Source organism: Papaver somniferum, unplaced genomic scaffold (assembly GCF_003573695.1).
Source record: "Papaver somniferum cultivar HN1 unplaced genomic scaffold, ASM357369v1 unplaced-scaffold_132, whole genome shotgun sequence".
Classification (NCBI taxonomy): domain Eukaryota; kingdom Viridiplantae; phylum Streptophyta; class Magnoliopsida; order Ranunculales; family Papaveraceae; genus Papaver; species Papaver somniferum.
Window position 1 is genome coordinate 13,719,614 of NW_020622381.1, and position 72,089 is coordinate 13,791,702.

General features: G+C 37.5%; 5 protein-coding genes across 5 annotated transcripts; 2 read left to right on the plus strand and 3 right to left on the minus strand.

Annotated features, from left to right (window-relative positions):
- Positions 1-7,646: 7,646 nt before the first annotated feature.
- On the minus strand, positions 7,647-13,853 carry LOC113332839 (pumilio homolog 1-like). Its single transcript, XM_026579340.1, has 7 exons — positions 13,782-13,853; positions 13,576-13,640; positions 12,165-12,815; positions 11,323-12,124; positions 10,102-10,183; positions 7,907-7,973; positions 7,647-7,767 (listed from the first exon to the last, which is right to left on the minus strand). The coding sequence occupies exons 1-7, from the start codon at positions 13,851-13,853 to the stop codon at positions 7,647-7,649; spliced, it is 1,860 nt and encodes a 619-aa protein (XP_026435125.1).
- A 10,501-nt stretch (positions 13,854-24,354) lies between these two features.
- On the plus strand, positions 24,355-26,504 carry LOC113332957. Its single transcript, XM_026579450.1, has 2 exons — positions 24,355-25,010; positions 25,441-26,504. Exons 1-2 carry the CDS (start codon positions 24,473-24,475, stop codon positions 25,998-26,000), a joined length of 1,098 nt encoding a protein of 365 aa, XP_026435235.1. The 5' UTR covers positions 24,355-24,472; the 3' UTR covers positions 26,001-26,504.
- A 3,531-nt stretch (positions 26,505-30,035) lies between these two features.
- On the minus strand, positions 30,036-35,521 carry LOC113333019 (histone-lysine N-methyltransferase EZA1-like). The gene is made up of 17 exons (XM_026579502.1): positions 35,430-35,521; positions 35,247-35,345; positions 34,903-35,159; positions 34,170-34,331; positions 33,934-34,018; positions 33,680-33,829; positions 33,535-33,582; positions 33,375-33,446; positions 32,515-33,212; positions 32,224-32,377; positions 31,775-31,986; positions 31,439-31,570; positions 31,094-31,184; positions 30,955-31,002; positions 30,746-30,874; positions 30,561-30,638; positions 30,036-30,481 (listed from the first exon to the last, which is right to left on the minus strand). The coding sequence occupies exons 1-17, from the start codon at positions 35,463-35,465 to the stop codon at positions 30,293-30,295; spliced, it is 2,640 nt and encodes an 879-aa protein (XP_026435287.1). The 5' UTR covers positions 35,466-35,521; the 3' UTR covers positions 30,036-30,292.
- A 260-nt stretch (positions 35,522-35,781) lies between these two features.
- On the plus strand, positions 35,782-38,000 carry LOC113333367 (ubiquitin-conjugating enzyme E2 32-like). The gene is made up of 5 exons (XM_026579877.1): positions 35,782-36,018; positions 36,177-36,308; positions 36,413-36,497; positions 37,175-37,338; positions 37,427-38,000. Exons 1-5 carry the CDS (start codon positions 35,908-35,910, stop codon positions 37,844-37,846), a joined length of 912 nt encoding a protein of 303 aa, XP_026435662.1. The 5' UTR covers positions 35,782-35,907; the 3' UTR covers positions 37,847-38,000.
- A 267-nt stretch (positions 38,001-38,267) lies between these two features.
- On the minus strand, positions 38,268-39,089 carry LOC113332840. Its single transcript, XM_026579342.1, has one exon. It carries the CDS (start codon positions 39,087-39,089, stop codon positions 38,268-38,270), a length of 822 nt encoding a protein of 273 aa, XP_026435127.1.
- Between the last annotated feature and the right edge of the window lie 33,000 nt (positions 39,090-72,089).

The window sequence follows — 72,089 nt, forward strand, 5'->3', positions numbered from 1 at the left end:
AACTTATCTTGTTACACACAAATGAAATGTACCCTCATTTAGGTTTATGTAACCGTACCTAAACATGTACACCATGTTGGTGCAATAATAGTTAACCGAGGTTAGCCATATGAATACTCTCATATCAACCTTATTCATCTTAACCATAACTAGTTCAAATGACTTAAATGAAACTAGTTAAAAAGTTGTTCAATTGCTATATTCTCATAGGATTATACAAGAACACAATTTAAGCAAAATCGGTTTGATTCACTCGAATCAATTCATGAACATTATAGCCACGGTTTGCAAAGATTGCATTCCTTATTTTATAAATGTTTAAGTTCATGAACATAACCGATTTTCGAACTTTAACCTTCAAGTACGCAAACGGGTACGCATACTTGAAATACCTGGACCAAAATTGGTTTTTGCCAGTACGCAAACGGGTACGCGAACTTCCAATTCCTGAAGAAATATTCGGACATGAACCTTCACTACACCATATTTTGCGTTTTGTAACCCACTATTTCAGTCACAAAATGGGGTTGTGACGCACAAAAACCGTTTCAAAAGAGGGTGTGACAAATATTTGTAACCTGCATGTTGCCATTACGAATTTGGGGTTGTGACTGATTTCGTAACCAACATGCGACCGTTACGAAATTAAAATTCGTAATCAACACAGGACCATTTCGAATTTTTTTCCGCGGTTACAAATAAATTGACTAAGTCTACGTTCACCGACTTCAATGTTCTGGTAAAATTTTAGTAACCAAGGATTTTCTGTTACTAAATTTTTACCAGGGTTACTAATTGTTTGAACAGGTCAACGTTGACTGACGCCTACTATCCTGGTAAAAATTCGTAACACTTTTTTGCCGTTACGGATCCTTTTGTAACAAAAAAAGAGTCGGTCTTTATTGACCTGGTCAATATTAATGTTCCATCCCTTTCATTTTACCCTGCAGGTACCCTATCCCCTGGAATTGTTACAACACAATCCAATTCAAACATTTCAACATTCAAAAGAAGTCATTTAATCCAATTTAACATTCCAACATTCAAACGAAGTCATTCAATCCAATTTCTGTTGTGTTCATGAGCCATAACTGCTAAGTATAGAAGTGCCATAACTGCTAAGTATAGGCATATGACTTATCATCCAAAAATCTAAGAGTTCCAGCATACCAATAAGTTTACCTGGATCCACTTGTTTCTTTATTCAATATCCGCTTGTCCTCGACATTCTTTATAACTGCTTCACCTGCAAACAAGAAAACAATGCTTTTAGAAATAGAGTTTCACAAACTCTCGCATACCATATCGACGCAAGATAAAACATACAAAGAATACTACTAAGAAATAAATCTCTCGGACTTGTAAGCAATCACACATTACAAAATTTTTCTAAGAAATGAATTAGTTCTAAGAAATGAAGTAGTTCAAATGTTGAACAGTGTCGAAGGATATCTTGAGATATGACTTTCGCATGTCAGATAAGTGGTTTTTCTGAGAAAACCAAACCTTGAAGTTACATCACACATTATGGAAAATACTAGCAGCACAACATCAGAAAATATCTATACCACACAGCAAAAGATGAACAACTAATTTCTATCTAGGGAAACTGAACTTACGGTAATCCAAAGTAAAATGATCATATCAAAATGAACCACATTATAAATCAATAAACAGATACGGAACATCAAATTCTGAAAACACTTCATTTCTTCACAAACTTCGTACTTACACCACAGAAAACACTTTCATCTTAGATACAAATGCAAGAGCTACACCTTCCAAAAGAAAACACCCACAAACAATTATTAACATGCATTGGCATTAAAGATTCAAACGAGATACAAAATCAAATTTTGTTCGCGTATGTCCAAGGGAGAATAGAACAACAATGGATTCAAGCTAGATCATGCAGTCATGAATTACCAGAATTACATTCTTGATGCAGGACATAGTCGCAAAAACAACATTACTTCAATCAATTAGCAAAAAGGAGCTTCCACAGAAACTATTTCCATCATAGATACAGATTATCACCCAAGGTCTAAATAACTCACACTTCTAAACTACTTCCATCATAAATTGCATATTGTTACCATCCAATCCTTGCTTCACTCATGATCCCATCCTTTTAATTGGCAGCATCATACAAACATGTATAAATAAGACTACGATCTAAGTTCATTTAAAGAGATCGACAATTATAGTGAACCCAATGAAAAACACAGTTAACATTTAGATTTGCAAAATATCTTTTTATCTCTCCATATGTAAATATGTATTGACACTGGAAATGTTATTTGTACGTGTTTTGCTAACAATACATAAAAGAGCCAAGATTGTACTCATAGAGTTCACCTTGCCTCACTAATCCACAAGCTTATTCACAAATAGATTACAAAAGAAATCGACAGCTTTTCTACTCTAGCAACCCTATTATAAACCAACCAAAACTAAGTTTCCTTATCTCTACTCAGTTTTTCACCACTCTAGATTCTATTGTTCAATAAACCTTGACTTTACTGATTGCACACACACATACAAAAGAAATGTCCTAGCAGTAAACACCAAACCCATGTTGTACTAATCCCTAATTTTGGATATAAATGAATGAAAAATTTGTAACAAGTACCTCACACTGGCGACATTTTCCTTTTTTTCGTCTTTGTTTAGCAGCAATAATACCAACAATACGTGTAGACAGAGTAGAAGGGTCAGCATTAAGTCGTTTTCTTAAGACTTTGTTCTTCTTCTTACGAACTGCATCGTCTCCTTTCGCCATTGCTGCCGCCGAAAAGTAAATACAAGAATTTCTTAGATCTCAGAAGCGTTGATAACATAAAAGAAGAAATACATGGTTGTGCATGATGTCAAGAAGATCACAAAATAGACTTACCAGAGATGAAGGTCACCAACAGCATAATGCAACAGCAGTTTGATCATTAAACATTATACCTCGCAAGAAAGTGTAAAACTGAAGGTTAAAACTATATCCATAAATTGCAACTTCAATGTACGAGCAGAAACAGGTCAAGTAATTACCAGGGATTGATATTCCCCAACTGGCTCCTATTGCTTCAGAAAACCTTAACTGCAGTCATCTGCACAACCAAAAACACATATATAGAAACAAAAACTACACTCACACACAAAGTAAAATTCACAAAAAAGATATATTAACATTCAAAGTCAGTTAAAATTAGTACTTTCTTATGCACATTTGCATAAGAATCTCCCTTAAGCACAACTGGATTAGAGTTTACTCAGAGTTTACCTATGAGAACATATAAGGTTGTTCATCTTACATATAAAAATGCGAATAATAACAAAAAAGATGGCTGAAAAAATAGCAAAAAAGCATAGGCTGTTGGCTGAGTTATCCACATCATTTCCAAAAACACAGATAGACCCTTCTATTCATATCGGATGTAGACTTTTGGATGAACCACATAGCCTCCAATTCCAACTTCTTGAAAGGTCCTCGCAAACTGGTTAACTTTTATGGTCGGTGCAGTTGGCATTAGTATGAGGTCCACCAACACTTTTGCATGATTTTCAGCTACAGGTAAGCCATGAGCCGTACGTCCAAATTCACCAGTACAAAGTCGACCAACAGCAACAGTATCTTCATCCATGTTCAACAATGAACATTTATCTCCATCAGGGGCACCTGCTGCTGATCGAGCTGGTGATGTCTCAGCTTCATGTGGAAGCGCCTGAGCAGGTGAACTATTCTGACCAGCTGAAGCAGTCTGAGTAGGTGAAAACGCAAAACCATGTGCATTATCAAAGTGGTTCGAGGAAATATATGATGCTTGTCCAGATTGGATGTCCTGCACAACGTTACATAAGGATGCAAAGCTGGTAAGCAGAACCTCCATCTTGCCATTTATCTCCTTCACCTCATGTTTGAGTTCTCCATCTTTGCACTTCAACAACTTTGGCACGCGCATGAGCAGAATAATCATATTGTGTACGAGAAATAGGACCGACAACACCAACTCGTCCCCTAGAATCCTTTCCAAATGCTTTAATCAATGCATCCATTTCATCTACCAGCACCAGAACCTAGTTTTTCATTGATCTCTTCTTGCGCCTTCTTAAGGATCAAATTGCCCTTCCGATGGCCGACCTTAGTTACATTTCTAGAAATGGGAAGTCCATTTTCATCTACCAGCACCACTTCTGCTGCCATAGTAACCTGTAAAGTAGCATTAAAAAAAAATCTATGTATAGAAGAAATGCAACTTACTAAGATAACACAAGTGATATGATAAAACATAGAATCAAACATGATAAAACAGAGAATCAAATATGATAAAACACAGAATCCATGTATAGAAGAAATGCAAAGGATCACAACCAGAAATGCAGCACACAACTTGCAACGATGACAGGCATGATTCTAAACTATATCAGCGACACATAACAGTTTCTCCAAGCTCTCATTGTCAGTAAGAGCTGACTGATAACTAGTAGGGATTTCTAGATGATCTACTGCGCATGTTAACCTTTGTTGTGAATGCAATACCAAAAACCATCCCACTTCATCAGGATCCTTTGAATAAAATACTTGAGTCGCTTCAGATGCACGAATAAACGGCTCATCCATCACTCTCTTAGTGCTTTGTAGCTTAGAAAAGTTGACATTTATTGAGTTTGAGATTGGATCAACTTTGCACCCGTTACTCTTATCTTCAACTCTGACCCAATCACAGTAAAAAACAACTTCCTCGAATTCCATATAGTTCAACTTTATAATCTGTTTAATGACACCATAATAAGTAATTTCAGCTTCCACCAAATTTCTGTCTGTGGACTTTGCTCTATGTCTTGTAATGGCTTTCATAGACACGCCACTGTTCTGTGTTACAAAACCCTCCTCGTAATCATGACAGCTAAAAGAAAAGTCATGGGTTGGTATTTGTTATACGATTGCGCCTTGAAGAGGGGTCCTTGCACTAGTCGCGAAAGTATTGATTTTGTCTCTTTGGCTTCTATCATCTGTAAGAGAACATGTGTGTCAGTTGGGCGACAAAAACCACAATATTTGCAGAGGAAATAAAGATGCAGTTTTAACTATAACCATGGACCATGTTCACAAAATCTAAATGTAGTTTTAACAAAAACCATGGACCACGAAACATGATAAGAGCGATCATCAAAATCTAAATGTAGTGTAATATTATCACAAAATCTACCACAATATGTATAGTAACTACAAGGGAAAGCGGAAATAAAGCAACTATGAATCTAACATATATATGGTACCTCATCGCGTAACCATAAGAGAAAGATTTTTGGCCCTTTCTTGGAAGAAAGATTTTCCTGACTATTAAAGTTGTCGTTGTTCACGTATAAATCATACTTCCTACAATGAAAGAACAGTTCAGCGGAAATTAGATTGACAATCCAATAATCAAAGAACATCTAACAACTATGAAGTTAAGAAGTTATACCTATGCCATTCATCTATTCCCACATACTTAGACAGAAGCCACCTACGAGCTTGCTGATATTGTACTTGAGTTAAAGTAATAGCTTTGGCAGAACTCAAAGGAATCTCATCGGAAAACTCATCATCATCATCTATAAAGGCCTGTCGAGTATGTTTATGAGTCCCACCACCATCATTTGATATGTCCTCCATACTGTACAAGATGGCTTCTCGCAACACATATCCTCTTGCAATGCAGCCATTGATGTACCTTTTATTGCGCACCAAACCTTTGTAACCTTTCATCAACCTACAAATATCGATCATAAAAGTTAATAGTTCAGTAATAATAATAAAACACTCAAGTTACACATTAACTAACAAGGTAAGTTCGGTAATTACCTCTCAAAGGGATACATCCATCTAAATCTGACAAGACCGCAAATCAAAGCTTCGTCAGCTAAATGCACCATCAAGTGGATACTTATAACAAAGAAGGAAGGAGAAAAGTATTTTTCCAATACACAGGTTGCTTCCACTAGAGTAGTTTTTGATTTTAAAAGTTGTTCTCTGTTGATTACCTTCGCCCACAAAATTTTGAAAAACAAACTTATCCGAAGAAGAGAAAGCCGCAAATCTTTAAGTAACGAAGGCGATGCATGAACTAGTAACGGAAACAAATGTTGCATAAGGACATGATAATCATGAGACTTTAAGTTCTTCAACTCAGGTGGATCAACACTGACGCAAGTGCGAAGATTGGAACAAAAACCAGATGGCACCTTTAATGATGCATGATCCTTCCAGTATAAAATACAATCATTGATGCATGCATCATAGGTTATGTAATCCATCCCCATTTCTTGTATCAACTTTTTTACATCATGGAACTTACACGACAGTGTATTTCCATCAGGAAGCAACTCCTTAAACAATTCTAAGAGTGCAGTGACACCATTGTCAGAAAACCCATTATTGGGTTTTTATGTTATTTAGTTTAATAACAGCATACAGTGGTGTCTTTCCCTTAGAACATGAGGGATATAAAGGTTCTATAGCACGCTCATAAAAATCTCTTTTTTTCTTGCTACTACTAGTATCCTCATGAACCCTACTGTGTACGCCAACATTCTCATCTACACTACAAGCGGGATTAACGTTCTCAGCAAAATCTTCTACATTGTTCTCAGCAAAAACTTCTACATTGTCAGCTGAATTTCCTAGATTGTCTCCAATTCCTACGTTGTCAACTGCAACTCCTACATTATCACTTATGGGTTTACCTTCATGTGACTTCTCCCCATAGAAACGCCACAATGTATAGGTCAACTGAATACCATTCTTGACCAAATGATAATCAATTTCACCTAGAGACAGAGGTCCTTTACCATTCTTACAACTGTTACAAGGACAGGAGAACTTCGTCCTGCCACCAGCATTTTCACGCACAAACTCTATAAATGATCTTACACCTTCTAAGTATTGAACAGAAGTACGCGCACATTTCATCCAGCCTTTATCAACCATTGATACCTAAATGATATCTATGTTAACATTCAGGCAAAGTAATAACTACAACTGTAATAACTAAATGATATCTATGCTCCCATGATCAAGACGTGGTTACGCAGGGGACTTGCACATATGTATTTGCAAGTTTCCCTTAGCATATGATTCAACAAAAATCTATATTCGAGTAAAAAATTGAAAATCCAAATCTTAGTTACAATCAACCAAATAAAATAACTTAGTCCTAGTGGTACAGGGTTGCCGAAGCCCTGCAAGTTAGCGTCAGAAACATCCCCTGAAAGAAGAGAGAATGAGCTACAAGTAGCTTTTGTAAATCACCACTAGGACTGTTATCATCATGCTCACAGAGTACATAAAACCAGACTTATTTATACACAACTTAACATACAGACTAATATAATCATGCTAATACCACCTTCTATTATAATCAACCAAATAAAATAACTTAGTCCTAGTGGTACAGGGTTGCCGAATCCCTGCAAGTTAGCGACAGAAACATCCCCTCAAAGAAGAGAGAATGAGCTACAAGTAGCTTTTGCGAATCACCACTAGGACTGTTATCATCATGCTCACAGAGTACATAAAACCAGACTTATTTATACACAACTTAACATACATACTAATATAATCATGCTAATACCAACTTCTATTATAATCAACCAAATAAAATAACTTAGTCCTAGTGGTACAGGGTTGCCGAAGCCCTGCAAGTTAGCGACAGAAACATCCCCTCAAAGAAGAGAGAATGAGCTACAAGTAGCTTTTGCGAATAACCACTAGGAATGTTATCACCATGCTCACTGAGAATCAGTCAATATCAAAACAAAACTTCCTAACTTTAGTTCATTTAAACTTAAAAAACTACCTTAACATGAAGTAAAAGTTCAAATCACGATGAGCATATTTATGGAACATACAAACTGGAATTTAGGTTACTACCTTAATAGATTCCGTAACCGCTGCTTCTTTTCTGTTTGGCTCTTGCCAAAAGGATCCTCTCCTGGCTCTGCAAATACCAAAGATACAGAACAACATTAGCCAAAATTTTAAAATGTATCGACTTTGAATCTCTTTTGAAGATATTGTACATGATTCAACATTGTGAAGTTATAATCACCCATTTATTCTGCAATGATAAACCCAAAGCATATGTCACAACAACACACACTAATGCGAAATCCAGTACTCATCATGGACAGCTGTTGTAACTAGCATTTTATCCCAACCAAGAAGCTCAAAAATCTCACACTTGAAGTTCATTATGACATTTATTGATTTTTTTTTCAGATAATAGTAAAACATAGCAACTTAACGAATATAATCAACACGTTTCCTAGCTGTCCCAACTCAACCAAAACTAGAATAAGTCATCTAAGCCCATACAAACTGGAATCTAGAGAGTGCTGGTGCACTCACTTTCATATGAGAGAATCAATTCCTTTCTTCTTAAGCAATTGACTTACTCAAATGAAAGAGAGTGCTCTAGCTCTCATCAAACATTCCGATAGGAACGACACGATTTAGTATGATAAAAACATCATTCCAAATCTTCAAACTTCAAGTCTTCAAAATTCTCCAAATCCCAGTTACAACCAACTGACCTAAAAATTAAACCCAATGGATAAAACAAAGGCATGAAAAGGGATAATACCTGGGTTATTTTTTCACAAACAACTGCAGTAAAATAATCCCAGATTAGTGCTTCTACCTGCAGTAAAATAAATGAGAATCATTAAAATCAAAACCTAATTATCAAAACCCTAAAAGAAAGATGACCTAATAATCTTGCAGAGGTATCAAAACCCAAAAAGAAAGATGACCTAATTGTCAATCGTGCAGAGATATCAAAACCTAATTAAAATCAAAACCTAATTATCAAAACCCTAACAAAAGATAACCTAATTATCAATCTTACCAAATAATTACTGGCGGATCTAGATCGATGGAGCTTAATTACGGCAAACAATGCACAGCAGAGAGTAGTTGAGATGGAGTTAAAAAGAGCTCAGTTAAGAAACTGACATGGAGACGGGAGAAGTAAATGGAGATGGAGTTTTTGGGAGAGAAGACTGAAGAGAGAAGAAGATAAAATTTCTGCGGTGTAGGTAAAGGGGGAAAAATGTACTCGATTCATTCACACGCTGCTCAGTAGGGTGTTACCGAGTGCTACTCTGCACACGGTTCTTTCACACGATTTTTTTCCAGCAGTTACTAATCGTAACCCGGGCTGGGCCGTCACTAAACTAGTAAAATTTCGTAACCAAACAGTTGTTGTTACTAAATTTTCGTAACTGAAATTTCCGGTTACGAATTCGTAACGACAACATGTTGGTTACGAATTTTAGCTACGAATCACAGAATATGGTGTAGTGCTTACGCCAGTACGCGAACGCTTGCGCATACTTAGGTTCCCCGATTTCTCAAGCCAACAGGTACGCGAATGGGTACGCATACTATGGTTCCCGGACATGGATTACATATGTGCAAGAGTACACAACATGACATATCCAATAATGGTTAAGTGGTCTAAACTCTTATTTCAATCATTGAAACTTTCTTAGAGGATGACAATAGTCGTTTTCACACACTATTAGCATCAAAGAAATTTTCAAGTTATTGAATAATCATAACGAAACATTCCAAGTTTACATCAAATGATTGTATCACACAAACCATGTAAGATGTTTCTCAGCAATTTTCACATGATCATCTTTTGACTTGCGATAAACTTGGTCGAAGCGAAGGCTTTCCAACACATATTCCGATAAATATGTAAGCGAGTTACACTCAGATCGAAATCTCAAATGTGTATAATAGAAACTATATCGTAACACGACTTATGTCTCAATATAGGAGATAGAGTAGAAATAGGCTTTCCAAGTGATAGATGAGTTTCAGTCTCTACATACCTTTTGTTGATGAAGTTCCACAAGCTCTCCTTAGTAGTTCTCCGTCTTCAAATGATGAACGCCGTGAAGTCTAAGGCTCAATTACACAACCTATGTCCTAATCCGAGACATCTATAAGTAGACTAGAAATCAAGACTTATAGTTTTGATCACTAACATTGACAAACATGCTTGAGATAGCAACGCATGCGAGTTTGACCGAGCAGTGCTCTCACACCATCCTTACCTTTACCACTAATATCAACTTCTTTATCACCTTCACCAACACTAACACCTTTATCATCGAAACCACCTCCTTCAGTAAAATCCTTGAAAAAAAAAGGATAACTAGTACACCACCAACTTTTTGTTTTGGAACCTATATGGACAATCTGATGCAGGGCGGAAGCGTTGAATAAAATTAAATCCAAAACAACATGTTTCCGAGATACCACTCTCAAGGAAAATACTAATTTTCAATTAATCAAAATCTTCTCCTCTAATATCAAAACATGGAGCTCTTTATATAGATAACTCCTTATCAATTAATAACCAAATATTTTATTTAATTATTAAAAATACTTACTACCTTATCTAATGGATATTTTCTAAACTAATAAAATACTAAAATAAATACTATTAGATACTTCTAAAAGTTACCTAAATAATAAAAGAGAAAATATCTTAATTAATTAAATATTATTTGCTAAATAATAATAATAAATCAAAGAAAAATAACAATAAACGAGTATATTCACTTTCCCTAAATACTCCACCATTCTCCTCTTCTCAAAAAAAATTCGCCCTCGAATTTTGCCAGTATTTGTTGTTGGGTAAATAATTCTTCGATGAAAATTCTTATAATCCTTCAACTTAAATAATATTGACATAATTACTATTGAACCGGAAAATACCTGCGCATCGAAATAGTGAAGTTGATGTTGTTGATCCACCTGATTACATACTGCTTCAAGAGAATATGGACCAACATAACAAGAATATAACATGATCTCATCATCAGGGTAATCATCATAGACCGGTGGTGAATTCCAATCCACGATAACTTCATATTCTTTAGTTCCAGAGAAAGAAAAAATATCATCAAACCTTTGGATTTCAAGCTTTAATCCGGACTCCAACGAATCTCGCGGATCATGTGCAACTCCTTGAAATCCTTTCTCCTTGTCGCCAAAGAGATTTTTGTTTTCATCACCGGTCACTTCCTCCACTCATTGTAGGCTAGGACCATGATGGGGCTCTTGGTGATGATGCATTTCAGCCAATAGGAGGGTGAGCGCCTTAACCTTCCGTTCTAGATCATCTACTACCACTTGCTCTTTCTCATCGCTGAGAGCGGCTCTTCGAACAACACCATAATTTCTTCCTCGAAACATGACGCAGGAGCGTTGCCTGTCTCTGAACCAACTGATGCAGGGCGGAAGCGTTGAATAAAATAAAAATCGAAAACCACATAATCAACAATTTCCGAGAGTTCAAAACTCCTGGCTTTGTTGGTTTTGAACTCTTCGAATAAGGATGATCCATAGCTTTCTTCTACTTTTTCACCATCACCAGAGAGCCAAGATCCTAGAGATCCTCCAGTTGTGCCCCTCAACATAGAAGGAAAACTAGAGATCCTCTGATTCTGTAACATGGGGCTTCCAGATACCACTGAAGGAATAGATCTGGCCATTAGGTTCCTAGAATGTTTCATGCCGTGACCAAATGCAGGACTCCTTAAGTATGGATGAGTCAAACTACTAGATTTATCCAAAAATGGCATGCCATAGGGATTCTGTTGGGCAATTAGTGCTTCAAGATAAGCCCTATGAAGCGCAATCATATCTACATGTGAATAATTCCTTCCTGAGAAAGGGTCTTGTGGGCTTGTTGCAGCCTGTGCTGTGTGATCAGAAGCTCTTTGCATACACTGTACATAAAGAGGGTCCACAATTGGGACCTGAGAGCCAGACCTCACTTGATTTCTGTTTCCATCTAGACTTCGTCCCATACTGATAGAAAAATTTGCACCTGTATCGAAATGATTAACTGAATCCTGTCCATCATTGATGGGATATGTCTCAGGCATATGGCCAGGGAAGCTCCTATCTGGCATATCTGTACTCTGATAGCGAACAGCTTGGTCAAAACTTGCAGACCCAGCATAAGGTCCTTTCTTGTACACATTAGCAGAAGCAGATGTTCCTTTTCTGAAGTTTGATTGCGCATTGCTATTCATCTCAGAAACACTTGTATCTGTGAGATTGTGGAGTATTTAGGGAAAGTGAATATACTCGTTTATTGTTATTTTTGTTTGCCAACTCCTTGTATATGGAAGGAATTGGCAGTGTTACGGCCTCAGTCTTCTTGACCAGATCATTCTGCAGGCTCTGACTATGATCATTTGGCATACCAATATGGAAACTAGGCTGGACATCAAATTCCCGTTTAAGCTGGGATAGGTCGTGACCAACTTCATCAACAAGTCTAGTTTTAGACAGGCTTAAACCAAACAAAGAAGCTGCAATGGAAGCACGATCCTCAGTTCTTGAAGGAAGACCATTGAAGGTGTTTGCGTCAAGAACATTGTTTTGGTCAACTAAACTACCTCTTCCTCCTACTGGAGGAAAACCAGGTCCAACAGCCCTGGCTGTCAGATGAGATTCAGGGGTAGTACTTCTTGGTATAGATGAACCCACAGCCGATGCAAATGTATGAGAAAGGGATGATCCAGAACCTTGAACCCTGACTAGCCCGGGGGTAGTAATCCTGGATTGTATGCCATCTATAGAGTTTAATCCACTGTGCAATTGTGTCACTTCAGAATCAGGAGTACCCATTGGATCAACATCGCTGAAAGCATTACGGCTAACTGGGCGTGAGAGATGACCTGATACCAGTGTAGGTTCACCAAGTTCTTCCTGGATCATATTGGCGAGACTCTTCCTCTTTTCCCCCAAACTGATGCAGGGCGGAAGCGTTGAATAAAATTAAATCCAAAACAACATGTTTCCGAGATACCACTCTCAAGGAAAATACTACTTTTCAATTAATCAAAATCTTCTCCTCTAATATCAAAACATGGAGCTCTTTATATAGATAACTCCTTATCAATTAATAACCAAATATTTTATTTAATTATTAAAAATACTTACTACTTTATCTAATGGATATTTTCTAAACTAATAAAATACTAAAATAAATACTATTAGATACTTCTAAAAGTTACCTAAATAATAAAAGAGAAAAAAATCTTAATTAATTAAATATTATTTGCTAAATAATAATAATAATAAATCAAAGAAAAATAACAATAAACGAGTATATTCACTTTCCCTAAATACTCCACCACAATCCTTGTAAAATCTATACGTTTGGTTAAGAGACTGTATTTAAGATTGTTTTATAACAAGGTAAACCTAATATACACCCGAACTTTTCACGTTACAAATTCCAATAAGAGCAAGTCTTGTAATCTATGTTCCAAGATACTAATTCAACAAGAACAAGTCGTGTAGGTTATTTACAGTTGAGCTAATACAACCTAGGTTTAAATACGTACAACCCGTGATAATTCAATTATAGATAAAAAATATAATGCGAAAAGAAATAACACAGACACCAGAGATTTTTTTTAACGAGAAAAACTACAATCTTGTAGAAAACCCTTGGATCTAGTCCAGATTGAAAACAAACTAATTTAAGTTGTTACACTAATTACCTACTACCAGATTTCAGACTAGATGTAATACCTGCTTCAGTTATATTCGTACACCTATAGAACTCCTAGCAGAACACCAATTCTCTTTAGGAATTGTTCTTGTGAATCTTCCAGCAGAACTCCAATTCGCTTTGGAAGATGCTCTTAAAATCTTCTAGCAGAATGTTAATTTTCGTCAAATATGCTCCTCAACAATTAGGGTTTACCGTTCCGTAGTGTAATTGATTCTTCCTCACAAGATCACCTAAAAATAATCTAGATATATCTTTATCTATCATATCTATGGTTTATGAAAAACACCTAGAAACAGGTCAAATAAGATAGCTTGCCTATGCTTTAAGATCCCCAAGTAAAGTCTTTTGAAATCTCACTCTTGTTCGTGAAGAACAAAGATATGGAAAATAACCTTATGCAACACAGACACAATTTTCCAAGGGAGAGTTTGTGTGGTTACATTAAACCTATATTTATAATGAATGATCAAGGCTAGGTTGCTTGGAAACAAAGCTACCTTGTTTAAGAAAGGAAACACCAAGTAACTTGATCAAAATAGGCCTTTAGTCACGTATTCATCGTGAACTGTTGCCAAAAGTTCGTGTACATTTCCTATTTACGAACTCAACTTTAGCCACACATATAATTGAGTTGTATGGAAAAGCTAACATAATGGGGCATTTTTCTAACCTTACCTCTGATTTTGGAGAATTTTTCTAAGTTTCCCCTTCTATAAATATATATACACTAAGTAACCATATACAAACTTATGCGAACAAATATTAACTTGTCAGAACAGTCTGTAATGAAAATGAATACCTTCACATGTACTACCTTACTCGGGATCAAAGTAATGTGTGACATGAACACTAGTTCACGAACTTACATAGGGATGTAAGTAATGTTTATTGAACATTAAGGAACCTAACCTAATTCATCATTATCATTATGAATAGAGGACTCTCTGCAACAAGGGTGAATAATCTATGCATGTTGTGCATCTTTGTTGTTACAAAGAGTCGTATTCCATAAACCTAGGTTTCTTTGTGAAACATAATTTGATCACGACTTAAAGACTTCACACACGATTCATAAAGCACCGGCAGACTATATTTTACCTGATAGATCTTTGAATATGGTATCTTATCTTGATCATCATAGTTATTATCTATTATAAGGTCATTCTCTTCTAATATAAATCCATTGAAGAATTACAAATTAAGAAATAAGATTTAAAGAAACTATAAGGATTTATTCGTCTTATACCTTGTAAATTCCACAAGATTACGATCTAAGCGTATACTTAGATGGATCTTGTGAGGTAAAATCAATTACATATCTCCATAAGTTTTGAAGAGTTTAAATATAATTGTGGAGGATTGCTTTGATATCTCCCTTTCCTTTTAATTCCATTCAATCAAATATTTTCATTACCTTGATTATAATATCTTAAGGAAATCAAATAAGTGACATGTTGGATGCAGGTAAACACTAGTGTTTATGAAGGATTGTGGAGAAACTACTAGACATATAAAGAACGTCAGCTAGGGAATCAAGTGCATAGGGTCTTGAGAGATCCATAATACGGTGGGGTCACAACTACAACTGAATAGCTCGGAAGGAATATTCAGTCCCAACTACATTCTGGTATGAAGTCTAATAATACTAATCTCTATAGTGGCTTAATACAATGTGCTTAAACTGGACGAGCTCCCGAGGTTTTCGGTTATATTGTAGTCTTCCTCGTTAACAAAGTTTCTGTTGTCTTGTGTATCACGAGAAGTACGTTATTCAACCTAAAAAATTTGTTCATGGTAAAGATCCTACAAAACCTATTCTTGTTGACAAGACTTTATCTTGCTGAATTGAGATCCTGAGTTTTGACCAAATCATTCCAGGTTGGCCTTTGTATCTTGACCAATTAGATCATCCAAAGGTACCTTTGTATTTACAATCGGTAATAAGGATCTTGTCAAGACTAGTTCTTGCAGTATTAAGATTTAAACATATTGATTGTACAAGGTTCGTCCATACAAGTTCACGAACAAAAAAGCTGGTGGTGTACTAGGTACCCTCTCATTTTCATAAGGCTAAACATTGATGGTACAACATATACAAAAATCAAAATCAAGTGATGCAATCATACAAGGGGTTTTGTGTATAGTTTCCTAGTTGCATCTTTGAAAATCATGAATCTAAATGACTCTATTATGACTGAAACTGAAAATGTGTTGATGGCGCTTACAATCACTAAAAGAATGCACTTCGATAAAATCATCGTTGAGGGAGATTGCTTGCAACTATCATTAATTTGAAGCATAAATCTTCTACTATTTTCTGGAGGTTTTGAAGATTACCTAAGGATATTGGTTACTTGTGCAACATTTTAAATCAGTAAACTAATCTTTTATAGAACGAGATGTTAGATCATTAGCACATGATCTCATCAACCACTCCATACGCCATAGAGGGGCAAAGAACGTCAAGATATGGACTTGTATAAATCTTTCGGAGCCGATGATGACTCCAATTTAATGTGGTGGTATTGTAATATACATACACCCCGATTTTGCAGGTAGGGTTCGCTAATTGGAATATAAGTAATGGTTTGTCCTTTCTTAACACTGAGATCTTTCAACAAAATTGTATCCAGAGTTGGCAACAACTCTGCAGTTAAGCGTGCTCGGGCGGGATAATTCAGGGATGGGTGGCTTTTTGCGAAGCTTCTCCTGGATGACCGCAGTAGTGCACGTTGAAAACCCCACACTTTTGGATAACCGCAGTGGCTAAGTGGAGACGATATCGGTAAAAGACGGAGTTATTACATAGTTGAATACTTGTTTGCTCTTGTTGTTTTTTCTTTCTACATTTTTGTTGCTCCTTGATATCATAAAAAAGAAGAAGATTATTTCAATGTTAATATCCATATATACCTTATCAGGTCTTAAAAGAATATGGGGATTATCACATATTTTTCACTACAGTTATTCCACATCAAAGATCAAGTTCCTATCTTGAGGGTGGATTCGGGAAGCCATTTTAAATTTCCTAGCCTTTGGGTTGACCGTGTGCGTATTTTAATCGCACGTAATTGGTCGATCACTATAAAAATATTATAATGCCCCGACTGAAAAATATGCAAGGATTTGGGTGCAAGCTCGGTTACTGTTTGACGTTACTCAAGTTTGAGTCCGTTTTTATGCATATTCTCTAATGAGTGTGTACATGTAATCCCACTATTTATTTAAGTTTTTAAGCATATAATGAGGGTTGATATTCCAAACACATATGGTAATAACACAATCTGTTAACTAATCAACTAATTAAATTATCATGTCAAATATATATTCTTTAGAAGAGTATGCACAAAAATGAACTTCTCAAGTTTTATACATCATTGTATATATTAAACTAACAAACCTAGTTTGTTGTTGTGTATTTGTTACGATGATTGAACGGGATTAAAACATATTATCTTCCTATTTCGCCAATATTCTGGTATTGTAATATTCCGAACCCCTCCCAACATCATGTTGAGACAAACTTATTGTTGGTATCCTTGTTCCTTTGGGGTCTTTAGACATTTATCGGTCTTTTTCTTGTTCTAGTTTGCAACTTGGATAATTTATAAATTTACCAATCTTTTCTTGAGAAGACCGGTTCGATCATGGAGGCCTCTTAGAAAAGTCAGAGATCATCTTAGGATTAACATGAATTCTCTGAAATTTGTTAATCTGCTTATCTTGATAGAATTATCTCATGGGATAACACATGTGGAGGTTATTGTTTCGATAGGTGTTGATATGAGTTATGTTGTTGCGATTCAGGGTGATAATCTTCATTATCTTCACTTTTATTACTACATATTCATTTGCTTTTAGTTATAATTCAAATCATTTACATTATCTTTTGTAATGTTGTGGAGCTTGTACCAATTCTTTTTGGGCCGGAATAATTAAGATAGTTGTCTAGCCGGAGAATTTGAAAGTTCTAGTTCTATTAAATAAATTTTGGAGCTTCCAAAAATGGCATTCTCCATTGTTAAACTCAGCCTTCTATTGGTGTCTATCCTTGGGATTGATTCATGGTAGAAGTGTACTATTCTGAACTTCTCCGCTGTCCAAGGACGGATGATTGATCCTTCCCCTTGGGGCCGGGATTTATTGGGCAGTAGACTTTACTTTAGTGTCATTGTTTTTATTTATTCACTTCTTTTTCTCACCATGTTCAAACAACCAAAAACACTATTTCTAAGATCTAAAATTTTTGAGTTTTACTGGAGGAATAAGGAGCTTAAGTTTCTTGAAAGGTTCAAGGGTACTTCAAATTGGGTTATTTTCTCTGAAGAGGCGGCTAAGTGGACATCTGATGCAGTTTTGGAGGCGGTAGGAGGATTTCCAAGTCATGGACAAAAATGGAGTAGAAGATTTAATCAAGCAGTGTTTTTGGTGGAAGTTCTTTCAAATAAGAATGGTATTTTCCTGAAGATTTCAAAAATAGAGCCAACACAGGATTTAAGGACACGGTGTGTTTGCATACCAGCCGGGGATGAAGGAAGCACATGGAGGAGATTCAGCCAGTTTTTAACACCATTGGCACAACAAGAGTCTCAGTTATGTTTTTCAGAAAGTGATTTCCCTGACTTAGATAAAGCTTCTCAAGGAATTGTAGAGGTTCCGGTATCGTTAGGGCTGTCTGTGGAGGTTATCAATTTTCACAATGGTTGACACTCTATCTCACAAGCTATACAGAGACACTTTCAGTGGACGGGTGATCTCAATTTGCGACCATTGAATGGGAAAAAGGCTTTCTTCGAATCTCCATCTGCTGAGATTCATAGTGTGCTTCAACAACCAATTATTCTACGGGTGGGTAAATCAAAAGTTTTGATTAAACAATGGAAGTTGTCAGATTTTTGTTTCGATCCATTGGGTGCTTCAAAACCTACTCACTGGATAGGAATCAGAGGTCTTCCATTTCATTTATGGGAAAAATTAAACTTTGCATGGATCTGCTCACCTTGGGGTGTATTGACTGATATCCATACGGATACTTCGAACCTTACAAAGCTTAACTGTTGCAAGGTTTAGGTTACTTGTGATATTAATCACATACCAGCAGTAGTAAAGTTTGCAAATCTTTTGCTGACTATTGAATGGATGTCGGAATTATCCCCAAACAGGAAGGTGCATTTTGACACACATCTTAGGGATGTGGCTTACCGTCAGAAATTAAATCAAAATGCCTTATCGGTGCATCACAATGATCATGATCCTGGACTTCATGATGATCATACCTGGGTCAAACCTAGACTCAGGTCAGCGGTGGTTATTCCACGAGAATATAACGCCGACGATATTGCACCTCCCTGCACCTCTAGGCTGAAGAATTCAATGATTTTGGAAAAATCTGTTGGCCATGCTAACCATGCTAACCATGCGAACAATAAGCAGTTTCAAATGCAACAGAATCTTGGGAATTCAAATGGGAATCGATATATTAGGGGCGTACACTCAGGTTGGGTGGAAAATCCACTTTATAACTGTGAGTCAGCTTTTAAATCGTCTGATTCTTCAGCTCAGCGGTTTAATTTGAACTCGGTTTTGGGTCAGCGGCCAGGAATACTTTCGGGTGCGGTTTTAGACCCGAATTTGGTTCCTCATGACTCAAGCCACTCAACTAATGAGGGTCGTTATATGGGCGAGATGGTGTTTGGAGGCCCAACGGTTTTAATCCCGTGTAAGCGAGCTCCAATCAGGCCTGCCCATGACTCGAATGAAGCTGGTACGTTGGATCAGCCATCGATTACAACAAATTCAGTGGGTTCTAAGATGGATACGGAGAAGGAAGGAAATTCAGGTAGGGAGTTAAACCGAAATATCCATGAGCCTATTATCTCTGTGTCATTGGATGCATCCTCGAGTTCAAAACAATCATCTATAAGATCTTCATCTCAGCCATTAATTTTGGGTGGATTAACTGATATTTCACCTAATACAGAAGCTCGAGTTTCAGCTGCTCAAACACAATCACAGCCTACTTCAAAATCTTAGGAAGAGGAAATCGATGAAAAAATCAATTTTCATATTGTTTTCAATAAGAGATTGGGTATTGATTGTGAAACACCAGTCTCAAGAGAAATTTGTAGAGACATGATTATCAGATTACACAAGTATGAGAAGCAGCAGCACGATGAACCTAATCAATTCGATGGACTGGAAATTTTTGATGAAGATTCAGATGTTGATAATTGGTCGGAAGAAGAAAAAAGAGGTACAATTAGCATTTCTAATGATATTTCCCCAAATTCTAAAAACAGTAGTGATTCAATTTTACCTGCAAGTGGTTCTAGGGTTCCTTGCGGTTAATGGATTATAAAATTCTCTCTTGGAATATTAGGGGATTAGGTGATGATTTAAAGATAACAACAATTCGTAATGCAATTCGTAGAAATCATGCCTCAATTGTAACAATTCAAGAAACTAAAAAGGAGCTGATAGATGATACTTTGGTTAGAAAACTTTGGGGAAATAATGGGTGTGACTATGTATACTTACCATCAGAAGGACGATCTGGAGGGATACTGGTTATGTGGAATAGAGCAATTTTGGCTATGGAGGATAATCTTATTGGAGCTTTTTCAGTTTCAATTAAATTTAGAAACTTCTCTGATAACTTTAATTGGATTTTTACGGCAGTTTATGGGGTAGCTGGTCCAGCAGATTATGCTCAGTTCTGGCAAGAGATTGATGATATTCGTTTGTTGTTAACAGATCCTTGGTTGATTGGTGGCGATTAGAATGCAATGTTGTATCAGACTGAAAGGAACAACTCTGGTGGATGTCTTAGGAGCAGAAGGTGTTTTAGAAAGTTTGTAAATAATCATAGGCTAATTGACATTCCTATGTCAGGTGGATGCTATACCTGGACAAACTCGGAAAGTCCTCCTATTCTGGTTCGGCTTGACAGATTTGTCTTCACTGCAGAATGGGAAGAAAGATGCATATCTTTAGTGCAGTACAGATTAAGAAGGCCAATATCTGACCACACACCTATTTTATTGGACTGTAATGCAGGTAGCATTTATAGGCCACCTTTCAGATTTGAGAATTACTACTTGAGTCATCCAGACTTTTTAGTGAACATGAGGGTGTGGTGGGATAATTTGACCTTCTTTGGCAGTCCAAGTTTTATACTAGCTAAGAAACTTCAGGCACTCAAGTTTTTCATTAAAAAGTGGGGGAGAAAAACATTTGGTTCTTTGCAGCTTGAAGTAGATAATTTGGAGAAGCTTATCGATGTTTATGATAGCTTAGAGGAGATAAATGCTTTGAATGAGGATGACTTTGTAGTAAGAGAGACTACAAAAGTTAAGCACAATCAAGCAACTTTGAATCTTGCAAGGAAGTGGCATGCAAGGTCAAAAGGACAGTGGCTTGCAAATGGAGAACGAAACTCTAAGTTTTTCCACAAAAATGCATCTTATAATCAAAAAGTGAACTCAATTAATTCTCTTATTGTCAATGGTGAAATCAGTCATGACAAAAAGATAATAAATGAGGAAGCAAGGAGATTTTATGAGAATGTATTTACTGAAAATGTTAGTTTGAGGCCTACATTTGATAATCCGGATCTTCCTTCAATTAGTATTCATCACAACATCATGTTGGAGAAACCGTTTGAAGAAAAGGAGATAAGGAAGGTGATTTGGGGTTTTGGGACTAATAAATCACCGGGTCTGGACGGCTACACTATGGAGTTTTTCAAAGCTGTATGGGGTGTAATCAAAGTGGATTTGATGGCTGTAATGAAGGAATTTGAAACTACCGGAAGATTATATTGGAGACTAAATTGCACAAACATTGTGCTGATTCCGAAATGTGATGGGGCTATAAGTATGCACAACTTCAGGCCCATAAGCCTTATTGGAGGCATATACAAAACCATTTCAAAAATTCTTACCTAAAGATTAAAGGTAGTGATGCCTTCAATAATATCAGAATTTCAAGGGGCTTTCGTGGACAACAGGCAGCTTACTGACGGCATCCTTATTGCTTCGGAATTGATTGGTGCTAGAGAGAAAACAAATATACCGGATCTGGTGGTGAAGGTGGATCTGGAGAAGGCGTTCGACAACATCAGCTGGTGTTGTTTGGATTATACTTTATCAAGGTGTGGTTTTGGTATGGTTTGGCGAAATTGGATTAAATGGTGTTTGTCTACTGCAAGGTTCTCTATGACTATAAATGGCACTTCCTCAGCAATGTTTAGAAGTGGTAAGGGCATAAAACAAGGTGACCCTATTTCACCCTTTCTTTTTATCATGATTGTTGAAGTGTTGTCTGTCATGATCAAGCTAGTTGCTGGTTTTAAACCTTCTGAAAATGCTTTTTCTATCACACATTTACAGTTTACGGATGATTTGATAGTGTTTCTAGATAATGATGTCGAGCAGATTCAAAATTTGAAGAACATCTTATTAGCTTTTGAACTAATTTCTGGATTGCGAGTCAATTTTAAGAAAAGTGTTGTTGTGGTAGTAGGGAATGCTTTGTACACTGCTGAGTGTGCATTGTTATTTGGGTGTCGAATGACTTCATTTCCTATGAAGTATCTAGGTATTCCACTTGGTAATAAGTCAAAAGCAGTTGGCGTTTGGGATATCATTCTGCAGAAGTTTCAAAAGAAGTTGAGCATTTGGCAACGAAGATACTTATCTAAAGGAGGCAGGTTAATGTTAATTAAGCATGTGTTGTCTAGCTTACATGTATATTATGTGTCATTGTTTCAGTTGCCTGCCTCAGTAGAAAAACAAATGGAAAGAATATGGAAAGAATTATGAGGCAATTCTTTTGGGGTTCTTCAAATAATAACGTAAAGAAGGGTTGGGTAGGATTCAAAAAGCTAGCTTTATCTAAAGAAAGAGGTGGAGTAGGATTTAAGAAGCTAAGATTAATGAACATGGCTTTACATGCGAAGTGGATATGGAGATATGGGAAGGAAGAGAAAGCTTTATGGCGGAAAGTAGTCAATCATAAATTTGACGGTAATCCGAAAGCGTTCTATCATCCTCAAACAACAAGCCAGTGGGAAAGAGTCTATGGGCAGGTATTCTAAAAAGTAATTCTACTGTGGTTCAGAATTCAACTCTTAAGGTTAATAATGGCGACATGGTTTTGTTTTGGAAAGACATTTGGTTAAATGGTCATGCTCCAATGATGTTGTTTCCGGCTTTATTCAATCTTAGTAGAAACAAGGATGTCACTATTCAAGAAATGTTAATGATGTCCAACAATGATACATGGAATTTTGCTTTCAGTAGACTACTTAACGATCAAGAGATTGAGGATGTAGCACATCATTTGAATTTAATTCCGGCTATTAACAGTGACAGTGGTGGTGATCAAAGAATCTGGCAGCCAGGTAATAACATTTTCTCGGTTGCTTCTTGTTATAAAACTTTGGAAGACGATGGATTACTGGTATTTCCTTATAAATGCATATGGAATCCAAGAATTCCACAACTCTTTGTCATGAGGCGGCTCCTACTTTGGATACATACAAGAACATAATTGTGGTAAATGGATGTTTGCTGTGCAAAAAGGATGCTGAATCTAATCAACACATTTTCCTACATTGCGAAACCACAAGGTTAGTTTGGAATTATTTTCTGAACTTCTATAATCTAAGTTGGGTTTTCCAAGCTTCAGTTAGGAACACAATCTGGGAATGGAGGAAAAAGAAGACAAACAATTCTCACCCAATACGTCAGCGAATTTGAGATATCTACCCTTTCGTAATTTGGTGGGCGATTTGGATCGAGAGGAATGCATGTTTGTTTAATGGGCAGTACAAACACCTTGATTCTATAATTGACAACGTAAAGGTGTTTGTGTATAACTGGTGTATGGGCACGAATATTTTTCAGGATTACTCTCTGGATTTAGTATTGCATAATTGGGATGCAGTCATGAGATAGATGTAACTTTTTTTGTTTCTTTTAAAAACTCTCGAATAATTGAGCTTTTCTTTTGCTTTATCTATCAATCTACCACTCTCTTGGTGGTGAATTGATTTTTCCTTTAATATATTGTCCTATTTGAGTAAAAAAAGAAAGTTCTATTAAATTTCTCAAAAAGGAGAAAACATTCTTTTTAACTGTGTATTTGTTGGCATCTGTGGCACGTCTTTGTCGATCATCCAAAAGCATCAACGCACATAAAGTAACCCATATTCAGGTCACATTCCTTTTGGCCGGCTAAAACGAAACATATGAACATTTTTATCAATTTTTTGTTACATTGTACGCATTGTCAATTTCTATTTATCACGCGTAATGGGTTATTTCGTTACTGAGGATAATTCGTCGTTACTGAGTAACCCATATCGAAATGAAGAAGCCGTTAACGCCAAACTAGACACATTCAATTTTCTCCGTCATTCATCTACTTTCTAATTCTACAGCGCATTTACTATACACAGCCATATATACAATCACAGTACCTCACGGTACTCGCCACAGAGGTGCACATGTCAATGTTTCAGACTTGAACTCTCCATTAATATATTCATAAAAACACAACGCTCAATTTTCAGTGGCCTAACTATTAGGAGCTCTTTTTCTCTGTCGAGCTTAAGCAATGTTTAATTCTTTGATTAAATCCTAATCCCAATTTAAAAATAGAAATTAAAGTCCTTTAATGACGTTGATTTGTTATCTACTCTTTTAAGGTTCTCCTTCACATACACTGCCATACGTTGATTTTTACAATCAACTTTTTCGTTGCGTCATCAGTAATCACCCATTTAATTCTTTTTCATCGTCTCATCATCGCCTAATCCCACACTCCACCTACATTTTGAAGATTCTCATCTCATCCGTTGACCATAATGGCTTACAACCATGTTCTACAGTATTAACCTACTGGTCATCCGATCCAAGTTCGCCATCACCTACAAAAGAAAAGCTAAACCCCCTCCTCTTTCACTCTCAAATCTCTTATTCTCTCTAATGGCGTTTCTGTGCTCAACGAGATGTCTACTACTTCTCTTTTTGATCTCAGCCGTTCCTTTAGGTTTCATCATATCACTAGAGAGATCAAAATCATCAACACACGTGTACGAATACAAATCTAATGGATGGTTACGAGAGTGTAGTAAATGGGATGATGTTAACCATAGATTTCTTGTATCATACATGGAAGGCGGTATAGGTGAAATCGTTGTATCAGACAATGATCATCAAACAGTGATTGCAGAAAGAACAGTAATCAAAGAATCTGAATTGTCAGGGAACGCATCTCTAGGAATCGTAATCGATCGGCCTAGAAATCGTCTTGTTGTTGCTAGTGCTGATGTTCTTGGGAATTTGTTCAGTGCTGTTGCTGCTTATGATTTGACTACATGGAACCGATTGTTTCTTACTCATCTCAGTGGATCAGGTAATCATTTTTTTATTTCTTTCTGATTTCTGATTTTTTTCCATTTATCAGAAGCAAACAGGTCTTGGTATTTAATTTGGTGGGTCCCAGTTATGCACAAAATTAGGAACGATTAAAGTATTTTCGGCCGTAGATGATTGGAGATCAGAGCTAATTTTCCGTGCCTGATCATTTATATACAGTTAGTTAAAAGGATGTTTGGTTGAACTACTTTTCGGAAACATATACTAAGTATATATTGGTAGTTAAAATTTCTGACTTCAAAAGCTGTCTGTAGAGTATATCTATTTTGGATCAATTGTGGAATTAAAAAAGCAATTGCCAGTTTGCCAACTGTGGAATTTTATTTTCTGTCCCCTAAAATGTGCACGTTTTCTTCTTCTAGTCATCTGTTGGTATGTGGTAATATTGTGCATTTGCATTGTTGCAGGGGATGGAAAAGCATTTGCAGATGATGTAGCAGTAGATGAAGAAGGCAATGCATATGTTACAGACGCCAAACAGAGTAAGATATGGAAGGTAGGAGTAAACGGGGAGCTTCTAAGCATCATCAAAACCCCGCTGTTCACATTTAAGGAGTGGTATGAAAACTTGATTGCGCTTAATGGAATTGTGTATCACCCTGATGGATTTTTGCTGGTGATTCACACTGTTAATGGTGCATTGTACAAGATTAATACGAAAACGGAAGAAGTTAAGCTAGTTAAGTTAGTTGGTGGAGGTTCATTGAGATTTGGTGATGGTTTAGAGCTTTTAGATTCAAGTAGGCTTATAGTTGCAGGAAATCCTTCTGCGAGGCTAGTTGAGAGTTTAGATGGATGGGAAACGGCTACAGTTGTAGGTAAATTTTTTGGACCTTTGCATCGGGTAGCAACTTCCGCCACTGTTAAAGATGGGAAGGTTTATCTAAATCATTTGGTTGGGTTCGGAATTCCAAATGGATGTAGAAAACATAACTTTGTTGAAGCTGTGTTCAAACCTGTTAAGTAAGTCTCTTCAAAATGGATGTTCATTACTTGTTATTGTGTATCAACATTATTACAGGGGGTAATTTGCGTTACCTCCCCTGACAAAGATCATAATTTGAGTTACCTCCCCTACAGAACAAATATTAGTAAAACCTCCTCTCGTCACTTTTTCCATCCAAACCCGGTTAGCTGAGTCAGCTGCTTCGTACAGCTGGACAATTTCTTACACTGGATTTTATACTTTCCCATAATACCCTCATGTATGATCAGAACACCTAGACACGTGTTATGGTCGGATTTTCTGAGATTCGACCGTTCAACGGTCGAATTTGTGCGGTCACCTTCAACAGTCACCTGCAACGGTCATCTTCACCATCCAGTTCTATATAAAGCAGATATGAAGAGAAAATATTTTGCACCTCTCCTTAAATCCATTACCACAGACCTGCTCTTTTCAAACAAAACCAATCTCACCATCTGAAGTGCAGCCAGAACTATGGGTGATTCATCTTCAAACTCCACCGATGTAAGTAAAACCACCATTAGAGGAGGTAACACTGATTTTTATATTTACAGTTAGGAGGTAAAACTAAAGAATTTTTCATGTTTTTGCAGTGTGTTGAACATCTGTGTAGGTGTCAAATTTGCAGGGGAACTACCTTCACCTTCAGCTTCCCATTCCTTCACCTTCATCTTTCTATCAAACATCAGACCCATCATTTTCAAATTAAACCCTTCAAGGATCCTGTGCAGAGGTTTGGATCTTACATCCAAACTCCAACTATTAAAACTTTCTGAAAAATTATTTGTCACATGCTCACATTTTGAAGTAGTATCAAAAGTAGATCTTGCCCACAAATGTGTTGGGATATCAACAAACCAATCCCTTGCCCTCTTATTATCTGTTTCCATGGTAGCCATATACTTATTGTGATCTGTGTTCCTGTAGGCCTTTGTTGCACCCCATGCTAATGTCTTCAAGTGAGTCCCCTTGTGGCCTTTGGTCTTAAAATTCTCAAATATGTGTCTAAAACAGAATCTATTCCTTTACTTGAATGAAACACTTCTTCAAGTGCTGGGACCAATCCCTTCTGCCTATCTGAGATGAATGTTAATGGAGCAGGATGTTCTAGCAATCTATCCTTGATTTGATTGAGGAAAATAATCCAATTTTCCTTGTTTTCACAATCACAAATAAACTTTTCCAGAGGATACATACCATTGTTTCCATCAAGTGACACTGCAGAAAGCAACACTCCACCATACTTTCCTTTGAGAAAACACCCATCTAGATCTATAAATGGCCTGCATCCATCCTTAAAACCAGTTAAAAAACATCAAATGCCAAGCAACAATAACTGAAGTCATGGTCAGTATCAATGGAAACAACACCTATACTCCTTGGATTCTTTTTCATTATCTGATCCATAACCTCAGGTGCTAACTTGTACCCATCTTCATAAGACCCAAACTTCTTTGTTAAAGCTTTACCTTTACCTTTCCAAGCAAGCCAGTAACTAAGTACAACACCATACCTTGTCTGCAGTCTACTTTTGATCTTTTTAGGTTGCAATGTGTAATCATCTTCATTAATATCTTGTTCAATGACACTAGCTACCCAACTTGAGTTTGCCATCCTATTGTAGCCAGTACCAGTTCTACTCACACAAATATGCTTAAGAATATACTTAGTGATCTTGATAGTATGCCCATCTGGTTGCTTGTTGTAAACAAAAAATCCCACAAAGTGTAAAGTTAGATATCATTAAGTTACAAACAAAAAAAGGCCCATACTTAAATATGGTATAACTAGGCTTGCCTGTTAGCATAGAGTCTGAATGGACACCTTTTGACTTTGCATCTGCACCTCAATCTGGTTGGATCATCCTTAAACTTCTCAACTTCAATACTGTTGGCAATGCAAAATTTAGTTACAAACAACTTATACTCTGCCATATTGGGCCACATCAACCCTTCCTCAACCTCTTCAGTATCACAAGTCCATTCAGTAACTTCCTCACTCTCAACATCAGCATACATATCATCATATTTCTGGTGATCACTTTTATATTCATTGTACCTTGCATGTTCTTCTTCTCCTGCTTCCTCATCCACATCAGTATCAGGTTCACCCTCATCATTAAATTCACCTTCAGAACTTGATGAATTGCCACTATGATAATCATCTTCTATTGGAAGTTCATGTATTGAAGGAGTCTTCATATTGGTGCACTCTGGTAGTACATCAAGCTCTTCTTCAGGCATATCTAACAACTCATCCACAATATCATGTTCTTCATCTAATGCAATAATTGATTCCTTCCTCTTGTTCTTCTTTGTTGCAGCTGACTTCTATGGAGTTTGAGGTTTGGATGCAAGCTTTTTCTTTGTTGCAGGTGACTTCTGTGGTGTTTGAGGTTTGGATGCAAGCTTCTTCTTTGTTGCAGGTGACTTCTGTGGAGTTTGAGGTTTGGATGCAAGCTTCTTCTTTGTTGCAGGTGACCTATGTGGAGTTGTAGTTTGGGTATGCTGAGCAGTCTGAGTTGTCTGCTCTGTTGTCACTGCAGTCTGACTTGGCTGCTGACTTGGATCATCTTCAGACACTTGTGTCATATGCTGACTTGGATTATCTTCAAACACTTGTGTCATATGCTGACTTGTTTCCTCATCTTCAATCAAACACCCAACAACATATGGCTCTGTCTGAGATTGTGTGACTGGCACAATATCTCCATCACCCACACCATAATTCACCTCAACTTCTTCATCCACACCATAATTCACCTCAACTTGTTCACCTGGTGGCACAACTTTTAGGGGTCCCTCATGAGTCATGAACAAATGAACTTCATTAGGAACATTTTGATCTGATTCATTCAAAAACTTCAGCAAACCTTTATCATCCACAACATCACAAAGAAAGCCACTCTCCAAATACTAAAAATCACAATGGTGGCCATCTATCCCATCAATATACTCATAAACATTGTGCAACAGATCCAACATGTTCAGAGTGTCTCCATCATACTTAGGCCAATACACCTCCTTTCCATTCATATAATCAAGGAAACTGAATCCACAAACAGGTTGTTGCCTAGGCCATTCTCCATCATAGTATAAATAGATATTTTTAGTATCATAAACAACACTTTCACTGCAACATAACCAAAAACCTAAATTAATCACCACAATCAACAACTTTGATAGACTGTACAATATACAAAAAACCCAAATCACATGAACAAAAAAAAACTAGAGCATCAAATACAGAAATTATAAAAAATGAAATTAGGGTTACTTTGAAAAATCCAATTCCTACACTATATCACATCAGAGACCATTTTCCCAACTATCACCAACTCACACACAAGTAATTTCTACAATCGATTAAGCATATAACATCCATCCTAAATCAGAGGATAATGATAAAGACCCAAGAACAGCATGGATAACATCAAACCCAGAATCACGTATCGAATCATTAAACGAAAACGGAATGGAAGAACATAAACCCTAGAAAAAAAAACTCACAATCTTCGTCTCCGGTTATGATTCATCACGATTAAACCCTAGAAAACATATGAAACAGAAAGAAATAGGAAGCAAGTTCTTCTCTTCGATCAATTTCTTCTTCTCTCTGCAACTGATAAACTTTTTTCTCTCTCTCTAATGTCTGTTTCTGCTCTATAGAGGGGTAGTTGTACAGACGAAGAGGTACGTGTTCAATTCTAATCGGCTACCCAAACGGTGCCAAATCGAAACCATCCATTATCTGACCTGATGCACAGCCGTTGGATGATAATACATGAAGGTATTATGGGAAAGTATAAAATCCACGTGTAAGAAATTGTCCAGCTGTACGAAGCAGCTGACTCAGCTAACCGGGTTTGGATGGAAAAAGTGACGAGAGGAGGTTTTACTAATATTTGTTCTGTAGGGGAGGTAACTCAAATTATGATCTTCTCCAGGGGAGGTAACGCAAACTACCCCTTATTACAGTGTTGTTTTCGTGCGAATTAGTAGTTCTTTCGTTGAATTGTAATAAAGATTGGAATACTTGACTTGACAAATCATATATGATTGAATTCCATTGCTGAAACATATTCTTAAAAACATCAAACCAAGTTGAGTAAACAAAACTTATTACATATCTTATTACTTCGATGCATATTACTTCGATGTAGTTTTACCTTATTTAGCTTTGAAAAGCTTCCATTTTAAATTCCACATTACCTATATACATCATGGTTTCAACTGTATCGAGTCACGGAGTTGTAGTGCAAATGACTCGTACGTTTGAACACTTTGTGTTTATCAATTAGATTGTTTCCGAGCACGAGCATGAGGAGCTGATGAATCATCTTTTTTGGAACACTCGGGTTTTCGAGCCCATGGTGGTGCTTGAGCAGGACCATAAAAGTAATCATAAAATAGCTCTTCACTAGCCTCAATGTGCTCTTTTGCAAAAATACCAACACGATGATCTCCAGCTACAAACATCACCTGTGCAGTAACAAAAATCTGAAGTTTTATCTTAATCAATAAAGGAATTAGTTTTGGGTTATAATTAAAAGCCACAAACCTTTGCATAACAATTGGGGTTTTTTGAATGGTTCGCGAATTTCAGCTTGTCTCCTTTACGATAAGCATCAAGAACATACTGTAACAGCAACACACATCATATATGTAGGGAGTCGGGGGGAAGGAGAGGCAGGGAGTAAACTTTGATGTTCCAACCAAAACAATATTATAAAACCTATCACTAACCTGATCATTCAAATCGAAAAGGAATGAAGAATCAACACGATCATAAATCTTTCCTCGCTTGTCTGCTTCTCTGTGGGATATTAGCTCACCAGTGTATTCTCCAAGGTAATCATTTTTGTTAACAGGGTTCTGGGATAGATTTTTACAGAGTTCTAGTGAGAATTCAAATCCAGGTAGCAACAAAAATGAAACAAAACATAACTTCTCACCTTTATGAACGCTCCCCATCCAGCAACATCAGACTTGGACAAAAGGATCTGCAAGAATTAAGTATGACGGACCGCTTGTTATTAACCTGGAAATCATTAATCGCAAATTAATCAATGAATTATTTTAAGCTTTTCTCACTTTCTGTCTCTGCTTTAGAAGGAGCTTCATATTGCCGCACTGATAACCATCTCCTCTTGCTGGTGGTTCGCCAAGTGAGCCATCTCCACAGCTGCTTGAAAAACAAAATTCTAAGTATCTCATCTACGAAGATAATAAACTTCAATTGAATAGACCCACAAAAGAGATCGTCAAAATTTTAGTTTAGTTACAGCTACTTAAAACCTAGTGGCTTTAGGTCATGAACAAAATTGCTCAATATCAACTACCATCAGTAGAGCATTATTGATGCAAGTTGTGATCAATGGATATCATCTGGATCAAATAGTAAATTAGAACAGTTACATATTAGGATGAAGTCATTACCTAATCCAGCAATTTCTACACACATCTGGATCACACTCACGCCTAGCAGCAAAACATGGACATTGACGACTTCTACACTGACTCTTGGCACAGTGGCATCCCCTAAATCGATTCTTGCAACTCTTGGAACACCTGAATTCAAAAGAAACAAATATCCAGACAGAGAAAATTGAAACTCTCAACTCAAAATACAAATGGAAACTAGGCATAACCGACTGTGCTTCGTCAAATTTTCATGAAGTCGAAATACCCCAATGCCCTAACATCAGATCCATGTATTTATTTTACCATGTTGTACCCCATTAAAGAAAGAGTGAAATACTATATTCAGCATACCCGCAGTACTTCTCGCAGCAAGTTCCATTACTATGACAGGAGCACTGCTTTCCACACATAGAATCACACTCACATGGTGTATATTGCTTAACTGTTTGGTCCTTCCCATCAGCTATTCTTTTGCGACTTGATGGATGACCAGCAGAATATTTTAGCTTGCGGTTTTTGCCCCTCCGACGGAATATTTTTGATCTAGTCGGCATATCTTGATCCTAATCCATACATAACACAAAGTAAGGAGCTACTTAATCATAAAACAAAAGGTCATAACCATAATAGTGGCTGTTTGATTCCAGACGCACTTCATGCTAGTACTTATAATCAAGCCAAACTTTATATAATGACCGTCACACCTAGAGATTCCAAAAATATTATTTCTAGTCTCACCAACTGAAAATAAATGTTGTCGTAATACTTAAAAGAGAAGAGATGAATCTATTAATGCGCACCGCACAATCAGTGTCAAGTTTTTCACTGTCATCAAAGCATGAATTTGGTGAAAGAGAAGATTTTTGCAGCATGGCATTCCCATTTCCAAGCATGTATGTAGATACCTCCTTGCAAGTCTTCAAACCAGGAAGTAAGTTCCTGGCTATTAGACAACTGTACAGTCATAATCGTTGCACAAATCAAACATGTTGACACTCACTTGTTAAAAGCCTCATAATAAATTATCAGGAATAATCAAGAAGGAAGAAATATGTAAGATGGTAGAGTCAGGTGATGCAACATTTATATACCTGTTTTTCCCAAATATCTCTACTCCTTTCAAGTACAGCTCCTTCTCAATAGGTTTCCACCCACAGCCACTTGAAGATCCTTCTGCTTTGCTTTCTAAGGAATTAGAAGACTGATTTAACAAATCTACATGCATGCTAATGCTTTCTAAACGTTCTCTAACATTGGCATCTTTCTCTCCACTGACAACAGTGCCAGACAGGACATGCTTAGTGGTAGAATATCCAGTAAGTTCACTTGGAAGTCTTGAAACATGATCACGTTTCTTCTTCTCATTCTCATCGAGTGATCCAGGATATGGACGCATGCTATCAGTGCTAGAAACACTACCCGAATTCCTTTGACCTTCAGTAGCCACATTTGTTACATCTGAAATTGATAATTTTTTTAGTTTCTTGCTAGCATGCTGAAGTCTATCGGAACACATTGTTGGACCACCTAATGTTATAGTCGCATCTTTTAAAATCTTGCGCTTGTTTAAATTATCATTGGATGGTATTCCTGAAAGAGATCCAACATTCATTGAAGCTCCAACAGCCGATTTGGAGATACTAGCAGCAGCTCTTTTTCCATCACTGATTCTTTCATCAGGTTTAGTTTCTGTGACAACATTACCAGGACAAGATCCTGATTTAGAGGAAAGTAAAATTTCATCTTTCTTGGCTGGTCCTTCAGGTAGCCCTTCAGCACCTTTACTTGCCTGAAAAACAGCTGAAGTGAAAGTTAGGTTTTAAACCAGAAGGAGATCAACTTTAGTATATTCACTTGTCGTCTTAGATATAGTGACCAGCTTAGAAGCTCACTACATCTAAGGGTTCATAAATTTGAAATGAAGAATGCATTAATGAAATGAGAACTTTACCTGAAGGAAACACTGTTCACCACAAGGTTTCTTATTCTCATCAGGCCCAGATGAATATAGCTGCTTCTCACCCTGTCAAAAAACTTTTCCTATTAAAACGAACCGTAAACTTGTACTCAATTGTGTGACTGAAAGTGAAGAACAAATCACTAGGGCTTACAGGGGCGATCAGATTTTGAGAACAGCCATGAAGACGGCAGTCAAATACCTGTCGCATAAACCAAGTCAACTCAATTTATCTTCAGAAAAAGAAAATGAAGAAAAAAATGATGCTTGGCAGAATTAGGTAGCAAAAGAAACACTACCAAACAACGGCGACAAAAAAGATTATCAAAGGAATCTAAAGCTGCATCGAGACTCTTGTCCAGAACTATTCCCGTTTTAGTTTTCCCGGAACTTTCAACCTCTTTAGGATGTTCTTCTTGATACTTCTCTAGCAAACTCGTGTACCTGTCCTGTAAAGCCCAGGTGCAGTAAAAAAGTTATGATGAAAACATACAATCCGTCATCATGAGAAGATCCATAGGAATATCATTCTTTCTTATGCTAACTCTCACACCTGAATTTCAGATGAAGTGGCCTTAATAATTTGGGTCAGAATATTCAACACTTCCTGAGTTGACCCATGCTGTTGAAAAGCCCTCCTGTCAAAGCCAGCAAAGCCACAAAAACTTTGATGCATATACTTCGTACACAAATGGCAGAAATGGGATGAACAAAATCAGTTGTTATACGCAGATCATATCTTGCAGTTGCGCTATCAGAGAGTATTGTAAGTCACTGAAATTTACATACCACAACATCTGATCTTCACCTTCCGAAAACTCATGCTTCTCCACCTCTGGTTCAGGAAGCTCTTCCTCACTGTCACTACAAATCACAGTTTCACCACCATGCTGATCATAGTATATCTGTCTCCTCCCAAACACTGATTGATCTTCAGCCATCCTCTGATTTCTGCGGGATGGGAAAATTTTGAGAAACTGATAGAAAATATAAAATCTCCACAATGACAAAAAGGGTCGGAAGCATCTGTATAAGTTATGAATGATATTTACAACACAACAATGAAGATCTCAACGCTGTCCTACACCCGCATAAACATGATTATTCCTCTCACAAATTTCTCCAATCTTATCACCCTCAAATCACTCAAAACATTGGTAACAAATATTTCAGCACACAACACAAAATATTCAGTTCAATACCATAATCCAGCCTACATCGATTTCTCTGCCGAACAGGTATACCCACGACTAAGAAAATAACTACCATGTCCAAATTCGAATAACTACCCACAACTCTCTAAAACAACTGCCAAGGAATTCTAACCTCAAACCCCATGGAAAACTAATAAAAATGTTCGGTAGACCTAGAAATGTAACCAGAAAATCATGTACGTATGACGCAACCCTTAATCGTTGCATATATCAACTACTAGTCTACCAATATGCCTTATTACTCTATAAATCATCTAATGCAGCAAGTACATATATTCAAATAGCTGGGAAAGGAAATAACATCTTACTTGTCCAAGAAAATCCATGTGGTATAAGGTGATATCTTCTCAACAAAAGGAAGCTTAGTAGTCGCTGAGCCATAAACATCCTGACAATTAACATAATCTTTTTCCCCTAACCCATGACCACCGCAACCACTTAGCTTACATAATGGCCTTTCGATTCTAGATGAAACCATATTTGTTGATCCATTTCTTGACGTTGCCAATTGAAGTAGCTGAGATGTATTCACTTTTAAACTCTTTTGATTTCGTTTAAGTTTTTCCTACATAACCAAACACTAAATGAATTAACGATCGTCTTAGGTAGAGCAAAATAATCATCGGTATTAGGGCATATCAAAGTTACTTACTTTAATCGAAGCTAATCTCGACGATTGAATCTGTTTTTTTATACGAAACAAATTTGATGATATATTCCCGTATGAATCACTTGTTTGTTCATCAAATTTCTGCAAGAAATAATTGGAAGAAAATTAAGAAATTGATTAGAAACATGATCTGAAATTAAATTTAAAAAACAAATTATAATTAACCTTAGGTTTAGCTCCAGATTCTGAAGCTCTAGACATGGTGGGAGTGAGAGTCACTCTGTATCCCCCAGAGACCAGTATAAAGAGGGAGAGATTTGTTATGAAGATCTAGGGGAACGAGGCGGGTTCAGGCGGGTCATAAAGTGTAGGGTCCACGTAAGGTTACACGTGTCAAGTTAATAGACCAGGTGAATCTCATGAGTCTTATGACTCCGTTTTATCGAAAAGAGGCAGATCGAGATTGGGGTATAACTTTCTACGGTCAAGATGATTTGTTTTGTTCACCTACGTTTTTAAGGGTGATTGGACGTTACGTTTTCTCTCTCATCTAGTTAGTATATTTCCAGTGACTTTCTTTTCTCGGGGCAGTCTTCTTTTTTTCTTTCTGTCAGAGTGATTTTGTTTTGTTTCATTTTTGGGTGAAGAACTGAATCGAAAACCCTAATTTTGTTTTCACCATTATCAACTTATCATCATCAGGATGGCTGAAGGGAAGTATAATATGAAGAATCCGGCTGTGAAGAGAATTCTTCAGGAAGTTAAAGAGATGCAGGCTAATCCATCTGATGATTTCATGAGTCTCCCTCTTGAGGTTAATTTTTCAAAAACCCCTAATTTATTTTATAAACCTTTTGATCCCTGAGTTAGTTTTGGGGATATGATTTGAGAATTTTGTAATTAGGAAATGTAATGACTTTTCTCGGTTAAAACCCCCAATTTGGGTACTGATATTGATTTGATTTTGTTTAGGAAAATATATTCGAATGGCAATTTGCAATAAAAGGTCCACGTGATACTGAATTTGAAGGAGGGATTTACCATGGGAGAATTCAATTGCCTGCTGATTATCCATTTCAGCCTCCTGCTTTCATGCTGTTATCTGTAATGACCTAACCCCCATTGTTATACTTACCTTAATGTCTACTACTTAGGTTGAATGTATATCATTTCATGCATGCTTATTAGCTTTGTTCTTTTTGTTTCAGCCAAATGGACGATTTGAAACACAAACGAAGATATGTTTAAGTATATCAAGTCATCATCCTGAACACTGGCAACCTTCATGGAGTGGTAAATTTTTTGACCTTGATTGATCAAAAAAGAATTGACCTTGATTGTGTTTTAGTTTGATATGTTTAACAGTAGTTAATAGTGTTAATCTGCTTCTGTTCATTACTTTTTTGTGTTTGACTTTGTAGCAAACAAACTAGACCCACAAACGGCTGGAATTAGTTTTTGGTTGAACACATATGCATCTAGGTAATTGCTTGTTAGAGAGGGTTTCACTCTTTAATCAGCGATCTAGACATTTGTTGTGCTGCAGTGTTTCACTCTTTAACCCGATCGAATCCAAAGAACTGATTCCTTGTGCTGCACTGTTGATTCATGATGTTTGTTATCACTGTTTGAAACTAGATTAGGAGTTAGGGTTACTACAGCTGGACTTAAACATGCCACTATATGGTTGCTGAGGTTTTCGTTTTGCTTGATAGCAATAAACTCTGATAGATTAAAGTGGAAATTCATAATTAGGCTTATAATCATTAATATTAATATATTCCCCTAAATTCGTAGGTACATGTCAAGCTTGAATTCGTTTACCTTTTATGTCATTATCTGGTCAGTGTTGTCTATATCATTGTCTGTTCAAATTTGTGGGCATGTTACTTATGAGTTTGAAACCCCATTGGGTATTTTCGTGTTTCAAAATTCTGCTAGTGACTCCTGCCTGATGTATGACCATGCAGTTAGAACTGCCCTAGTAGCATTAATAGCATTCATGCCAACAAACCCTGATGGAGCATTGGGTTCTCTGGACTATAAGAAAGAACAAAGGCGTGAACTAGCTATTAAATCACGAGAAGCAGCTCCCAAATATGGGACTCCTGAACGTCAAAAAATAATTGATGAGGTTTGTTTGCTCTCTGTGTTTATATTCTCTATTTGGGGAGCGTTTTGTACTTCCTCATTACCTTGACGTAAACCTTTCGATGATTCAGATCCATGAATATATGCTAAGCAAGGTGCTTCCAGCTCCTCCCCAACACAGCCCCCAGCAGCCAGCCTCTGAGGAGGACTTGAGCAACAAAGATGGTGAAGCCCAGTCCAGTCCCCAGAACGGTGATGTGATTCATGAGGATCATCCCATTCCTGAGGCAGATGACAGGATTGTGGAAGATGCAAGAGAAGTCCATGTTAATGCTAATGCTGGTCCCTTGAGAGTCAGCTTCAATGCAGGAGTGACGGTAACAAGACGTGTACCAGCCACAGACTCCAATACAGGAACTGCGGTTACAGTTGCAACCCCTGCTAGTGACCGCCTTTTCACGTTGGCTGCAATTGGTCTGGCAGTTGCTATTGCTTATCTTTTACTCAAGAAGTTCTTGAAATCAAGTGGTCATGATATTGGTTCCATGTAGAGATTTGAGGTGTAGTGATCAAGTCGATGTTTATTCCATTAGAATATATTACAGAGTATAAGCAAAACCTATTATACTTACTTTCCAGGAAGAACTCATGTAATGTAATCTATATTAACATATTATATACCATATAAAACACGCCTTTTGCACACTGTGTCTTGAGTTCAGGCCATTAATATGTTGTATATATGAATCTTAACTGCTCAAGTTAGATGTCAGCGGCAGAAAATTTGTTTAATCAGTGTTCGAGAAACTACAGATATCATTGTCTATTAAGAGTAGGCAGTTCCTTCATCATAATTTAATTGGAAATCACAGTTGTTGTGGATACAAGTTCTTGATCAAACTAAAGTATAGGAAAACTGAATTACAAAGGAAAAAAAAAGGTAAAGAAAAAGGAGGGCAACATGGGTTGATGTTAGACCTTACTGTCATCCTCATCACAAGGACAATTATTGCTCTGTTGTGGTCTTCTTCTGCAGAACAAACCTTCAGCAAACCAAATTAAACCCTTGACAACCCTCAACATGCCAATTGTAACAGTAAGATAATACAACCACCAACTAATAAAATCAGAAATACCCAAACCAATTAAGAGCTCTCTTTTAATTTCTACGACAAGAACTAACGTTTCAACCTCGTCTCTTAATCTCCACAACCACAACGCACCAAAGCCCGCGCTTATTGCCACCTTTTCAATCCATTTTTCGCCCCTTGCACCCCCGAAAATTGTATCATCCACAACAGGTCTCACGACAGTTTTCCCCCAATAAAGCATAGTTTCATGCAAACCAATGAAGAAAACAATCCTACTTATCAACAAACTCCTTCTGTCAGCACCATAGTCCTCAGGCCAAACACCGGAGACGACAATAGCTTCAATCCCCAAACCAACAGTTACTTGTAAAACACAAAGGAAAATCCACGCAATATGAAGACGAGGTTGAAGAGGTGATCCATACAAAAGTGTGAATTTGCCCGTTAAACCGTGAATAAGAGCTGTAACACTGAAGAATGATAGAAGAGCTTGTAGTAGAGCAGGATTGATATTGAGAAAGAGAGATAGAAGGAAAGACGAAGGTAGTGAAGGGTACTTTACATAAGACAATCTAGCTAGTAATAGAAATGAAAGAGGGAGAAGAAGACTCAAAAGGGTTAATGTGAATATATAAAATGGCACCCTTAGAATTGGATTCATAAAAAACTTCATCACTTTTTGTTCCCATTTCTCGGAACCCATTATGCAAACTTCTTCTAGTGTTCTTGAAACACAATAACAATTAACGAAAAACTAGAAGAACTCTCTTCTTCTTGGATAATTGACGATGCAAACTACAAAGGAAGAAAACAAGAACTTGATGAAAATGTACCCGTTTTTGTATGTTATAATGTCTTAATCATAAGCTGTCTTTTATATGCAAGAAACTGAGTGGTTGGCACGACCGTTTGTAGTTGTTGGCATTGTCTCATGTATTCGCTCATACATTTTGCAGATAATTTTTAATAAATTAGATCAACAACCATATTATTAATCGAAGATGATTAGTGTAGTATGGGTTTGTAATGTTCAAATTTAAAACGCTAGAGCTAATTTATCAATTTGATTAACTATACAATTATAATGGTGATTTAATTGAATAGTTAACAGATACGGGCTAGGCTGGGGTTTCTTAGACATATTGTAGATACCAAATATATCATAGACACGTGGCAGTAGATTAAAGTTTCATCAACTTACAACTCTACATCAACATACACTACAACTTTCTATGTTAGCTTAATTATTAAGTTAAGGGTAATATGGTAAATGTTTGTGTACCTCTCTCCTAATATAAAGGAAGAGATTAGGGTAGAAGAGGGGGATCGGCTCTTTTTCATCAGTTTTACCACTTTCACTTGCAGAACTCCTCTTTAATGGAGGCTCTTCTTACACACTTAATAAAATCACTAACCCGTGGACGTAGGCCTCAGTATGCCGAACCACGTTAAATCCGGTGTCAACATTTCAGTATCTCTCATCTCTTTCTTCTTACATTACATTTATCATTCCATTGATATCATTTTCACCATTAAATCAGATTTGCATGTGCTACTGGATTTTTAGTAGCCACAATTTAGCGCTAGAAACAGGGAGAGATGTTAAAGAATTTATTTCTCCTGTATTTTATTCAAATCAAGTCTATTCCAGTGAGGGATCTATTCTCTTTTCTTATGCTTCAGTTAAGAATTTACATCGATGAAAGTAGAAGTGTACGCAGTTGGAAACCGACGGAGAAGAGATCGGACACTCCAACCACGCAGCACCAGCAAAGCAGAGAAATTTGGACCTTGCAAGTCGCAGCCGAAGAAAATAAAGTTACATAAGCTGCGTTGTTAAACTTTAGCTAATCTTTTTGACATTTGTGAAAACGCAGGCACAGATACGCAGATGCAAGCTTCATTCCCGCAGCTAAATCTCTGAAGCCTCAAAATCCGCTGGTCAAGTCCCTCCCCGAAGCTTCAGTCCCGCTGCTCATTTTCCGATGCTCAACTCCTACTCCGAAGCTCAAAGCCCGATGATCAACTCCCGCTCCGAAGCTCAAAGTCCGATGATCGAATCCCGTTCCGCGGCTCAATTCAACTCCGAAGCTTCAGGCCCGCTGCCAAACTCCCACTCCGAAGCCTCAATCCGAAGACTCGATTCGGAAGCTTCAATCCGCAGACTCAATTCCGAAGCTCAATTCCGCAGATTCAATTCCGAAGCTCAACTCCGTGGTTAAATTCTGCAGCTCAGGTTAAACTCCCCAGATTCAATTCCGCAGCTCCAGCTCCGTAGGATATCACCCAGCGTAATCACAACCTCCTCGCAACAGATAAGTTTCATTTCCTTTTTCATTTCATTTGATATAATTTAACATGGTTTGTTCAATCCATGTCTCTACTCTGTATGGATTATCCGCTCATGTGTGAAATGATCCACTCTTCTTAAACATTTTCTTGCGTACCCAAAGGCTGCAGGTATGATTTTCCTTTTGTGTGGCCTAAATAACAAATTGGTTAGTCACACCTGAACTTGTATGCTTAACATGTTTGGTAAAATGCCTAGCCGGGCCACTAGTATGGTTTTAAGTTTCACGTCTTCTGCTTAGGTCTAATTCATGTTCAAATACCAACTAGGCTTCTGCACTTCAATTTCATTTAAGGTTAAGTTTGACTAACCATTTGGATCTTATTCTAGTTTAACGACTGAAATTTAGGTTCTTAAATCAACGGATAGTTGCTATTTGAATCTTATTTGGTGGGGCATTGAATTCAGTAAAGCCGCAAGAGAAGCTCCGCGTTGTCACTGCGGATACAAAAAAGAAGCTGAGTCACCTATGAGATAAGCAATAGTTGATTGTGGAAATATTAAGCTTTACCTAATTCTTTAAGTTTTAATTCTGGGTTCACTTATTAACATGCCTATTTTGGTTTTTAATCTTTTACCAAGGGGACTAACTATCCAACTCGTGTTCTAGTCGGATTATTGATTTGTAGGATCATCTCAGAATCAATGGATGATCACTACTCGTACAACGTTCTGGAAAGCAGAAGTCGAGAGTTTGCCAAATGACATTTCACACCACATATACAGATAAAGTCCTTGACTAACTCATTAATCTTTGATACATTCCATCGTTTTGTTTCATGAAAGTGCAGAGGCAGAAATGAGCTATTAACAAATTATTTCTTAACTAATGATTGTTCCTGCTTTATATATTTAACCATTTGCACTAACATTTATTGCAAAAGAATTCAGTAACACATGGTGGGAGAAAGCATTGGTTTGATTTCTGAGTGTGCAAGTTTCTTCATTCCTTGTCAATTCACTTTATACTGATATAAAAATTGTATTTTTGTAGCAGTGCTACCAACGAAATTAGGTGATACTTATGCAACACCAGTTTACAATAACAAGGGGCAGTGAGAATCAAGCTACAGGCGTACACAGACTCGCAAAAGTGCCAAAATTGGATGAGTTTTAATTTCCTTCTCTTTTTGATTTTCAGGATTATAAAAGACTTCACCCAAAAGTGACAGAGCATCATAACTAAGGAAGGAACAACAACATTTTTGGTGCGAACATGGATGAGAACAACCTGGCACACAATTGTCCCCTTACTACACTCTCATCATGGAGGACTTTGGCCTATACACTTACTGTATCACTAGCAGCGCCTATGATTGTTATTGTTATTTCTCTTACTATTATTATATCATTGCTTACCTCTTAAGTTGCTCCTTTCAGATCTTAATGCCACATGGTGTAGTCCTCAATGCCACAAAGAAAGCAGACCATAAAGAAAAAAGATAAGTGTTAGATTCTAGCGTTACTCTTTAATGGCATTTTCTGTTCTTCTTCTTCTTCTTCTTGACATCGCAGGGGGCAAGAAGTGAGCTTTAGGCAGGTTTCTTCTCAACTGAATTTTCTTACTGTTTCTTCTGCGAATCTTTAACACTTGATACCATTTACGTGTTTAACCCTCTCTTTAATCCGCAATGTTGCATCTTCCATGGGTTTTTTCTTGATACTGTTGTGTTCATCTTTCTTGTTAATCTAATATTTACTGTTACATCATACTGGTGAAAGCACTTTGCATGCAATCTCTCGGGACTCCCCTGTAAGTTTCTATGAGTGTATGACCGGGGGGAAGGATTCCAGAAGAAAGAGATACCCAACATGACATGCCTTTGGCAGCTCGGCGGAACGGGTGCTTGTTAGTATTGCATACACCACGTTACCGAGAGTTTCGAATCCCCACCGCTTGGTAATCTCCTAGTTGGGGTTTAGCCAGCGGGGTGACAGGTCCACACGTAACGCAAGGTAAAACTCCCTTGTGAATTTACGCGATCAAACACTCATCCCACACCTACAAAACATGAACTTCAGCACCAACCAATGGTTTGATCCACACTAGAGGAGACTTAAAGCTGCAATGCACTGGAAAAACTCACAACAAAGTTCTAGGAAGCACCCATCAATCAGAAAGGGTAAGATACATTTGACTTCTTTGTCTGCAGGAATGTCTCAGAACTTCGGTAAAGAACAGGGGCAAGTATTAATACTTCGGTGTAGCATATTCTTTACCCAAATTCTTCTACAAAGATCCCGAGCCTTTCAACAAGGGGCAATACTTCTTATTAATGGAGAAGAGTGGTATTTCTCATTGCTTCATACTTCTAATTAGACATATTTCATATATACTTCTGATTGGTCATATTTCATATATACTTCTAATTGGTCATGGTTATCCTTCGTACTTCTTATTGGGTATACTTCATACTTCTTATTAGGAATACTTCATGTTCATTATTGGTAATGTTTCATACTACTCCAAGGATTGATACTTCTTATTTTGGCACTTTATACTTCTTACGCGCAGTGTACTTCTTCAACAATTTATGCTTCTTACTTCTTATACTTCATGCTTCTTGTCGAAGAGTACTTACTGCGGAGTTTTTATTTTTATCATACTTCTATTCGTTAGTGACCATTGTTACTTCGTGTACTTCCACTCCACATACTTCTTATACGTTTCTCAACGATACTTATCTCAACGATACTTATCTCATTACCTCTAAACTCATAAAGTGCTATCAGTCGAATTTTTTTTATAGAATACATCCTTTATACAGAAATCATTGCTTATTATTATAAATTATTTCCATATGGACTAATTTGGCATACGCATGAACAACAAAAGATGCAGGCGCCATTGGCTCCATTCAGGACAAGGTGCTAGTACATACGAAGGAGAACTGAAATCATTCGGCTTGTACAACTGTAACAGAATGATGCAGGCAACTTAACCCAACTCACATGGGTATGCATCCTTCAAATGTTAACACATCAGTTTCAATGTTCTTTGGTTTTGCAGGTATGTAAGCCTAGAGTAGTACATCCAGTATACCCCAAATGGCCTTCGACAGGATACTCCGTACCACCATCACTACGTGCATGTGCTATGGACGATGCAACTACAAACCTTCGCAGATTCAATCCTTGAGTCGTACTAGTTTTTTGTACATTTAAATAACTTTTCATCTTAAATTTGCAGGCGCAAAAGGCGGCAGAGATCCATTCAATATGGCGAGTACACTTTTCTATGAAAATGTAATTTACATTTGAAACTATTTTGTTGCAGGACATTGATCAAGGATACCTCAGAATCTCGCAAAGAATGGGGGCAAGTATGTATACTCCAGCGTTAGCGTTACATTCTTCACTTCATTTCCTTCACCGTCAACAGTAGCAGAAGAACATAATGAAAGTCGTGTCTAATGCAGTCAAAGTGAAGAAGTGCAGCTAGAGCAGCAGAGCGTGAATCTTCCACAGGGGCAGAATCAACTCAAAACCGAAAGACAACTCCATCAATCAAAGAAAAAATCAAGCCACCTGCAGGTCAAGTTAAAACTAAGTTAATACATATTTGAGTCGCTGAGCAGTATCGTTTGGTTTTCTTGTTTCAGAAACATAACCAAGCCTCCAGTACAATACAATTCAACAAAGTCTACCACGCTTCTAGCAAAACAAGTAGCACCAATGGGCAGCCATCTCCATAAGAACTAGAGCAGCAGAGCGTGAATCTTCCACAGGGGCAGAATCAACTCAAAGCCGAAAGACAACTCCATCAATCAAAGAAAAAATCAAGCCACCTGCAGGTCAAGTTAAAACTAAGTTAATACATATTTGAGTCGCTGAGCAGTATCGTTTGGTTTTCTTGTTTCAGAAACATAACCAAGCCTCCAGTACAATACAACTCAACAAAGTCTACCACGCTCCTAGCAAGACAAGTAGCACCAATGGGCAGCCATCTCCATAAGAACTAGAGCAGTAGAGCGTGAATCTTCTACAGGGGCAGAATCAACTCAAAACCGAAAGACAACTCCATCAATCAAAGAAAAAATCAAGACACCTGCAGGTCAAGTTAAAACTAAGTTAATACATATTTGAGTCGCTGAGCAGTATCGTTTGGTTTTCTTGTTTCAGAAACATAACCAAGCCTCCAGTACAATACAATTCAACAAAGTCTACCACGCTCCTAGCAAGACAAGTAGCACCAATGGGCAGCCATCTCCATAAGAAGTAAGTGCACCAACCTAAATCTTAACCCTTTTGGCAACATGCAGGTCTAGCCCACAACCATTTACAACTAGAAACAAGCAAAGCTACACACCAGTTGAGACAGATCCACATGGACACTCGCAACAGAGCTAAGTACTCTTACCTCTTGAATCTGACATTTAAAAAAATAAAAATGTTGTAGTACAGATTTTCATAAAGATTGAATGGATGGCGAGTTCCATTCATCTAGTTATCATCTTTGTTCATAACGTATTAGGATGAGATCGTTACACTAATGTGTGCTTATGTGTAAGTATTGGCAGCAAAACTCTGTACTTAAATGAACATTTCAGGGAAAAATCTCTCATCATGACAAGGCAGGGAAAAAGCAACCACCAGGGCAACACATGATCCAGGGACAAAATTCTCTGCACTATTGCCAAGCATCAGCGACACGATAGCAGCATCAGACCTAGTCAAGACGAAGCACAGAGCATCAACAACATCAACTATCAAAGCAAAAGTACAGTCAAGACATGGAGATATTTTCTTAAGGATCGTTCATCAACAACCCTCAAGAAAAGGGGCAAATTGTAGACACCAAATATATCATAGACACGTGGCAGTAGATTAAAGTTTCATCAACTTACAACTCTACGTCAACATACACTACAACTTTCTATGTTAGCTTAATTATTAAGCTAAGGATAATATGGTAAATGTCTTTGTACCTCTCTCCTGATATAAAGGAAGAGATTAGGGTAGAAGAGGGGGATCGGCTCCTTTTCATCAGTTTTATCTCTTTCACTTGCAGAACTCCTCTTTAATGGAGGCTCTTCTTACACTCTTAATAAAATCACTAACCCGTGGACGTAGGCCTCAGTATGCCGAACGTTAAATCCGGTGTCAACATTTCAGTATCTCTCATCTCTTTCTTCTTACATTATATTTATCATTCCATTGATATCATTTTCACCATTAAATCAGATTTGCATGTGCTACTGGATTTTTAGTAGACACACATATAAACCTACTTTTTATGCTAAAATAAAGTGAACTTTGATTATACTTCATTGACCTTTAGAAAATTATTGTGATCATCTTTTGAGATCACATGGGGTTGGATTAATATCACAAATAAGCAAAGTATTAAACTTTACTTTCCTTTGAATATTCTTAACTTCTTATCTATACAATGCATGCAAAAACAATATTTTACAGATGTCAAGTAACAAATTGGTTGCGTCTAGCATGCCGTTGATATTTCGGTGAAAACAAAAATAAATTGTAATATCTTCTCAATAACAATTTTTAGATTTTAAACGAGTGTGATACCCTGTTTTGAGCAAATGCTCTAAAACAAAATTTTGGATATCTTAAGACGATCGTATCCAAATTTGATCATGATTTTGCCACTTTCTATACAATGAACATATTAACACTCGGAATATGGGACCAGAAAATAATTCTATGGTGGCTGGCTGGCTTGGAGATGTGCACGCAAGGAAAGTTTTGCTGGATAACAAAACAGGTCTTTTTGTGCGTCCAACAGTTTGAGATTCCCGCACACCAGCAGGGATCACCATGTGACTGACGGACATTAGTCGTTGATGTATATATAGGATGGTAGTTGACTCGTCAAATCCTCACCAATCAAAGAGTAGGGTCTTGTCCACTTACGTTAAAATAGCAATCATGATGCAACATTCATTTGGGTCGTTCTGTACAAATGATTGCCTAAGATGTGGAAGAGCATTAGGCCTATTTTATATTAGAGTTAGAAGTTATTCTCCATATCCTAGTTAATTACTACCTCAACAAGCTGGATGTCGAATGTGGTTTGCAGGAAATAAGTGCGCGCAATCCAGGTGGGCGCATGGATGTTATATTTCTGTTAATGGTTGACATTTTTGATAGAGAGAAAAGGAGATTTAAAGAGTGTAAAAATCCTAATCAACACGATATGTAGGATTAATTCTAGTCACTTATGTAATTCGAACTAAAATAATTTTAGTACCACGCGAACTGTTATACATTGTCGTTTCCACTGTCACCACCATCATTGCTGCTCACCACAGTTGATGGAGTCGAAGTTACTCCTTGGTAGATCAAACCAAATTAACAACCATATTTACCCCTATGAAAGCCTAATCAAAAACTTTAAATCTTAAGAGCATCTTCAAGAGAGGTTGAAAATAATTTTTTTTGATTGACACATAAGATTTTAGACCCCCGTTGAAAATAGTTATATCCTATAAATTAGGAGGGATGAAATATTAAATATGAAGGTGTTAAAAGAACGTCTTAACTACACCTTCGGAATGACTCCTAACTTATTCCATGTCATCAATTTTGTTTAATTTCTTTTAATATAAAATCATGCTAGAAAAAATCCTTTTTATCTTTATCCAAATTAAAAATACATAGCATAACCTTGACTACTAGAGATGAGTTTTACGAAAAGAATTTTATTTGGGTTTATGTTCGAAAACCCCAATAAATGGAGTTCTAAAAATAAAATCCACGTAGGATTTTTTTGACCTGCTGTTCGAGATGCTCTAAGAGCTTCACCAATGGATTGTGTGCGAAGATTAAAGTCTTCATCCACGTAGGAACCACTTCCATTTTCCCTAAAATGTAACTCCAATCCTAACCTCTTTAACAAACATGTAGATGACACGACATGTTTTTATATAGACATCCTCTTGCTCAACCTCTTGTTTCAGAGGTTCACCAAGAGGATGTCTATCCATCCTAATCAACATTTTTTCAATTAAAATCTTAATTTTCATTAAAAAAAATGATTATTAAATCCAAATTAAGATTATATCAAAACTGATTTCCATAGTTTCCACGATTTTTTTTCCTTATCGCTCTTTCTTTCCCTTTTGTTTTTCTCCGTTGGGACAACCGTAACTTTAAAAACAAACTGTGATACCTTAGGTCGTCGATCAGGCTTTGGAAATTATCATACATGCACATTAACAAAATTAAGTGTCCGTAAGGGGTAGAATAATATTGTACGTAAATTTGAAGGTATAAAGCCAATCTTTAGTTCTCTTTTCACGTTTTTGTGGGTGACGCCCTTATTCATTAGTCAAGACATTATCATTCAATGTTTGACGAACAAAATCATCACGAATATCAAAGAATAATATGATTGTAATATAACTGGAAATTCATGTTTTAGTTCACATTAGGTTTTATGATATCGAGCCCCAAGACAAAATTGCTCTTTGTGATGCCGGTGATGGAATAGAAGCCCATGCAATTGCAATCAACATAGCCGGTGGTGATGGAGTGATCACTACTACTTAATTGGAGTTAGGAAGCGAAGCGTGACTTTGTATATTCAGAACAATGAAGACTTCAATATATTTTTATGATATTATCAAATCAAATACAATCTGTAAATAAGAAGATAAACTAGACGAGGAATGAGTAAAAGTTAGATGGGTTGGAGAAAAAAAATATTCTCCCTTATATTTAGGAAAATTGATTGCCATATAAGATGAAGGATGTCTTCCTATAATGTCACGAGTAAAACTGACCACATTACCATTGGAGAAGCTTGGTGTGCCAATGGAAAACACACAGAAGCTTGCAAGTATACAAGGCCAAGTTATGATATAGAAGGTAAGCATGGGAAAGTCCACAGGGAGTGGGAGCAAACTAGAGAAAAACCTAAGCTAACAATCAAGACAGGGCACTATGGCAGTGAGCAAAGCAAGGTAATGTGGCAGATTCAAAGAACTAAAACAGTTACACAACAAAGCAGCACAACAGAATAACAATAGCAGGGAACCAAGGCTATAAGCCAAGGGCAAGGTGAGGATTGTGCACTGATTTCAGTGCACAACAGCTACAAATTGCAGGAATTTAAACAAGAAAAACAGGCAAGGAGAATAACTGATCAGGAAGCAAAATAGAACTGAATAGAGGTGACTGCAAAGGGATTGGTGGTTAAGCCAAGGCTTAGGATCCACCTTGTGTCCTAATCAAATGACATGTTTCTAGGTTGAGTTTGATCCTATGCATACATCTAGAAATAGAAGAATACTAAATTGCTCAATAGTTTGCCCCTAGCATTGGCTGTCTTTTGACAGCACAGCCAATCACAGGCACTATGAGCATTGGTATCTCCCATTTGCTCAAGCAAAACAGGGCACAGAAGAACTATCCTAGCAACCTGTCAATTGACAGTACACAAGGCTTCAACTGAGCCTTAGCTTAGTGCTACTTAGCTCATGCTCAACATGTTACAAACACAAGCATTCATCATACAGAAATAATTCAAACATAACATAACAATCAACTGTTAATTGCATAAGAAGACTGAAATTGAAATTCATTAACTAAAAATTGTCTCAATTCTCTACTGGCTAATCCAGAGATATACACAGTGTCCTTCACACACACCACATAATACCAATTTATACCCCCCAATTATCAGTTTAGGGTTCACAGCCCCTTTTCCCCAAAAACAGAAAATTAGGTAAATTTGGTTTACCTAATTTTGATGAGATACTCACTCCATCTCGTCGACCCACTCTCCAATTACTTCTTCTCGTTCATCTCCTGCTCCAATTGCTGCTCTAACATCAACTTATATCTTCAATTTCTCACCTAGGGTTTCAGTGATGAGAGATGAGAAATTGAGGAGATTAGTTGATGAAAAAGAGGTAAAACGTGATAGTGATGATGGGTTTTTGGTTATAGGTAGAGTAGAGTGATTGGTGGCGTAGATGGTGGAGTGATTTGGGGAGAAGAGTGGTGATGGAGACGGACATGGTGGTACTGTTGCAGAGGGGGGGGGGGGGAAGATGGTGTCGATGGGGTTTGAGGAAGGGTGTGTTTGGCAATGGGTATAGGTATTAGGTACTAGGGTGTTGAGCAAGTGTAGAGGATTTTGATGTTTCGCGAAGCTGGACCGATGGATGGGAAGATGGTAGGTGGATCTGACGGCGATGCGGAGGAGGCGATGAGCGACCGTCGGATGAAGAGATACAACGAAAACGACGGTGGAGTTAGGTACTGTAGTGTAAGGCGGAGATATCAAACTTCGATGCAGCAAGGGAGCGACCGTCGGATGCTTCTGAGAACTGATCTGACGGCTGAAGACGCAAGCGGGTATGGATTTGGGTTTTAGGCTTTTGGGTATAGAATATGGGTTTGGGAATGAGTTGGGCTTGGAAAACCTTGAGCCCACTTCTTCTTTAAGAACAACTTTTCTGAGCCATTTCGCTTTTTGGACGTGCGCTCCATTCTTTGCGGCTTCCTTGCGTAATTTCTCCCGGCTTTTCACCACTTTTCTGCTCTTTTTGCTCCGCAACATCCAATCTTTATTTATTACCTAAAAATGCAAAATTAAGTAAGAAAAATATTTATTCTTGAAAACAATGAAAATACAGAATATGGGATAAAATGTAGAATTAATGCACAAAAGATGAGTTAAATGCCAACAAAAAGGGATAAATATATACAATATTTGGCACTCATCAAATACCCCCAAACCTGAATTTTACTTGTCCTCAAGTAAAACAAAACTAAGGAAATCCTAACTATACCACTGTCGCTGGTCTCTCGAATGCATTTAGCGTATGCACTAAGCCTTTTAAACCACTAAGTGTCCCTAGTGGACGAGTTGAAGTCTCGTGAAGGTTTGCTTAGAACGTACCTACAAAGTTCTAGGTCAAAATATAAGCTCAGATTCCATCAAATGTGACATGTGCAAAACAGTTTAAGCTCACAGCAAAATGGAGATGTCAATCTAGCTATCGAAGGCACAATCCTAGCACTGATAACAAAAAAAGACATGTGATAAGAGTGTAAAGTGTATCTACACATGTGTAAAGAAAGATCTGAAGTTATGACTACTAATCACCAAGAGATAGTTTCTCAGGCTAAGAACTGAGGTCGAAATCTAGCTAGCTGTCCGGACTTTACGAGAATTGTGAATGAGTTGGAGGTATTTCACAATTACTCGCGTTGTACATCAATGGCATACACCCTCCTTGCTTATTACAAAAACAACAAACTCTTTACATGACTCTTATTTACATTGACTATCTCTTTTTATTTTTGGAACAAGAGATGATGGAATTGATAAATACTTGATTTTTTTGTATTTTTTGATATTTTTTTTTTTTTTTTTTTTTTTTTTTTTTTTTTGAAAAACACTTTTGATACATATACAAAAGGAAACAAAAGATTACATGACACTTTGCAAGAGGTAGCCCTTTTTGATGCACCCAGTTAAATTCGATGGTTGTCTTTCTTAATGTAACCTCCACCTTCTATCCCAACCAACCAAAGAACAAGCTAGTCAAGTTTCGTTCAGTATTCTAAAGTGATTGGCAATCGTAACTTCCTATCAAACACCTTGAAGATCGAGGCCATACATGTATTGGTAGATCGTGCGCGTGCAAATTTCTTATCACTATGTGAATTGTGCTAGAATCAGGGTGCCTAAATATCTAGACTAAGACTCCTAATAAAATACATATTTGCACAAGAGTCAACATTTCAAGGTAAATGAGCTCCATTTTTATTTTTTTTTCAATTTTTTAATTTTTTTTTAATTTTGATTTTTCAATTTTTTTGGAATTTTTCAATTTTTTCAAAAAGAAGAAGGAGTTCGTTTTCAATTATGGCAAATTATCATGGTATCTACTCTATACCCCCAAACCTAAACTAAACATTGTCCTCAATGTTTCAAAATATGGAAAGAATTATAAAACAATATATGAAGAGGAACATGCTGAGTAGAGTAAAAGGAGAGAGAATACCCGATTGTACGGCGAGCTCGATTAAAACTCCGTTATTCAAGGCAAAAATCCATCATATTAGGAGTCACAATGGATGAGCACAAAATATACAAAAGGAAATTTAACTAACACATTATCTACAAGAAAATTTGGTTTTTAATGGGATTGGACTTTTTGGAAAAAATTTGGTTTTGTTGGGAAAACAAAATTTTGGTTTTTAGGGAAAGATTTGGAAAACTTTTTTGGTTATTTAGGGAAAGAGTGGACCAGTTTAGTCCACATAGACTGGGTCCTCCAGGTTGGTTGTTTCAATGTCGGGTGGAAATGGCTCAAGGAATGGCTTTAATCTCTGCCCGTTGACTTTGAAAACGTTCTTGTTGGAGACATCCTCCAGCTCTACAGCTCCATGAGGAAAAACTGTGCGTACTAGGTACGGACCCTTCCATCTGGAACGCAGTTTTCCTGGAAAAAGATGTAATCGGGAGTCATACAGCAAGACTTTCTGACCAGGAGTGAAGGATTTGCGTAGAATACGCTTGTCATGAAACATCTTCATCTTCTGCTTATAACTTGGCACTGTCATAAGCCTCATTTCTCAATTCTTCCAACTCGTTGAGTTGAAGTTTCCTTGAATTCCAGCTTCGTCCAGAGAAAGTTCAGCTCTTTGATTGCCCAGTAGGCACGATGTTCTAATTCCACAGGTAGATGGCACGGCTTTCCATACACTAGACGATAGGGGGACATGCCAATTGGTGTCTTATAAGCTGTTCTATAGGCCCACAAAGCATCATTCAATCTCAATGACCAATCTTTCCTGGACGGGTTGACCGTCTTCTCCAGAATGTGCTTAATTTCCCTATTAGACACCCACTTGTCCACTAGTCTGAGGGTGGTACGGAGTAGCAACCTTGTGAGTTATGCCATACTTGCGTACTAAAGACTCAAAGTACTTTTACGAAAATGTGAACCGCCGTCACTGATGATAGCTCTAGGGGTACCAAAACGTGAAATATGTTTCCTTTAGAAATGAAAGTACCACCTTGTGGTCATTTGTTCTGGTTGCTATGGCTTCTACCCACTTAGAAACGTAATCAACTGCGACTAGGATGTACAACTTGCTGTCAGACATGGGAAATGGACCCATGAAGTCTATCCCCCAAACATCAAAAATCTCCACAATCAAAATGGGGTTCAATGGCATCATGTTTCTCCTCGAAATGCTTCCTAGCTTTTGACAGCGTTCACAAGCAACACAATAATCATGGCAATCCTTGAACAATGATGGCCAATAGAATCCACACTGCAAGATCTTTGCAGCGGTTTTCTTGGCACTGAAATGGCCTCCACATGCTTGGTCATGACAGAAAGATATCACATCTTTCTGTTCAGTGTTGGGGACACATCTCCTAATGATTTGGTCTGGGCAGTACTTAAACAAATATGGGTCATCCCAAAGGAAATGTTTGACTTCAGCCAGGAATTTAGAGCGGTCTTGTCTCGACCAACGTGAGGGCATCCTACCTGTAGCGAGGTAGTTAACAATATCAGCAAACCAAGGAAGGTCTGAGATAGACATCAGCTGTTCATCTGGGAATGATTCTCTAATCAGCTCACATTCATCAATAGACTCTAAAGTTAATCTAGACAAATGATCAGCAACCACATTCTCACAACCTTTCTTATCACGGATTTCGAGATCGAATTCCTGTAATAAGAGTATCCATCGAATAAGGCGAGCTTTAGCATCCTTCTTGGAAAGAAGATACTTCAAAGCCGCATGGTCTGTGTATATGATGATCTTAGACCCTATCAGATAAGATCTAAACTTGTCTAATGCGAAAACGACGGCAAGCAATTCCTTCTCGGTAGTTGAATAATTGAGTTGGGCATCATTAAGGGTTTTGCTAGCATAGTATATCACATATGGTAGTCTATCAACTCGCTGTCCTAAAACAGCACCAACAGCATAATCAGAGGCATCACACATAAGTTCGAACGGAAGCTTCCAATCGGGTGGTCGGACTATAGGAGCGGTGGTGAGAAGGGTTTTTAATTCCTCCCATGCCTTCACACAAGCAGCATCGAAATTGAAGGCAACATCTTTGGAGAGAAGACTGCACAGAGGTCTGGAGATTTTGCTGAAATCTTTGATGAATCGCCGGTAAAAACCAGCATGACCTAGAAATGATCTGATCTCCTTCACAGAGCAAGGTTGTGGTAGATGTTGAATGAGGTCAACTTTAGCTTTATCCACTTCAATTCCTTTTCTGAGATGTGTCCTAGAACTATTCCTGAATTCACCATAAAATGGCATTTTTCCCAATTTAGAACAAGGTTCTTTTCTTTACATCTGGATATCACGAGGGCAAGATGCTTCAAACATTCGTCAAACGAGGAACCAAAAACAGAGAAATCATCCATAAAGATCTCGAGAAAACTATCTATCATGTCAGAAAAAATGCTCATCATGCAACGCTGAAAAGTAGCAGGTGCATTACACAACCCGAAGGGCATACGTCTATAAGCAAACGTCCCAAATGGACACGTGAATGTAGTTTTTTCCTGATCTTCTGGAGCAATGTGAATTTGGTTATAACCGGAAAAGCCATCTAGAAAACAGTAGTGACTGTGTCCAGACACACGTTCTAGCATTTGGTCAATGAAAGGGAGCGGGAAGTGATCCATCCTTGTTACTGTGTTCAACTTCCTGTAGTCGATGCATACTCGCCATCCTGTGGTTGTACGAGTAGGGACTAATTCATTCTTGTCGTTCTGAACTACAGTAATGCCTGACTTCTTAGGCACAACTTGAATGGGACTAACCCATTTGCTATCGGGAATTGGGTATATGATACCCGCATCAAGTAGTTTCAGGATCTCTCCTTTGACTACATCTCTCATGTTAGGATTAAGTCTCCTTTGCATTTCCCTCGATGGTTTGGCATTCTCTTCAAGGTTAATGTGGTGCATGCAAATGGTGGGACTAATTCCTTTGAGATCTGAGATGGTCCATCCTAAGGCCTCTTTGTGTTCCTTAAGTACTTCTAAAAGCTTACTTTCCTGTTCCGTGTCTAAACATGATGAAATAATGACAGGTAAAGTATCAGAAGAACCTAGGAATGCGTACTTCAACGTACTAGGCAATGTTTTCAATTCAAGCTTGGGTGGCTCAACAATGGATGGAATAAGCTTGGAATCAGAGAGTAGGGTGGTTCCACTTCATATTTCCTTTCAGTGACGTCCATTTGAGGTACAGATTCGAGCAGAGATAGGACGTCACTACAGTATGCATCATCATAGGAATCAGGGTTAAAGTTCTCCATACATGCTTGAAAGGGGTCGACGGATAGAATGTTAGTCAACGAATCTTGCATTAATCCTTCAATCATATTAACTTCATGCACATCATCATCATCAAGATTCACAGGTTGTTGACTAATATCGAACACATTCAATTCTACCGTCATGTTACCAAAAGACAGTTTAACACTCCATTCCGACAATTATGATCGCGTTGGACGTAGCCAAGAAAGGACGTCCTAAGATGACAGGAATGTGACAGTCTGGGTTTTGTACAGGTTGAGTGTCTAAGACAATGAAGTCTACGGGAAAATAGAATTTGTCAACCTTGATCAAAACGTCTTCGACCACTCCACGAGGAATCTTGACAGATCGGTCTGCCAGTTGTAGAGTGATAGATGTTGGTTTCAACTCCCCAAGACCTAACTGCTCATAAACAGAATATGGCAGTAGGTTAACACTTGCACCTAGGTCTAATAACGCTTTATTGACCGTGTGTTCTCCTATAGTGCAAGAAATTGTTGGACATCCTGGATCCCTAAACTTGGGTGGAGTTTTGTTCAGAATGATGGAACTCACCTGCTCAGCTAAGAAAGCACGTTTTTGCACATTGAGCTTGCGCTTTTGAGTACACAAGTCTTTGAGGAATTTGGCATAAGCAGGGATTTGCTTGATTGCTTCAAGAAAAGGAATGTTGATGTTGACTCTCTTGAACAGATCTAACATCTCATTGTAATGGGTACTTTTCTGTTGATAGATCAATCTTTGAGGAAATGGGGCAACAGGAGATGAGTTGGCAAAGGGACATTCACAGCAGTAGAATTGTCAGATTTTCCAACTTGCTCAGATTCTTTGGTTTTCTGGGGTTGTGGAGACAGCGTGGAATTTGTATCAGATTCATTAGGTTCGCCCACGTTGTTCTCGATGACTTTACCACTTCGGAGGGTGGTAATGGCATGGATTTGATCGGGTGAGGTTTCAGTGCAGGATGTTGTGCCTGTTTGAAATATCCTCTTTGGATTTTGTTGGGGTTGGCTCGGAAGTTTACCCTTTTCTCTCTCACACATTTGATCCATCTTTTGATCTAGATTTTTCTGACTTTGCATCAAACTCTGGAACATTTCCTCTAGGGTGGATAATCTCTTGTTTGTATTTGTTGAGGATATGCTTGTTGTTGAGAGTTTGATTGTTGTTGAGGGTTTCTCGGGTGTTGATAACCTTGATTGTTCTGATATCCCTGATTGTTTTGATAGCTCTGATTGGGTTGAGATGGTCCTCCTTGAGTGGGTCCTTTTGACCATGAAAAGTTAGGGTGGTTTCTCCATCCTGGATTGTAGGTCTGTGAATAAGGGTTATGCTCTGGTTTTTGAAACATGGCATGTGCCTGTTCAAGCCTAGACTCCTGGACTGCAAGCAAATCTGGACAATTTTGGAATTGATGGTTGGGGTCGTTACAAGCAGCACAAACAGACGAAGCGACATGTTCTCGGAGAGTAGTGGTGGAAGGTTTTGAATTTTTATGTAGTTCTAACTCTTCTAATCTCCTAACTATTGATGCCATGTTTGCTCTTCCCTCAAAATCCGCTTCAATCCTAAAAGCCTTTGCTTCGGATGTAGTCTTTCTGGTTTCACGGATGGATTCCCACTGTTGCGTCTTTTCAGCTACTTCAATCAAGAAGTCCCAAGACGCGTCAGCAGTTTTATCTACGAATAGACCATTACACATCGACTCAACCGTTGTTCGGGTGGACACATCTAGACCTTCATACAAAATTTGCACAAGTCTCCATTTTTCAAAACCATGATGGGGACATTGGAGCAATAATTCATTGAATCTCTCCAGGTATCTAGCTAAGGTCTCACCTTCTAATTGCACAAAGCTATTCAGACTTTGACGAATTGTCGCAGTCTTGTGGTTCGGGAAAAACTTTTTGAAAAACTCCTTTATGAGGTCATCCCATGTCATGATGGATTGAGGCTGTAAAGCATAGAGCCAGGCCTTTGCCTTATCTTTCAGGGAGAAAGGAAAAAGCCTTAACTTCAGGGTTTCGTCGGTCATTTGAGTGAAACGCAGAGTTCCACAAATTTCCTCGAATTCTCTCACGTGGTGGTACGGGTTTTCATTCTCAACACCTCTAAAAATAGGAAGCATCTGTATTGTGCTTGATTTCAGCTCATAATGGCCATTAGCCTCGGGCAGCAAATACAAGAAGGTTGACTGGCTCTAGTTGGGTACATATAATCCTTGAGGGTACGGGGTTCTCCCATTGTTTCTGGTTGATCTGGACTGTCTCCCTCAGAACTTAGAATTTCGATAGGTTCGTCTGGGTTAATTCTAACAAGTCTGTTTGTCTGGTCTCTGTAGGTCACAATCATGTCCTAGTAGGTACCTTAACTAACATGTTGGTCAGACAAGCGGAAACAATTTGGCCCACAAGGGTTATGAAGATTTGGTTTTGAATGGGTTTTGGTTTAAGAAGGGATTTTGTTTTTGGTTTAAAAAATTGGGCTTTGGAAAAAAATTTTGAACTAAACCTAGCATAAATTAGCACAACTCATAAAAGAAAATAAAAACAATAATAATAATTAAAAACCCATAAAAAAAGAAAAAAAAAAAAAAAAAAAAAAAAAAAAAAAAAAAAAAAATTATTACATCCGAAAAAGAAATAAATAAAAATTATTACAACCCAAAAAAAATTAAATTAATTATACAAGCCCGAATTTGAATTTAAATGAGGCCCAAGTGGGTTAACTCATGGGTTAGGCTTACTTGTTTTTGGAGGGAAGCCCAAAAATAGGCTTTTAGTCCCCTTTTAGTTGCACAGCCCAGTTGGGCTTTAGATCGTCCTAAGCAGCTCACGTCAAGCCCAGCAGCAAGAAGTGACTCAGCACACAGCCCAGCAGAATCTGCAGCGAAGCCCAGCAGAATGAGGTTACTAAGCCCAGCTCAGTTGGTTCAAGCCCAGCACAAAGGGTCAGAGCCCAGCAGCAGAGGGTGCACAAGCCCAGTTGACAGCTTCAGTTGGCAGCCCAGCAGGCTTGGCAGCAACAACAGCAGCAACACAGAGAAGCACCAGCAGCAGCAGCTTGGCAGCAGCAACAGCAGCAGCAGCAGCTTGGCAGAGAAAGCACCAACAGCAGCAGCAACAGAGAAAGCACAGCACCAGCAACAGCAAGCAGGCTTTGGCTTGGCAGCAGCACAGCAGCAGCAACAGCAGCAGCACAGCAATGGCAGCACCACTCCCCGGCAGCGGCGCCAAAAACTTGGTGTGCAAGCAAAGACACACAAAGCTTGCAAGTATACAAGGCCAAGTTATGATATAGAAGGTAAGCAGGGGAAAGTCCACAGGGAGTGGGAGCAAACTAGAGAAAACCTAAGCTAACAATCAAGACAGGGCAATGGCAGTGAGCAAGCAAGGTAATGTGGCAGATTCAAGAACTAAAACAGTTACACAACAAAGCAGCACAGCAGAATAACAATAGCAGGGAACAAGGCTATAGCCAAGGGCAAGGTGAGGATTGTGCACTGATTTCAGTGCACAACAGCTACAAATTGCAGGAATTTAAACAAGAAAAACAGGCAAGGAGAATAACTGATCAGGAAGCAAAATAGAACTGAATAGAGGTGACTGCAAAGGGATTGGTGGTTAAGCCAAGGCTTAGGATCCACCTTGTGTCCTAATCAAATGACATGTTTCTAGGTTGAGTTTGATCCTATGCATACATCTAGAAATAGAAGAATACTAAATTGCTCAATAGTTTGCCCCTAGCATTGGCTGTCTTTTGACAGCACAGCCAATCACAGGCACTATGAGCATTGGTATCTCCCATTTGCTCAAGCAAAACAGGGCACAAAGAACTATCCTAGCAACCTGTCAATTGACAGTACACAAGGCTTCAACTGAGCCTTAGCTTAGTGCTACTTAGCTCATGCTCAACATGTTACAAACACAAGCATTCATCATACAGAAATAATTCAAACATAACATAACAATCAACTGTTAATTGCATAAGAAGACTGAAATTGAAATTCATTAACTAAAAATTGTCTCAATTCTCTACTGGCTAATCCAGAGATATACACAGTGTCCTTCACACACCCATAATACCAATTATACCCCCAATTATCAGTTTAGGGTTCACAGCCCCTTTTCCCCCAAAAACAGAAAATTAGGTAAATTTGGTTTACCTAATTTTGATGAGATACTCACTCCATCTCGTCGACCCACTCTCCAATTACTTCTTCTCGTTCATCTCCTGCTCCAATTGCTGCTCTAACATCAACTTATATCTTCAATTTCTCACCTAGGGTTTCAGTGATGAGAGATGAGAAATTGAGGAGATTAGTTGATGAAAAAGAGGTAAACGTGATAGTGATGATGGGTTTTTGGTTATAGGTAGAGTAGAGTGATTTGGTGGCGTAGATGGTGGAGTGATTTGGGGAGAAGATGGTGGTGATGGAGACGGACATGGTGGTACTGTTGCAGAGAGGGGGGGGGGGGGAAAGATGGTGTCGATGGGGTTTGAGGAAGGGTGTGTTTGGCAATGGGTATAGGTATTAGGTACTAGGGTGTTGAGCAAGTGTAGAGGATTTTGATGTTTCGCGAAGCTGGACCGATGGATGGGAAGATGGTAGGTGGATCTGACGGCGATGCGGAGGCAGGCGATGAGCGACCGTCGGATGAAGAGATACAACGAAACGAACGGTACTTGATGGAGTTAGGTACTGTAGTGTAAGGCGGAGATATCAAACTTCGATGCACATCAAGGGAGCGACCGTCGGATGCTTCTGAGAACTGATCTGACGGCTGAAGACGCAAGCGGGTATGGATTTGGGTTTTAGGCTTTTGGGTATAGAATATGGGTTTGGGAAATGAGTTTGGGCTTGGAAAACCTTGAGCCCACTTCTTCTTTAAGAACAACTTTCTTCTTCTTGAGCCCATTTCCAGCTTTTTGGACGTGCACTCCATTCTTTGCGGCTTCCTTGCGTAATTTCTCCCGGCTTTTCACCACTTTTCTGCTCTTTTTGCTCCGCAACTCATCCAATCTTTATTTATTACCTAAAAATGCAAAATTAAGTAAGAAAAATATTTATTCTTGAAAACAATGAAAATACAGAATATGGGATAAAATGTAGAATTAATGCACAAAAGATGAGTTAAAATGCCAACAAAAAGGGATAAATATATACATTATTTGGCACTCATCAAATACCCCCAAACCTGAATTTTACTTGTCCTCAAGTAAAACAAAACTAAGGAAATCCTAACTATACCACTGTCGCTGGTTTCTCGAATGCATTTAGCGTATGCACTAAGCCTTTTAAACCACTAAGTGTCCCTAGTGGACGAGTTAAGTCTCGTGAAGGTTTGCTTAGAACGTACCTACAAAGTTCTAGGTCAAAATATAAGCTCAGATTCCATCAAATGTGACATGTGCAAAACAGTTTAAGCTCACAGCAAAATGGAGATGTCAATCTAGCTATCAAAGGCACAATCCTAGCACTGATAACAAAAAAAAGACATGTGATAAGAGTGTAAAGTGTATCTACACATGTGTAAAGAAAGATCTGAAGTTATGACTACTAATCACCAAGAGATAGTTTCTCAGGCTAAGAACCAAGGTCGAAATCTAGCTAGCTGTCCGGACTTTACGAGAATTGTGAATGATTTGGAGGTATTTCACAATTACTCGCGTTGTACATCAATGGCATACACCCTCCTTGCTTATTACAATGAAACAACAAAATGACTATTTACATGACTCTTATTTACATTGACTATTCTCTTTTTATTTTTGGAACAAGAGATGATGGAATTGATAAGTACTTGATTTTTTTGTATTTTTCTGATATTTTTTTCTCTTTTTTTTTTTTTTTTAATAGAAGAAGGAAACACTTTTGATACATATAAAAGGAAACAAAAGATTACATGACACTTTGCAAGAGGTAGCCCTTTTTGATGCACCCAGTTAAATTCGATGGTTGTCTTTCTTAATGTAACCTCCACCTTCTATCCCAACCAACCAAAGAACAAGCTAGTCAAGTTTCGTTCAGTATTCTAAAGTGATTGGCAATCGTAACTTCCTATCAAACACCTTGAAGATCGAGGCCATACATGTATTGGTAGATCGTGCGCGTGCAGATTTCTTATCACTATGTGAATTGTGCTAGAATCAGGGTGCCTAAATATCTAGACTAAGACTCCTAATAAAAATACATATTTGCACAAGAGTCAACATTTCAAGGTAAATGAGCTCCATTTTTATGATTTTTTTTTCAATTTTTTAATTTTTTTCAATTTTGATTTTTCAATTTTTTTGGAATTTTTCAATTTTTTCAAAAAGAAGAAGGAGTTCGTTTTCAATTATAGCAAATTATCATGGTATCTACTCTATACCCCCAAACCTAAACTAAACATTGTCCTCAATGTTTCAAAATATGGAAAGAATTATAAAACAATATATGAAGAGGAACATGCTGAGTAGAGTAAAAGGAGAGAGAATACCCGATTGTACGGTGGCAGCTCGATTAAAACTCCGTTATTCAAGGCAAAAATCCATCATATTAGGAGTCACAATGGATGAGCATAATATATACAAAAAGAAATTTAACTAACACATTATCTACAAGAAAATTTTGGTTTTTGATGGGATTGGACTTTTTGGAAAAAATTTGGTTTTGTTGGGAAACATTTGGTTTTTAGGGAAAGATTTGGAAAATTTTTTGGTTATTTAGGGAAAGAGTGGACCAGTTTAGTCCACATAGACTGGGTCCTCCAGGTTGGTTGTTTCAATGTCGGGTGGAAATGGCTCAAGGAATGGCTTTAATCTCTGCCCGTTGACTTTGAAAACGTTCTTGTTGGAGACATCCTCCAGCTCTACAGCTCCATGAGGAAAAACTGTGCGTACTAGGTACGGACCCTTCCATCTGGAACGCAGTTTTCCTGGAAAAAGATGTAATCGGGAGTCATACAGCAAGACTTTCTGACCAGGAGTGAAGGATTTGCGTAGAATACGCTTGTCGTGAAACATCTTCATCTTCTGCTTATATAACTTGGCACTATCATAAGCCTCATTTCTCAATTCTTCCAACTCGTTGAGTTGAAGTTTCCGTTGAATTCCAGCTTCGTCCAGAGAAAAGTTCAGTTGCTTAATTGCCCAATAAGCACGATGTTCTAATTCCACAGGTAGATGTTTTAAAATCTTAATTTTCATTAAAAAAAATGATTATTAAATCCAAATTAAGATTATATCAAAACTGATTTCCATAGTTTCCACGATTTTTTTTCCTTATCGCTCTTTCTTTCCCTTTTGTTTTTCTTCGTTGGGACAACCGTAACTTTAAAAACAAACTGTGATACCTTAGGTCGTCGATCAGGCTTTGGAAATTATCATACATGCACATTAACAAAATTAAGTGTCCGTAAGGGGTAGAATAATATTGTACGTAAATTTGAAGGTATAAAGCCAATCTTTAGTTCTCTTTTCACGTTTTTGTGGGTGACGCCCTTATTCATTAGTCAAGACATTATCATTCAATGTTTGACGAACAAAATCATCACGAATATCAAAGAATAATATGATTGTAATATAACTGGAAATTCATGTTTTAGTTCACATTAGGTTTTATGATATCGAGCCCCAAGACAAAATTGCTCTTTGTGATGCCGGTGATGGAATAGAAGCCCATGCAATTGCAATCAACATAGCCGGTGGTGATGGAGTGATCACTACTACTCAATTGGAGTTAGGAAGCGAAGCGTGACTTTGTATATTCAGAACAATGAAGACTTCAATATATTTTTTATGATATTATCAAATCAAATACAATCTGTAAATAAGAAGATAAACTAGACGAGGAATGAGTAAAAGTTAGATGGGTTGGAGAAAAAAAAAATTCTCCCTTATATTTAGGAAAATTGATTGCCATATAAGATGAAGGATGTCTTCCTATAATGTCACGAGTAAAACTGACCACATTACCATTGGAGAAGCTCTAAGTCATATGAGGCCCTATGTCGTGCGGTGACGAAAACTCCCCCGTACGTTAAAAGTGAACACCACCACCCTCACCAAATTGCTCCAAAGTTCTCTCTCCTCACCAAATTGCAGAGAAATCTTTTTGCTTCGAATTTATTTCAAATATTTCGTGGAATAAAAAAAGGAAAAACAAAATTATTTCAGGGAATACTGGGTTAGAAGAACCTTGATTCCTTGATTCTAAAGCTACCCTAGCTTAAATCTAAAGCAACATTTGATTTTGAAAGTCTATATAAGGAGAACCTCAAGCAACTGGGATTTTTGAATCCCTGATACTTTTCTTGTGTGTCATAGTTGTAAACTAGAGTCGTCCTTTCCTTTAAAACTTTTTAGGTTTAGCCACTAAAAAGACTTCGCTCAGGGATTCCAGAAGCTAGGTCTGATTATCTTTATCTTGATAGTTCGTGTGTCCTGATCTTGCTACTGATTGTTGAGTCTTACTCTGATCAGGCAAGATAGATAGAAATCGCAACGTTTCTTCGTCTCAGACTTTGTGATTCCACAAATATATTCCTCTATAACGATTCTTTGTTGAAATTGGAGTAGGTTTTACTTATGAGGTGAATAACAATCTAGGATTTTATTCGGGAGTCGTAAATACCAGATTTTGAGGTTTGCTAGACTTTATCAATTGCAAACGATTTCCTATCTCACCTTTCTCTTTGATCAAAATGGAAATCATATATAGGCTTATCTGTGGGAGGCATATTGGTTTAAAGTCTTCAATTTAGTTGAAGTTGTTAGAGAATTGCTCGGTCGAACTCGCATGTGTTGCTATCTCAAGCATGTTTGTCAATGTTAGTGATCAAAACTATAAGTCTTGATTTCTAGTATACTATTAGCTAAGTCTCGGATTAGGATAGAAAGTGTTGTTGAGCTCAAGACTCCATGGCGATCATCATACAAAGACGAAGAATTACTCAAGGAACTGGTGGAACTTCATCGACTAAAAGGTATGTGGAGACTTGAACTTATCTATCATTCAAAAGTCTATCTACTTTATCTCCTATCTTGAGACAAAAGTCGTTTTGCTATATAGACTTTGATTATACACATTTGCTATTTCGAGCCGAGTTTATCTAGCTTATCTGAAATACGTGTTGGTAAGCTTTTGCTTTAGCCAAGTTCATCTTTACTAGTGACGAAAGTCATGTTAAGTTTTAATCACTTGAAAATGGCTTTGATGAAAAATAGTTTGTGAACAACAACTATATAACGTCCTCTAAGAATGTTTCAGTGATTTAAATGAGAGTTTAGATTATATAACCATTGTGGGATATAAGCATTATGTGGTAACTCATACATGTATAAGTCCTTATTCCTTGAACCAAAGTATGAGTACTTTGCTGCTCAGGAAAACCGGAACTAGATTCCGCGTACCCAGTCCGCGTACTGTCGGAGGTTTTCATCCCGAGAATTTCTGCTGGAGTTTGTGAATTGAAAACAAACTCATTCCGGGTACTTAAGTCCGCGTACCAGTCCGCAAACTTAAGTTGGTTATTTTCTAAAAACGATTATTTGCGAACTTAAACTTATATAAACTAAGGAACGCATGTTTGCAAACCGTGGCTATAAAGTTCATGAATCGATTCGAGTGAATCAAATCGTTTTTGTTTCAATTTTGTCTATTATAAAGATCTAACCAATTGAACAGCTCTCTAACTAGTTCATTTGAGTCATTTGAACTAGTTGTGGTAAAGAAGAATATGGTTGATATGAAAGTGCTCATATGGCTAACCATTTGGTTAACTACTGTTGAACCAACTAGATTTACATGTTCGGGTACGGTTACACAAACCTAGATAAATGTGCAGGTCATTTGTGTGTAACAAGCTAAGTTTAGATCTAACGGTTGAAAGATATTAGCTTGAATCTAATCAGGTTTTCATCTAACGGTGAATATTGAATGCTTTGTTACTAAGATAACATTGATTGCAAACCCTGATTTGAAAGACTATATAAGGGAGAACTCTAGCAACTGGGAAACCTAATCCCCACACCTCATGTGTGATACTAGTTGTATTAGCTAGAGTCGGTTCTCCTTTAACCTTAGGTTTCTACCGAGACCTTGTAGGTTAACGACTTGAAGACTTCATTGGGATTGTGAAGCCAGAGCGATGCTACTTTTCTTGTAGTTGTGTGATCTGATCTTGCTATTTTTATCGTACTAAGTACAATCGTAAGATTAGCTTGAGATTGATTTCTCTGATAGGAAAGATAGAAAAGAAGTCACAAACATCTTCGTCTCATCGTCTGTGATTCCACAATTAAGATTATTGTGAGGTGATTGATAATACTATGCTATTCTTCGGGAATATAAGTCTGGTTTATCAATTGGTTCCTGTTCACCTTGATTTATCAAAAGACGGAACAAAAAACTCGTAGGTATTTCTGTGAGAGACATATTTATCTATTACCGTAGACTTTTCTATGTGATACAGATTTGTTTATTAAAGTCTTCGACTTTGGATCGTAGCAACTCTCAGTTGTGGGTGAGATCAGTTAAAGGAATCAAGTGCGTAGTATCTTGCTGGGATAAGAGACGTAAGGAGCGCAACTGTGCCTTGGATCAGTGTGAGATTGATTGGGGTTCAACTACAGTCCAGACCAAAGTTAGTTTGTAGTAGGCTAGTGTCTGTAGCGGCTTAATACAGTGTGTGTTCAATCTAGACTAGGTCCCTGGGTTTTTATGCATTCGTGGTTTCCTCGTTAACAAAACTTCTGGTGTCTGTTTTATTTCTTTTCCGCATTATATTTTGTTATATAATTGAAATATCACAGGTTGTGCGTTGAATCGATCAATTGGGAAATCCAACTTTTGGTTGTTGATTGAAATTGATTGATCCTTGAACATTGGTCTTTGGTACCGTTCAAGTGATTTCTCTTGTATTCAATTAGACTCGCAGATTTCTATTTGCTTGAGTAAGTATTGAATCGATAAAGAGAGATATAACTCTTTGATATACTTTTAATAATATTGAGTTTGACTGTCTAGTTGATTCTCTTAAAAGTATATTGGAGTTAGTCCATACAAATTGCTAATCGAAATATTGGGTGTGGTTGTTAGACCCCCGCTTTTTCAATTGGTATTAGACAGGCAAACATGTCTAAAGACCTTACCAAGTCTGTGTTTGTAGCAATCTGAGTCTGTGGACAGAACCTCATCTCTGGCATATACGCATACCAAAATGCCTTCCAAAGCTTTTAACTATGTCAAATGTCTAGGGGTCACCTCAAAGGATTACTCCTTCGCCGATTCTTACGAATCCCGAGGTGGAAAAAAGGATCTATCAAATGTTGATATTTGTTCCTCTAAAGAGACAGTTGACACTATCGCAAAAGCTGAAAAGGAGCTCACCAGAATCTCAAAAAATTCGACTGAGACTATTGAATCTAATCAGGTTTTCATCTAACGGTGAATATTGAATGCTTTGTTACTAATCTAACATTGATTGCAACCTGATTTGAAAGACTATATAAGGGAGAACTCTAGCAACTGGGAAACCTAATCCCCACACCTCATGTGTGATACTAGTTGTATTAGCTAGAGTCGATTCTCCTTTAACCTTAGGTTTCTACCGAGACCCTGTAGGTTAACGACTTGAAGACTTCATTGGGATTGTGAAGCCAGGCCGATAGTACTTTTCTTGTAGTTGTGTGATCTGATCTTGATGTTTCTATCGTACTAAGTACAATCGTAAGATTGGCTTGTTATTGATTCCTCCAATAGGCAAGATATAAAAGAAGCCACAAACATCTTCGTCTCATCGTTTTTGATTCCACAACATCTTCTTTCGCTAGTCGATTAAGATTATTGTGAGGTGATTGATAATATTAGGTTGTTCTTCGAGAATATAAGTCTGGTTTATCAATTGGAACAAAAAACTCGTAGGTATTTCTGTGGGAGACAGATTTATCTATTACCGTAGACTTTTTTGTGTGATAGATATTTGTTTATTAAAGTCTTCGACTTTGGGTCGTAGCAACTCTTAGTTTTGGGTGAGATCAAATAATGAAATCAAGTGCGTAGTATCCTGCTGGGATCAGAGACGTAAGGAGCGCAAATGTACCTTGGATCAATGTGAGATTGATTTGGGTTCAACTATAGTCCATACCGAAGTTAGTTTTTAGTAGGCTAGTGTCTGTAGCGGCTTAATACAGTATGTGTTCAATCTGGACTAGGTCACAGGGTTTTTCTGCATTTGCGGTTTCCTCGTTATCAAAACTTCTGGTGTCTGTGTTATTTCTTTTCTGCATTATATTTTGTTATATAATTTAAATATCACAGGTTGTGCATTGAATCAATCAATTGGGAAATCCAACCTTTGGTTGTTGATTGATGCTTGAACATTGGTCTTTGGTACCGTACAAGTGATTTCTCTTGTCTTCAATTAGACTCGCAGATTTCTATTTGCTTGAGTAAGTATTGAATCGAGAAAGAGAGATATAACTCTTTGATATACTTTTAATAAGATTGAGTCTGACTGTCTAGTTCATTCTCTTAAAAGTATATTGGAGTTAGTCCATACAGATTGCTAATCGAAATATTGGATGTGGTTGTTAGACCCCCGCTTTTTCAATTGGTATTAGACAGGCAAACACGTCTAAAGACCTTATCAAGTATGTGTTTGTAGCAATCTGTGTCTGTGGACAGAACCTCATCTCTGGCATATACGCATACCAAAATGCCTTCCAAATCTTTGAACTGTGTCAAATGTCTTGGGGTCACCTCAAACGATTACTCCTTCGCCGATTCTTACGAATCCCGAGGTGGAAAAAAGGATCTATCAAATGTTGATATTTGTTCCTCTAAAGAGACAGTTAACACTATCGCAAAATATGAAAAGGAGCTCACCAGAATCTCAAAAAATTCGAGTGAGACTATTGATTTTCAGGATCATGTTGAGCTCATTAATGAATTTGAAAAGTCTCTTGGTAGAGAACGTGAACTCTATAATATCATCGAGTCCTTCTCCAACAATATCGAAAAACTTCTTCAAGAAACTTCTCTACAACGTGAAAAGATTAATATTCTTGAGGATATTGTCAAGGAAGATTCAATTAGAGAAAAACGTTTGATCGAGACGCATTCATCAGAAATAAAAAACTATCGTGATGGAAAAGAGAAACTTGTTGCATCTCTGCAACTTTCCCAAGAACAGTGTAACACCTTGAAAAATGAAAACTCTGTTAAGTCATTCTCTACACCTTCTCCTGATATTCACAAGGTTTTACCTCGTGTAAAGAAAAATTCCTACAAGGAAGTACCTACTGAGAATCATTTGCAAAATGTGCATGTGAAGGATGAAGGTTTGGATCAAGGCAATCATGTCCCAATTTCACGATGTTGTTCATTCTGTGGGAAAAAGAATCACTATGCTATTCATTGTTTTGCTAGGAGGAAACAAATTTATAATCTTCATAATTTGCTTCTTTCTACTGTCAATGGAGTAAATCGTCTGATGACATCTACAGTGAATCTCTTGCCGATAGAAAACCAGAAATCTTATGATCTCTCTTCAAGAAATCATCGCAGGTTGCATGTTCCTCATTATGGTATAAACTCTTATGCCACTAATGAAGACTTTCCCTGTGTTCATAAGAACAAGTCTGGTAAGTCTAGATCAAGAAAATGGAAATCCTCCGAATTCCCTTTTCTGGAACCTATTTATAAAGGTCCTAGACTCAGTCCTCGGAAAAATTCTTCAGATGGACTTTTGAAAGAGTTTATGACTAATTCCTTTGGAATACGTTATAATCAATGGAAAAAGGGGAATATACAAGTAAAATGGTCAAAGAACCTGTACAACCCTCTTCCCATGTTTGGTAGTGAGATCACTTCTCACTCCTTTACCTAACTTTAGGTAATCTCATCCTTGAATCTATCTTGGGAGGTACAAGGATGATGACTATGGGAGTCTCAAGTTTTGTTGTACGTTTTTTGTGTCGTTTTCTTTTGTCAATCAATCAAAGTTATGAAAGATTGTTTTATGACTCAGGCTCTGATTCTAAGGATTTTTGAGCAATAATTGACAAACATTGTGTTTTTCCTCTTACTGGATTCAGTTCAAATCCATCCCTCTCTTGTGAACGGTTCGTGAACGTCCGTGTCTTACTCCTGTGAGTTCATAGGGTTTCCAAAACAAGAGTTTCCTTATCCTGTTTACAAACACATATATACTATTTATTGTGTTACTCCATCCCTATCAAAAAATATATTGAGAACTCTGCAAAATCTCAAGATTTAGTGCATCTTGATGTGGAGGAAGACACTCAAGGACGTGAGTCAATTCAAGAGCTGGTTCTAAAGAAGATGCTTGAAAGAAAGGATCACAACTCCTGGATTGATGATTCTGTCAAGGATTTAACTCGTTTTCAGAACGATTCAAAAGTCGAGTTTGCGAATCTTGAACTGCAAATAAACCAACTCTTAGATGGTCAGGCCAGAATCCTTGTTAATCAGAATATTCTGATACAGAATCAAAAGAAGCTCATCATGGACTGTGTCAAGGCTAGACAACTTTCTCGGGTTGTTGATCGTAAAGTTAGTGTTCTAACTCACGAACATGGTGTGTCTACGGTCAAGAGAGTAAAGGAAATTAGTGATACCTTCTTTGACGGATTCATTGAAAGGTATGAGGTTCTCAATGAACTGTGAATTTACTTTTTCTAGTAAATCTTCTTTTCATGTTTTATTTAGAAGAATAACTAGAGTTTGGAATAGCCATTATTGTGATTACACATAACTATGTCCAACATCTTCATCTTCATGTTTTTAGGTTTATTTGTTTAAATTCTAAAAAATTGTTTTGAAGATGATTTTTGCAGTATTAATCTTTATGATTTCTTATATTGCAAATTTGTTATGGCATATGTGTGTTTGCGTCCGTGAACTATGATTGTCCCATACCTTGTCAAAAGTTAAGTCTTTCGTATGTCGATATGCATGTATTAATAAAAGAATGAATGAACTTTTGACATTACAAAAGTTTTAAGCCTATTATGTCATTATGCAAGTATTGATGGAAGATGGGATGAACTTTTGTTTACGAGGATTATGTCTATTGTATATATCATTGTGCAAATAGTGATGGAAAATAGAATGAATCCTTGTCTATTCCGCAGTATTGATCTTCCCTGATCCATATTTTATATATATATTGTGCGGCTTCGTAAGTTCTCTTATGTCGAGCATGACTAATTGAATTGATCACACTCTTGTGGTAATTTAGTTGTATATTCCTATTAAATTAATCATAGGTTTTCTTGTGGTTAATTTAATTGAGTATTTTTGGATTCAAATTCACATTCGTATGTGATTTGATATGTCCAAAGAAACCCTTCTTTTCTTGTGAAAGTAAGGTCGCTCTTGTTGTTCTTTCGGGAATGACATTTTATGGGGGAGAGTTCTTAATTGAACTTGTGCTTAATTGCCAAATCTTTGTGGAGAGTGCGGTTGTGGAATATTATAGGGGTTATCTTGTATCTTTATAAACTCCTTGATGAATGCATTCAGCTTCGGCTATATGATGGCATCTAAAAAGTTGATATGTGCTTAAATGTCTCTATGGAAATTTCATTAGGATCCCACTAGTTTTCGTACCTTTGCCAATTTTATTGACAAAAAGGGGGAGAATTAATGTGTAGTTCACACTACAAATACATATGGTTTTCGGATCATCATGTAAGGGGGAGTGGTTTCCATGGGAGATGGAGTATTGACTAAGGGGGAGTGATACATATCACCATAGTATGGTTGTCGAAGTTGTGATACAATTGAACTTTGATGTTGTATGATAATACTATGACACTGTATACCAATGATTGAGAATTCTTGTTTTTCTCATTGTTATGACTACGGATTTTCAACAACGGTGATACTAAACTTACAACCTTTGGCATCATTGGAGTACTTGGAAGTGACGAATATTTCGAGTAATGTTGAAGAACCAAGAAGATCAGGCATGTGGAAGAGAAGCTACAAAAGTTTATTTACCTATTTTTGTATTCCATATGTATTGATAGTTTTGTCACTAAAATTGTCAAAGGAGGAGATTGTTAGAGCACTGCTCGGTCGAACTCGCATGCATTGTTATCTCAAGCATGTTTGTCAATGTTAGTGATCAAAACTATAAGTCTTGATTTCTAGTCTACTATTAGCTAAGTTTCGGACTAGGATAGAAAGTGTAGTTGAGCTCAAGACTCAATGGAGATCATCATACAAAGACGAAGAACTACTCAAGGAACTAGTGGAACTTCATCGACTAAAAGGTATGTGGAGACTTGAACTTATCTATCACTCAAAAGTCTATCTACTCTATCTCCTATCTTGAGACAAAATTCGTTTTGCTATATAGACTTTGATTATGCACATTTTCTATTTCGAGCCGAGTTTATCTCGCTTATCTATTTCTCGAAATATGTGTTGGTAAGCTTTCGCTTTGGCCAAGTTCATCTTTAGTAGTGACGAAAGTCATGTTAAGTTTCAATCACTTTAAAATGGCTTTGACGAAATATGGTTTGTGAACAACAACTATATAACGTCCTCTAAGAATGTTTCAATGATTGAAATGATACTTTAGGTTATATAACCATTATGGGATACAGGCATTGTGTGGTAACTCATACATGTATAATTCCTTATTCCTTGAACCAAAGTATGAGTACTTTGCTGCTCAGGAAAACCGGAACTAGATTCCGCGTACCCAGTCCACGTACTGTCGGAGGTTCCCATCCCGAGAATTTATGCTGGAGTTTGTGAATTGAAAACAAACTCATTCCGGGTACTTAAGTCCGCGTACCAGTCCGCGAACTTAAGTTGGTTATTTTCTAAAAACAATTATTCGTGAACTTAAACTTATATAAACTAAGGAATTCAAGTTTGCAAACCGTGGCTATAAAGTTCATGAATCGATTCGAGTGAATCAAATCGATTTTGTTTCAATTGTGTCTATTATAAAGATCTAAGAAATTGAACAACTCTCTAACTAGTTCATTTGAGTCATTTGAACTAGTTGTGGTAAAGAAGAATATGGTTGATATGAAAGTG

What these genes read in the sequence shown, in the direction of transcription:
- LOC113332839 (XM_026579340.1), bottom strand. Translation starts at nt 13,853, where the DNA reads ATGATAGATAAAGATATATCTAGATTATTTTTAGGTGATCTTGTGAGG. An exon ending in AGTCTGAAATCTGGTAGTAG is followed by an intron (nt 12,816 to 13,575) that starts GTAATTAGTGTA and finishes GCCCTGCATCAG; the next exon opens with TTTGGGGGAAAAGAGGAAGA. An exon ending in AGTTGATATTAGTGGTAAAG is followed by an intron (nt 7,974 to 10,101) that starts GTAAGGATGGTG and finishes TGGTATTTGCAG; the next exon opens with AGCCAGGAGAGGATCCTTTT.
- LOC113332957 (XM_026579450.1), top strand. Translation starts at nt 24,473, where the DNA reads ATGTTCTACAGTATTAACCTACTGGTCATCCGATCCAAGTTCGCCATC. An exon ending in TACTCATCTCAGTGGATCAG is followed by an intron (nt 25,011 to 25,440) that starts GTAATCATTTTT and finishes GCATTGTTGCAG; the next exon opens with GGGATGGAAAAGCATTTGCA.
- LOC113333019 (XM_026579502.1), bottom strand. Translation starts at nt 35,465, where the DNA reads ATGTCTAGAGCTTCAGAATCTGGAGCTAAACCTAAG. An exon ending in TTTTTTGTCGCCGTTGTTTG is followed by an intron (nt 33,583 to 33,679) that starts GTAGTGTTTCTT and finishes TTTATGCGACAG; the next exon opens with GTATTTGACTGCCGTCTTCA. An exon ending in TGCTGCGAGAAGTACTGCGG is followed by an intron (nt 31,571 to 31,774) that starts GTATGCTGAATA and finishes TTTTGAATTCAG; the next exon opens with GTGTTCCAAGAGTTGCAAGA.
- LOC113333367 (XM_026579877.1), top strand. Translation starts at nt 35,908, where the DNA reads ATGGCTGAAGGGAAGTATAATATGAAGAATCCGGCTGTGAAGAGAATT. An exon ending in CTGGCAACCTTCATGGAGTG is followed by an intron (nt 36,498 to 37,174) that starts GTAAATTTTTTG and finishes ATGACCATGCAG; the next exon opens with TTAGAACTGCCCTAGTAGCA. An exon ending in GTCAAAAAATAATTGATGAG is followed by an intron (nt 37,339 to 37,426) that starts GTTTGTTTGCTC and finishes TCGATGATTCAG; the next exon opens with ATCCATGAATATATGCTAAG.
- LOC113332840 (XM_026579342.1), bottom strand. Translation starts at nt 39,089, where the DNA reads ATGGGTTCCGAGAAATGGGAACAAAAAGTGATGAAGTTTTTTATGAAT.